The sequence below is a fragment of the Primulina eburnea genome, chromosome 3, assembly GCF_022965805.1.
Source record: "Primulina eburnea isolate SZY01 chromosome 3, ASM2296580v1, whole genome shotgun sequence".
NCBI lineage: Eukaryota > Viridiplantae > Streptophyta > Magnoliopsida > Lamiales > Gesneriaceae > Primulina > Primulina eburnea.
The window spans coordinates 47424175-47496263 of NC_133103.1; the positions used below are offsets into that span (position 1 = coordinate 47424175).

Consider the following 72089-nt stretch of genomic DNA (forward strand, 5'->3'; position numbering starts at 1 on the left):
GCCACCTCTAAATCCTGGCTGGGGTTGAGCAGAAGTCATACCCCTGTTCGGACATACTCGAGAGAAATGGCCTTCCTGCCCACACTGATAACAAGTACCAAACATACCTCGACACTGCTCGATAGTATGTTTACCTCCACAATGGCTACAATAGGGAGCAATCGCAGGACTCCCTCTCTGAGATCCACTAGAACTCGAAGAAGACGAAGAAGCAGAGCAAGTTTTCTTGAACTTTTTACCCCTCGGTCGCAAAGTAGGCTGCTGAGCTGACACCAGAGGTGGAGGAGTATACTGTGGACCTCCTCTCCTAAGTCCACCCTCGGTTGCCTTGGCTCGTTCCACTGCCTCTGCGTAGCTGGTAGGCAATCCAGAAACAACATATGTATATAAAGCAGGATGTAAACCATTTACAAACCTGATATATTTTGCCCTCGCATTTCCAGCTACGTGAGGTGCATATTTCAACAGAGTAGAAAATTTCGAAGCATACTCCGCAACAGACATCGTTCCCTGCTGCAGATCATTAAATTCATTCTCCTGAGCAATATAATAAGAAGGAGGAGAATACTGCTCCAAAAACTGGGCCTTGAAGACATCCCAAGTGACTTCAATCCTGGCCTCTTTCAATCCAATCTCAGCGGCTTCCCACCAAGATTTAGCTCGGTCTTTCAACTGATAAAGAGCAAGTTTCAGTCTCCGAGCCTTAGAATATTCAACAATATTAAACAAGTGCTCGATATCCTTCAGCCAGGCCTCAGCTCTTTCAGCACTCTCGGTGCCAAAGAATCTCGATGGTTTCAGATCCTGGAATCGAGACATCACAACATCCATGGGCAACCCTTCAAATTGCCCAACAATCCTCTCAGTACTGCTACTCGCAGTTTCATTGGTGTGATTCATCTACAAATCAAAAGATAAATATTACAATTTCATATCAATTTCATAATCCCATCATCTCATATCATCAATCTCATCAAATACTTACTCAAATCAACTCACATAAGAGCAAGTAATACAAATAAGTCAAACACATCGCACAATTCATTTGTGCCTATTCAAGTGTACACAAGACTCAATCGAGCATTCCCAGTTATGCTCTGATACCATACTGTGTGGGGCCCTTAGCTCCTAATCGTTATTACAATACAATCTTATTAGGGCTAATTAATTACAGCGGAAAAGAGTTTAAAATTTTATTTACGATGAGCCCAAATCATTTTATTTGAATACTAAAAATAGTATTTCATCTCACGTCATAAACATGCCCACACATAATCAAAGCCAATCATATACAAACAATCCTCGGGACATGTCCCGGTATATAGAAACATATACATATATACTGAGAACAAGAAATAAACATAAACCTCAGCCTAAGTTGTGGCTTCCTCCAGAAGTACCCTCTCCGGTCTCCTGATATCCTGGAGTACCTACCATTTTCCACACACAAAGACAACAACAGCCCCCTTTGGGGATGAGTGTAGTATCCCGATGCCTAATTTGAGTTAATTATTGGATTAATTATATTTCGGTGGGATCGGAAGGACCGAACAGAGTTCGGATCGTCCGAAGCGGGTTCGGATCGTCCGAAGAGGGTTCGAATCGTCCGAAGACAGGTGGCTGGACACGTGGAAGACATGCAGAGTTCGGATCGTCCGATCAGGGTTCGGATCATCCGAAGACAGGTGTCTGGACACGTGGAAGACATGCAGGGTTCGGATCGTCCGATAAGGGTTCGGAAGGTCCGAAGTGTACAGTGGATCGGATCGTCCGAAGTGGATCGGATCGTCCGATCGTTGTCTATAAATAGAGGCGCGAGGCTTCATTTGTTACTCGCCAATTCCGAGTGTTCCAGAGCGTTTTGGTCGTTTCTGATGGGTTTCTAGTCTTTTCCCGAGGTTTAGGCACTAGCGGGGAGCTACTGGTTTTGTAGCGGAGCTGTGCTCTAGTTGGGAGCTAGCGGCATCAGTAGGCTGACTACGGACGCAGACTTGATTCTAGGACTGATTGCTAGGATCTACTGGTTTGAGGTACGAAAGTACTATCCGAGATAGCAGGATTGAGTATGCTTTACTATGTGTTGCATGTTTATATGTTGCATTATTATCTGTCATATGATGCATGGTTTATTATGCGGCATTTGCATAATCATGTTGAGCCTGACTATTTTTGAGATAGCCTGTTGAGAGGGTGCTCAGCCCTCGTTTGTTGTGGATGGTTGGACCCCGTTGGCCGACGGTGGTCAGGTCACCGGTATATCCACAGGTTTATTTTGGTATGGGAGCCACCTCCTGGTGCGACGGCGCAGAGTGCTACATACCTTGACGTCATTTACCTGAGCAGTATTTCGATATACCCAGATCCTGGTATCCAGTACATTTTGCATACATGCATGTCATAGTCTTGTATACTCATGCTTTCGGTGCTGAGCGTTTTATGCTCACGTCCTCGGTTTATCTCTGTTTTGGACACCCTATTCGATGGGGCAGGTCTCAGGTTGGACGGTCCAGGAGGGAGTGGACAGGGAGCTGGCAGAGGTTGACCTGTAGTTGTTGGTATTTGTTCTTGGTATTTAGTTCGATCTGGTTGTTTAAGTATTTTGTACTTACAGATTCAATTGGGTTGTATTACTGTTTTTCCGCTGTTTACCTGATTCAGTTTTAAATGTTAATTTTGCATGCTTAAGTTCTGATTAGTAGGTGATTTTGGAACGGGTCACTACATTTATGGTATCAGAGCATGCATTAAGATTTTGGGATTTAGAACTGTTCTTTTGGGTTTAATCTCTGGTAACTTTTGTAGCTAAGAGATGTCTGGTTTTGACGACGATGCTAGTAGTCATGGCAGCGTTGGACGCTGGGGAGACCGCGACGATCGGGAGCGTCGTCGAGAGCATCGAGAACGTCGTCAACACCGTCGTGATGAGCCTCGGAGTTTTAGTATGCATCGGTTCTTGCAGATGGGGCCGAAACCTCTTTCAGGCGGTGAGACCCCGGATGTTGCGGAGAACTGGCTTGAGAGGATGGAGAGCTGCTTCAAGACTTTTCAGTGCTCGGCGGAGCAGCAGATTGATACCCTTGATTTCTTGCTGGAGGGTGGTGCGCTCAAGTGGTGGAGGTCTACCTCTGCACCGATAGTTCAGCGACAGGGTCGAGTTCTTTGGGCCGATTTCCGAGCCGCTTTCATGCTGCTTTACTTTCCGCCAGCTCTTCTGCAGACCAAGGCGATTGAGTTGATCAATCTGAAGCAGGGAAGTTTGTCTGTTGATGAGTATCAACAGAAGTTCTTTGAGTTGCTTCCATATGTTCCGCATGTCAGTGACAATTCTATGGCCAAGTATAACCATTTTCTTCAGGGCCTCAATCAGGAGATTTATGATCGGGTTGTTGTCTGCGATGATCCGACATCGTATGAGGGCCTTGTAAATCGTTGTCGCCAGGCTGAGGGCAGTTTGTTGAGAGGTCGAGCCATGCAGTCTGCTCGTCCTACTAGTTCTTTGGGTCCCCGCGCCCAAGCATTTAAAAAGGCTGGATCTACTTCTTCTTCCTCTGGATCTGGAGGAGTTCACCATTTTGGGAAGAAGAGGGGCCCGTGTCAGCACTGCGGGAAGGATCATCCGACGGAGCGTTGTCGCAAGGTTGCGGGTGCTTGTTACAAGTGCGGTGAGATGGGCCACATGAAGAGAGATTGTCCACAGACGGGCGGAGGATCAGGATCTGGTTCTCAGGCTTCAGTTCATCAGAGGCCACAGCAGGGACAGTCTACTCAGGGTTCTAACCTCCGACCGCGTACTCAAGGGCAGGTCTTTGCTCTTAACCAGGATCAGGCTGCTGAGGAGAACGAGAGAGTTATCGCAGGTTTATTTTTATTATGTGGATTACCTGCTTACGTTCTCATTGACACTGGTGCATCTCATTCATTCATATCTGCGAGATTTGCTAAGCGTCATGCATTACCTTTCACTTCTTTGGACGTTGTGGTATCTGTTTCCACACCGATGGGTCATTCGGTGCTAGCTAAACGTCTAGTTTTGGGTTGTCCTCTAGAGTTTGAGGGTAATGTTTTAACTGCTAATTTGATGATTCTTGTGATGGAGGATTTTGATTGCATTCTGGGAATAGATGTGCTGACTGTGTTTAGAGCTACTGTGGACTGTTATCAGAAGTTTGTGCAGTTTCGTCCAGTTGAGGGCGACAGTTGGTTTTTCTATGGAGAGGGAGCGCGACCCCCGATGCCTGTGGTTTCTGCTCTGAAAGCCTGTCGTGCTTTAGAGTCGGGCGAGGAAGGCTACCTTATCTATGCTATTGATTCGTCCGCAGATAGTGTCGGTATCAGTGACATTCCAGTAGTTTGCGATTTTCCGGATGTTTTTCCCGAGGAGATTCCTGGTTTTCCTCCCGTTCGGGATGTGGATTTCGGCATTGATTTAGTGCCAGGCACGGCACCAATCTCTAGAGCTCCTTATCGTTTAGCTCCATCGGAGATGCAAGAATTGAAACAGCAGTTGCAGGATCTTCTTGACAAGGGTATATTCGACCCAGTGTGTCCCCGTGGGGAGCACCAGTTCTTTTTGTCAAAAAGAAGGATGGTTCTATGCGGCTCTGCATAGATTATCGGCAGTTAAATCGTGCGACGATAAAGAATAAGTATCCGTTGCCACGGATTGATGATTTATTTGATCAAATGCAAGGTACCTCTGTGTATTCCAAGATTGATTTAAGGTCTGGTTATCATCAGCTTCGGGTTCATCAGGGAGATATATCGAAGACTGCATTCAGGACCCGGTATGGGCATTATGAGTTTCTGGTTATGCCTTTTGGGGTGACGAATGCACCAGCAGTTTTTATGGATCTGATGAATCGGGTTTTTCGGGAATTCTTGGATAAGTTTGTTGTGGTGTTTATAGATGATATCTTAATCTATTCGCATGATCAGCAAGAACACGCACAACACTTAAGGATTATTTTACAGACACTTCGCGAGAATCAGCTTTATGCGAAGTTGAGTAAATGTGAGTTTTGGATTGACAGGGTTGTTTTCCTTGGTCATGTCATTTCTAGCAAGGGAGTTTCAGTTGACCCAAGTAAGGTGGAAGCGGTATTGAACTGGTCGCGTCCGACGACAGTAGCCGAGATCCGCAGTTTTCTGGGATTGGCTGGGTATTATCGCCGTTTCATTGTCAACTTCTCTCAGATTGCTAAGCCACTCACTCAGCTCACTCGGAAAGATGTTTCATTTGAATGGACATCAGAGTGCGAAGAGAGTTTCTTGGAACTTCGCAGACGTTTGACATCTGCGCCTGTTTTGGCTTTACCGTCTGGATCTGGTGGTTTCAGTGTTTACACCGATGCCTCTTTACAGGGACTAGGGTGTGTTCTGATGCAGAATGAGCATGTGATTGCTTATGCGTCGAGACAGTTAAAGTCTCATGAGGAAAACTATCCTGTTCATGATCTGGAATTAGCAGCGATCGTTTTTGCTTTGAAAATCTGGCGCCATTATCTGTATGGTGAGCGATTTGAGATTTTCACCGATCATAAGAGTTTGAAGTATCTGTTCACTCAGGCTGAGTTGAACATGCGTCAGCGTCGTTGGATGGATCTACTCAAAGATTACGATTGTGAGATCAAGTATCATCCAGGATCTGCGAATCTCACGGCCGATGCTCTTAGTCGCAAGGTGAGGTTATCTGCTCTTCAGACTTGTGCTGTATCTGGGATTATTCAGGATTTCTGTTCGATGGGATTCAATTGTAAGCATCGGAAGGGAACAGAGAGTATCCGTATAGCTACTATTTTGTCCGAGCCAGTTTTGTATTCTCGGATTAGAGATGCTCAGATGTCTGATTCTAAGATTCAGAAATTAGCTCGGTTGGCTGATGGAGATAATACTTCTGGTTTCCACTATCAGTCCGAGGGTCTTTTGTACTTATCTGGTCGTGTTGTTGTACCGGAAGATGACACTTTGAGGGAAGAGATTTTGTCCCAGGCTCATCGTAACAAGTTGAGTGTTCATCCAGGGAGCAACAAGATGTATAAGGATTTGAGGACTCGATTTTGGTGGAAAGGTATGAAACGTAATGTTTATCAGTATGTCTCCAAGTGCCTTGTCTGTCAGCAGGTGAAGGCTGAGTATCGACGACATGGAGGTTTGTTGCAGAATCTTCCTATTCCGGAGTGGAAGTGGGAGCATATCACGATGGACTTCGTGACTCACTTGCCTATGTCTGTGGGGAATAGAGATGCTATCTGGGTGGTAGTGGATCGGCTTACTAAGTCTGCCCATTTTCTTCCGTATAACAGAGATTTCACTTTCGATCGGATGGCACGGTTGTACATTCAGGAGATTGTACGGTTTCATGGTGTGCCCGTGAGTATCGTTAGTGACAGAGATCCTCAATTTACATCTAGATTTTGGGGCAGCTTTCAGCAAGCTTTGGGCACTACCTTGAGTTTGAGTACTGCATATCACCCAGAGACTGACGGTCAGTCAGAGAGGACTATTCGTACTCTTGAGGATATGTTGAGATCTTGTGTGATGGATTTCGGGCCAGCTTGGCAGGATCATCTGCCGCTGATAGAGTTTGCATACAACAACAGTTTTCATAGGAGTATTGGTATGTCTCCGTTTGAAGCATTGTATGGTCGACGTTGTCGTACTCCTCTGTTCTGGGAAGAAGTCGGAGAACGACAGGTCGAGGGTCCAGAATTGATTCAGCAGGCCATGGACAAAGTTATTGTGATCAAACAGCGGATTAAGACTGCTCAGGATCGACAAGCGAGTTATGCGAACTCCAAGCGCAGACCTCTTCATTTTGATGCAGGCGAGAAAGTGTTTCTCAAGGTATCACCTTTTCGGAGGATTCTGAGATTTGGACTCAAGGGTAAGCTATCTCCGAGATTCATTGGTCCTTTTGAGATCTTAGAATGTGTGGGAGATTTGGCATATAGATTAGCTTTGCCACCGTATCTGTCTAGTGTTCACAATGTGTTTCATGTGTCCTTGTTGAGACGATACGTAGCGGATGAGTCTCATGTTTTGCATCCGACAGAAGTTCAGCTGAATCCGGATTTGTCTTTTGTGGAAAGACCGGTTTCGATCTTAGACCGGAAGGATAAGGTACTGCGGAATAAGACTATTCCTCTTGTCTTAGTGCAGTGGCAGCGCCGAGGTACTGAAGAAGCTACTTGGGAACTAGAGAGTCGCATGCGGTCAGAGCATCCAGAGTTGTTCTAGTTGTAGTATTTTCAGTAATGATTGTAATTTCAGTTGTACTTTCAGTTGTAATTCATTCTTAAGTTGAATGTATTGTTGTTCAGAATTGTCATTCTTCAGACTCGATTTCGTGGACGAAATCCTTTTTAGGGGGGGAGAATGTAGTATCCCGATGCCTAATTTGAGTTAATTATTGGATTAATTATATTTCGGTGGGATCGGAAGGACCGAACAGAGTTCGGATCGTCCGAAGCGGGTTCGGATCGTCCGAAGAGGGTTCGAATCGTCCGAAGACAGGTGGCTGGACACGTGGAAGACATGCAGAGTTCGGATCGTCCGATCAGGGTTCGGATCGTCCGAAGACAGGTGTCTGGACACGTGGAAGACATGCAGGGTTCGGATCGTCCGATAAGGGTTCGGAAGGTCCGAAGTGTACAGTGGATCGGATCGTCCGAAGTGGATCGGATCGTCCGATCGTTGTCTATAAATAGAGGCGCGAGGCTTCATTTGTTACTCGCCAATTCCGAGTGTTCCAGAGCGTTTTGGTCGTTTCTGATGGGTTTCTAGTCTTTTCCCGAGGTTTAGGCACTAGCGGGGAGCTACTGGTTTTGTAGCGGAGCTGTGCTCTAGTTGGGAGCTAGCGGCATCAGTAGGCTGACTACGGACGCAGACTTGATTCTAGGACTGATTGCTAGGATCTACTGGTTTGAGGTACGAAAGTACTATCCGAGATAGCAGGATTGAGTATGCTTTACTATGTGTTGCATGTTTATATGTTGCATTATTATCTGTCATATGATGCATGGTTTATTATGCGGCATTTGCATAATCATGTTGAGCCTGACTATTTTTGAGATAGCCTGTTGAGAGGGTGCTCAGCCCTCGTTTGTTGTGGATGGTTGGACCCCGTTGGCCGACGGTGGTCAGGTCACCGGTATATCCACAGGTTTATTTTGGTATGGGAGCCACCTCCTGGTGCGACGGCGCAGAGTGCTACATACCTTGACGTCATTTACCTGAGCAGTATTTCGATATACCCAGATCCTGGTATCCAGTACATTTTGCATACATGCATGTCATAGTCTTGTATACTCATGCTTTCGGTGCTGAGCGTTTTATGCTCACGTCCTCGGTTTATCTCTGTTTTGGATACCCTATTCGATGGGGCAGGTCTCAGGTTGGACGGTCCAGGAGGGAGTGGACAGGGAGCTGGCAGAGGTTGACCTGTAGTTGTTGGTATTTGTTCTTGGTATTTAGTTCGATCTGGTTGTTTAAGTATTTTGTACTTACAGATTCGATTGGGTTGTATTACTGTTTTTCCGCTGTTTACCTGATTCAGTTTTAAATGTTAATTTTGCATGCTTAAGTTCTGATTAGTAGGTGATTCTGGAACGGGTCACTACAATGAGCAAAGCTCCGTATGGAACAACCAATCATATATACCACAGATATCTAAACAATGATATATGATATGCAATGCATGTATGTCGTGGAGGTAACAGGTCAAATGCCCATCCACTGAGCACATGTCAGAATCAAACGAATCGTTATCAAATCAATGCTCGAGCTGGCACACCGGCCTCAATAAGGGATAATCGTATGATAGCGTCGATAAAGCGCCATCAAATCTCAAATCTCATATCCAATCATCGGGGCCACAAATGTCTATGCTTTACGGGTCATATAATACCAGCATAGCAATTGTGTTCACGAACCCCAGAATCCAATCAAATCATATCAGGGTATCCAAGGATCATAGCTCAACGTGCATGTCATGTATCGATGTATGCATCAGATGATGTGTGTTAACAAAACATTTATTTTATACATCGATATTCCAATCATAATGTCATGTATGCCACGTCAATCAGCAAATAAGGCATATAGACATGTATTCTCATTCCAATCAATCAAATCAATCCGACATATATCATGTGGGGCCCTTAGCTCCTAATCTTTATTACAACACAATTTGATTAGGATTAATTAATCACAGCGGAAAACGAGTTTAAAATTTCTTTACAACGAGCCCAAAACATTTCTTCTAGATTTATAATACTAAAAATAGTATTTAATCTTAAATCATAAAACACGCCCATACGTAATCAAAAACCAATCACATACAAACATATCATATCCTCGGGACATGCCCCGGTATATAGATACATATACATATATACTGGGAACAAGACATAAACATAAACCTCAACTCAACTATGACTCCCTCCAGAAGTACCCTCTCCGATCTCGTGATATCCTGGAGTATCTGCCATTGTCCAAACACAAAGACAACAACAGCCCCCCTTGGGGGTGAGCAAAGCTCCGTATGGAACAACCAATCATATATACAACAGATATCTAAACAATGATATATGGTATGCAATGCATGTATGTCGTGGAGGTATCAGGTCAAATGCCCATCCACTGAGCACATGTCAGAATCAATCGAATCGCTATCAAATCAAATCAATGCTCGAGTTGGCACACCGGCCGATATGGGAATACACATATGATAGCGTCGACGAAGCGCCATCAATCCCACATCTCATATCCAATCATATGGGGCCACAATTGTCTATGCTTTACGGGTCATATAATACCGACATAGCGATTGTGTTCACAAACCCCAGAATCCAATCAAATCATATCAGGGTATCCAAGGATCATAGCTCAACGTGCATGTCATGTATCGATGTATGCATAAAATGATGTGTGTTAACAAAACATTTATTTTGTACATCGATACTCAAATCTCAATGTCATGTATGCCACATCAAATCATCAAATAGGCACATAGACACGTATTCCAATCCAATCAATCCAATCAAACCGACATATATCATATAATACAGATACCTGTCGTATGTTACCCGATCGCAACATACCTCAATTCTTCATTTCCAGTTGATGTAGCCTGAAGATATTGATATTACACTTTATCTACATCAATAACATATTCATTCCAATCAATAACATACTCCAAAATCATTAATATGAGTTTCAAATATCATTTGAAACTTCAAAAATTCATATCAAATCATAATCATATCATAATTCAATTCCGACTTCGAATATGAATTTCTTGTCGGTTATTCTACTACATATATTTATCAGAATTAATAATAACTGACAAATAATTATTCAATCTCTATCCTACGATTAAAATTTCTCAATTATAACAAATTAGGAATAATTCTAAAATAACATCACCATAATCATCTCTTCTTCGTTAAAATCATACACTATTCAACAATCTTCTGTTTTTGTATGATTTAACAATTTATCGAATTTATTCTAAAATCGATGAATTTCAAACATCATCAAAAATATAAAATATATACCTCAAATCGAAGACCTCGTGTCAACGATCCTAGATCTGAAGTCGATTCGTCGATTCGATAAACCGATAAGTCGCACGATCGAAAAGAAAAATAAAAAACTCTTTTCTCCCCTTTCTCTCTCTCACGATCGTCCCCTCTGTAACTTTCAAAATGATATCTTTGATTTCAAAGTTATCATTTTATTTATTTATTATTTCTATTTTTTAAATTTTTTTTTTAATATTATATTATATTATATTATATTATATTATTATATTATATTAATAAATAATATATACTATTTAACATTTTAACTTCGGTATATCCTTTTGGATCAGTCAAACAATCAAATTTTCCAAAACTCAAAACATGAAACTTCTCTATCTTTGAGTTTTCTACGTCATTTCCAAATCTCAAATCATTTGGGCTTCATATGAAAAAGATATGTCACTCTTTACCATTTTGTCCTTAAAATTAATTCATTATTTTTCAACTTATCTACGAAAATGCCATCAAAATAAATTGAATATTTTTCAACTTATTTACCAAAATGTCATCAAAGCTATTTTAGCTCGGGGTCTCACATATCATATAATACAGATACTTGTCGTATGTTACCCGGTCTCAACATACCTCAATTCTTCGTTCCAGTTGATGTAACTTGAAGATATCAGTATAATACTTTATCTACATCAATAACATACTCATTCCAATCAATAACACCATTCAAATTCAATAATACAAGTTTCAAATATCTTTTGAAACTTGAAAATTCATATCAAATTCAAATCATAACATAATTTCATTCCGACTTCAAAACTTAGTTTCTTGTCAGTTATTCTACTGCATATATAACCCGCAAATAATTCTTCAATCTCAATCTAACGATAAAAATTCCCTAATAATAATAAATTAGGAATAATTCAAAATAACATCACTATAATCATCTCTTCTTCGTTAAAATCATACACTATTCAACAATCTTCAATTTCTGTATGATTTAACAATATATCGGATTTATCCAAAAATCGACGAATTTCAAATATCACCAAAAATATAAAATTTATACCTCAAATCAAAGACCTCGTGTCAACGATCCCAAAACTGAAGTCGGTTCGTCGATTGGATAAACCGATAAGTCGCACGATCGAAAAGAAAATCAAACTCTATTATTTCTCATCTCTCTCTCTTGCCTTCTTCGAGAATGACTTATGAGACTCACGTGAAACATGAGTTTCATCTTTATCTTTTTTCTTTTTTTTTTTTAATTTTTAATATTAATATTAATATAATATATACTATTTAACATTTTAACATCGGTACGTCTTTTTGGACCAGTCAAACGATCAAATTTTTCAAAACTCAAAACATGAAACTTCTATATCTTTGAGTTTTCTATGTCATATCCAAGTTTCAAATCATTTGAACTTCATATGAAAAAGATATGTCACTATTTATCATTTTGTTTTTAAAATTAATTCATTATTTTTCAACTTATTTACGAAAATACCATCAAAATAAATTGACTATTTTTCAACTTATTTACCAAAATACCATCAAAGCTATTTTAATCTCGGGGTCTCACACTCGTACTATAAATGTTTTAACATATGATAGTATATGATATGATAATTACACATCATAAAATATCACATATATATATTATAAAGTCATATCATACAATACAGATGTTAACATTAAATTCAATCATATCATATTATATCATTATATAATATTATATGATATAAATATGATAATTACATATAGTACAATATCACATAAATATTATAAATTTATATCATATAATACATATGTTAACAATTCAATATAGATCACTAACCCGACCCAAAAAGCGATTCATTTGTAAATCTCGATTCAAACTTGACCCAATGTCGACCCAAGGGTAAAATACAACCTAGACCCGACTGACACCCGACCCAAACTCCACCCATCTATAAACCCATAAAACCAAAACCCTAAACCTGAAACCTTGAGCTCCCTAAACACTATAACATAACCTCGACCCACGTGAAAACTCCACATCAAACATGATCAAATTACTTTATCTTTCAAAAAAAGTTGAACTTTTTTTAAAAAAAAATTATTTATTTGTTTAAATATGTGTTGATTTAGTTTTCAAAAAATGTATATGTGTATCCATATATTTGTTTTTTATTTGATTATTACTAATAATATGATTGATAATAATAATAATAATAATAATAATAATAATAATAATAATAATAATAATAATAATAATAATAATTGCAATATGAAAATTCGTGAATTTTCGTACGCAAATTTTTGAATTTGTACACTTATTATTTTTTAAACAAATTTTTTTATTTATTTAAATATACATTGATTTAGTTTGTTCAAAAAATAAAAGAAAATGTTTATGTGTGTCGATCTACTAATTTTTTAAAATTAATAAATTTGAGCCAATCAACGATTTAGAAAAATCTTTACATTAAAAATATTAAAACAATTATCTTAAGAAAATTTTTCACATATTCAAAATTTATGTCTAAGAAAAGAAAGTGATTTATCTTTCAAATGATTCCACATACAAAGAATGGAAGTTGGAGCTCAAATTCATTAATTTTAAAAAATAAAAAATAAGTGGATCGACACACATAAAAAACTTTTTTTTCTTTTTTTTTTAAAACTAAATCAATAGTAATAAAAAAATAAAAAAGTAATAAGTGGATGGATACGAATATACGTTTTTTTTTTCAAAAACTAAACTAACACATATTTAAATAAATAAAATTTTAAAACAAAAGCAAGTTCAATTTTGTTTTAATGATAAATTAATTAATATTTTACAAACCAATTTTTTTAAAAAAATTGGTTAACTGATTCACCATTTAAAGTGGTCTAATTTTCAAATTATTGAAATTGAGTTTGAACTTTCATTTTTTACATATAGTCTTCATATTTTACTAATAAAATATGTGTCCAAATTCAATTAATAATAATAATAATAATAATAATAATAATAATAATAATAGTGAAAAAAAATATAAATTAGGTATATCATGAAGGAACTATTATATTATAGTGAAAAAAAATATAAATTAGGTATATCATGAAGGAACTATTATATTTTCGAAATCTGATGAAGGCATGTAGTTCAAACTCTTAACCTCATCAAGATAGTTGTATTTAGTAAGTGGCCAAAATAAATGTGACACCCTCCTAAACCAGGTTCCTGTCTATGTGGGGATCTTCAATCAGAAACCAGATAATCAATTACCAAAAAGTAACTTTCTGCATTGACAAAAGATGGAAGTTCACAACGAAGAGTCGTCTGTAAGAAAAAATGACTCATAAAGAAGAATAAACGTGTAGGAAATGTCGACAGTTATAAGCCTGTATTTTTTACAAATAGTACATGTGTCGCCGCAAAATTATGAGACGCATATGCACATCTTTTTTTGACTCTCGAGCTCTCGATCAACTCATTGATAGTATAATAAATGATTATAAATAGTAGTGTTTGAGGTCTCTAAGTACAAACTTCATAAAAACAAAATTACATCATCTGTGGGGAGAGTTGGAATATGACCGTTTGGAAAGTTTCTGAAATTGTAACGGTCAAATTCGTCTTGCTGGACATTTTCCCGAGCTTAAACTGGTCATTCAGCGGTTGGTCAGCGGTTCAAACTGGTCAATGGTTGAACTGGTCAGCGGTTCAAATCGTCAGCGGTTGAAACTGATCAGCGGTTGAAACTGGTCAGCATCTCAACCGCAGCTCAACTAGTATGTTGCGCAGAACCAGTAGTGTCATCGCCATTTATCAGCATCTTAAGCTTCAATTTAGACTTTGACTTCAGAAGATGATTTGTAGATCATCGTCTTATCTTTCCAACGTATACTGAGTTGATTCATTCCAATAAGCGAGCTGAGAGATATGGCCAAAATATCGCAACTGCTCGTACCCAACAGATTGTTGTTTTCGTGCAATCAGTTTGATTATTCAGTAACCGGTTTGGCCTAGATACTATTTGATTTTGCCCAACTGATGTGAAATACAACTTGTTTCAAATTGAGTTTTCTGATCAGTCAAGTTGGCGAATTGTCATTTTAATCATCAAGCTGAGAGATATGGGAAAAATACTAACGCTGCTCGTTTTGAACCGTGTGCAAAATCCGAAATGTCTTGTCTGAACTTCAATCAGCGGTTTGACCTAGATAACCTTCGAACTGGTCAGACTGGCCTGATATATGACTTGTAGATAATTGAGTTGTATTTCCAACTGTTTTGGCCTTAGGTCATTTCGATCTCTGTTCTATAAGATATGCTCAAAATACTGTACCTCGCCAGAATTCAACCAGTTGTGAAATTGAAGTTCCAGCTTTCAACTTGATGTATCAACTTCACACTCAGGGGCGGATTTAGTGTAGGGCGAACGAGGGCCACGGCCCCCCCAAAAAATTTTAAAAAAAATTTTAGCGACGGTTGTGACGGAAACCGTCGCAAAATTCGCGACAGTTGTATCAACAACCGTCGCTATATGGCGGCCACGGCCCCCCCAAAAAATTTTAAAAAATTTTTTTAGCAACGGTTATAAGAAACCGTCACGGTTTAGCGACGGTTTGACAAAAACCGTCGCAAAATAAACTAAGCGGCCCCCAGTGCCAAAATCCTAGATCCGCCCCTGTTCACACTTGAGTAAATATATTAAAAACACAATAATAAGTTTTGTTATCATCAAAATCAAGATTGCTAGTGTTTCTGCAAACAACAAGAACTTTGTTCTCATTAACACTTGAAGTTATTGCTTGAATTTTTTAAAATTAAATAAAGTTTCTGAGTTTGGAAATGAAATGAGAAAATTTTTTGAAAGCAAAATATTCCAAAGTTGAAGAAGAATACTTGTAAATTTGGAAGATGACTTGAAAGTCTTATATCCAATAATTTTGCAATCACGTGTGGTGTGTTGAATTGTTAAAGTTGAAGACCCACACAATCGAAGACAGTCAAAAAATAAATTCAAATTTTTATTTTTTTAAAATAAATAAATAAATAATTTAATTAAGGTGTTATTAAGTTATATGTATAATTTCCTTTTAATATAATATTTGGTTAAATAATTTATACACATTAAAAATAGTTCTAAAGTTTTTGTATAAATTAATTTGTGTATAAAAATATTTATTCTGTTTTTCGTATGTATAATTTATTGTTTATGCATATACATATAATATTAGGTGGAATAATATTAATAGACTGAAATTTAAATCATAAATATTGTTTATGCTAGATTTCAGAACATTAAATTTCACATTACGTTCATATTAAATAAAATAAAATTGTTTATAATTTTTTTATGAACTTAACAAGTAAATGTTGATATAAATTAGTTTAATGAAAAGTTTTGCCGCATAAAGATTCACATAAAATGAATAATTATGTTAAATAATAATTATAAGGTAACATAAGAAAACATAATCTGAATGAGTTCTTTATATATCGGTTTAAACTGACTTGACTTGTCACTGGTCTCCCTGAGAGACGTTGCTCTGTCTAGAAGTGAAGTATTTAAAGGGCATGAGCCTTATCTACCATTCTTGGGAGCACTTTTCAAAAATTCCGATTGTGTCACTAAATAATTGTTATATAAAGTATTCAGTACAACCAAAATTTTGTTGATCGAACTGTATAATTTTAAATAATTTCTAATAATGAAAAATTATGCATTAAGTAGATTTGGATCACATAATAGACATTAATTACAATTAATTATACAAACATAATAAATTTTACCCCACATGGATTTTTTTTAATTTTATATAACTAATTAGGTTAAAATATCAAATTATATTTTCTTAATTTACCCATATGAGTTAAGGAAAAATATACTTTGATAGTTTATCATAAAGTTAACGGTAAAATCTTATTAAATTAAAACTTTAGCTCACATACATATTTTATGTCGCAAGATTTTTGTGACATGATTTACATTGGTAAAACATGATATTTACCTCAAATTTTTAAAGCTATAAGCATATTATATTTTTATCCAGTTATGCAACCTACGAGATTTTCTGATATGAAATGTGACATTGTCGAACTAAATGACGATAACTATAAAATATGGAAAGAAAGATTTTTTCTTTAGTTGGGGTGGATGGATATTGATTATACTACACAAAAAGACAAACCATATACTATTACTGAAAACAACATTCCAGACGATTTTGATCTTTATAAAAAATGAGAGCGTTCTAATCAACTCGTGTAATGTTCACAAAGACCAAAATCTTTGCTGATATGTATGGTTTCGTCGATCAACATAATAATGTTAAATAATTACTTAATGATATTGATGAGCAGTTTCAATATTCAGATAAGGCACTTGCCAAGACCAAATTATGGAATTCTCTTTATTAAGGCTCACAAGCATGAGAGGTCTGCTAGAGCGCATCATGAAGATGAGTGGCATAGTGGCTCAATTGATATAACTTAAAGTGGAAATGTCTGAAACTTTTTTTGTGCACTACATTTTATCCACTCTTCCACAACAATATGGAGTGTTCAAAATTTAGTACAACACACATATAAATAAGTGGTCAATCAATGAATTGATGACAATGTGAGTTCAAGAAGAATGAAGGTTGTTGATGGAAACAAGTGATAATGTTTTTATGACTGCACAAAAAAAATATAAAAAGCAAATTAAAGTCAATGGAAAAAGGGAAAAAAAATTCTACCCAAACATGACACCAAGAAAGAATCCAAGTGTTTCTTCTATAAAAAGACTGGACACATGAAGAAAGATTTCACTATATTTAAGGATTGACTTGAAAACAAAAGTATTCTTATTTCATTTATTTTTTTATGAATCTAACATGATTAATATGATTTATAACACATGGTGGATTGATTCTAGTTCTACAATCCATGTTACAAATAACTTGCAGGGTTTGTAAAGCCTAAGAAAACCACCAGGAAATGAGCGGAACATCTATTCATTAAACAAGATGTCTTCGCATGTGGAGGCTATTGGCACTCGCTGCCTAGTGTAGAATAGTGATTTTATTTTAAAATTGGAAAAAAAACATTTTATATTCTTAGTTTTTATAGGAATTTAATTTCAGTTTCAAATCTTGTACTCATTGCTCATTCATATAAGTTCTTGGATAAATCAATAAATTTATTTTATAAATCTAATTTGATTGGAAACGGTACAATGATGGATAGTCTTTTCTCTATTTATTTGCAAAATAATAACATCACTATGCATGTTGAATGAGATATTAAAAGATTAGTAAGTGATGAAGTATTTAGTATTTTAGATTTTACTGATTTTGAGACTTGCATGGACTGCATTAAGAGAAAATAGACCAATAAGTCTAAAAAGGTGTCAAGAGGAGAAAAAAAAAAAATAGAAATCATACGTTCAGATATTTGTTGTCCAAATATGGACATGCAAAATCTGAAATACTTCATTTCTTTCATTGATGATTACTCACGATACATGTTTATCTACATGCTTCATAACAAAAATGGAGCACTTGAAGCCTTTAAGGGTTTCAAGGCTGAAGTGGAGAAGCAATGTGAAAAACAAATTAAGACTGTGAGAACCGATAAAGGTGAAGAATATTATCATAGATATACTGAGAATGAACAGACACTTGATCCATTTGCGAAGTTTCTCCAAGATTATGGGATTGTTGCCCACATACTATGTCTTGTTATCCGGACCAAAATGGCGTAACTGAGAGGAGAAACCGAACGTTCACTACAAAAAAAGGCTAAAAACAACGGTGAAAAACCATTGACGTAGGTCTTGTAAAACTGTTGTTAAAGACCCTGTGGTTAAAGGGCGCGCTCAAAGACAACGGCGAAAAACCGTTGTCGTAGACGTCTAAAGACGACGGTGAAAAACCGTTGTCGTAGGTCTTGTAAAACCATTGTTAAAGGTCATGTGGTTAAAGATGTGCTCAAATACAACAGTGAAAAACCGTTGTCGTAGCACCAAAAAAATCGTTGTTAAAGGTCTTATGGTTAAAATCGTCGCTAATTAGCGACGGTTGTTCATATGATCTCCGTCGCTATTGTTTTATATAAAATAAAAAAAATACTTTATAATTTAATAAATCTAACAAAAAAAACTTACAATCTTACTAAACTATTAATATTTATAATTTTAACCAACACTTAAAAATTTATCCAGAATTGAAGCGAAATTAAAATCGTGGAAGAGAAAAAAATTTATTGTAGCAAGAAAATGGACCGAGGACGCGGATATTTATAGACAATTTGCGACGGTTTTTAGCGACGATTTTGGCTTAAACTGTCGCTATTAGCGACGACTCTTATTAAACTGTCGCTATTAGCGACGGTTAAACAACGACGATTCTTTAAACAACTGTCGCAATTTTTAAATTTTAACCGTCGCTAATTTAAAATTGCGACGGTTTTATAACGACGTTTTTAACAAAAACCGTCGCTAAGTTAAAAATGCGACAGTTTTATGATGATGTCGCTCTAAAAACCCTAATTTAAAAATGCGACGGTTTTATGCAAACCGTCGCTATATTTAGCGGCGGTTGAAGAAAACAGTCACTAAATATAGTGTGTGATATTGGTTTTTTTAACAACAGTTTTTTAAACACTGATATTAAATGATTTAGAGTGTTGCTTGGAAAGCTATTTTTTTAGTAATACGACAACAGTTTTTTCAAAATCGTTGTCTTGGCCCTAAAAATGTACATAGACAACGATTATATAAACTGTTGTCGTAGCTACTAAAAAAACCGTTGTATTTCACTGACGTTAATAGACAACGGTTTTTAAAATCGTTGTCTTAGCTACATAAAAACGCGCTCATAGACAACCATATTAATAACTGTTGTTGTAGCTACTAAAAAAACCCACTCATAGACAACGGTATAAAAACCACTGTCGTAATCCATAAAAGACAACGGTTTTAACAAAAATCGTTGTCTTAGCTAAATAAAAAACCAGCAAAAAGACAACGGTATTGAAAACCATTGTCTTAGCAACCAAAAAGCACGTCCATAGACAACAGTTTGCTAAAACCGTTGTCGTTGACCCATAAAAGACAACGGTTTTAAAAAACTGTTGTCTTTTACAAGAAAAAATTCACAAAGACAACGCTTTTCATTGAAACCGTTTTTAAAAGGAAAAAGACAAAGGTTTCTGATAAAACTGTTGTCTTTTAAATGTGGTTGAATGTGAAATTTCTTGTAGTGGTTATTAGACATGGTGATGAGCATATTTAGTAGGTCTAAACTTCCTAAATCCTTGTGGATTGAAGCTCTTAAGACAACTGTATATATATTACATCGAGTTCCAACTAAGGCTGCCCAAAAGACGCCATTTGAATTACTGAAAGGTTGGAACCGAGTTTGCAACATATATGCATTTGAGGTTGTCCTTCAGAAATAATAGTTTACAATCCACATGAAAAAAACTTGTCCCAAGAACTCTAAGTTGATATTTCATGAGTATGGAAAAAAATCCAAATGTTACAGATTCTATTGTTCATCTCGCAACACTAGAATTGTAGAATCAAGAAATAAAAAATTTCTTGAGAATGACTTGATTAGTGGGAGCGATAATTCAAAAACATATTCTTTTAGAAAGATCACATTAATGCACAATCATCTTATTCAAATGATAGATTGGTCGTTATTCACACTACTCGAGACCAAACAGGTGTTAGACAACCGGTTACTGAAGTTCTAGAAATTGCTGATTAAAATACAATAGATCAAGTTGGTAACGAGGAACAACAAAAAATTGTTGATCAACCAAACTACCCATGGAAATCTAATAGAATAAGAGATTAATTATATGGCATTTAATGGAGTCCGGGATCCAGTTACCTGATGGTGTAAAGGCCATTGGATGGGTCTTCAAAAAAAAGACTCATTAGCCAAAAATGAAAGACATAAAGCAAGGCTCGATTCACTCAGCAGGAAGATTCGACTACAAAGAAAAAATTTCTCCTATATCTAAGAAATATCCTTTCCGTATCATATATTATTAAATGCACATTTTGACTTAGATTTATAACAAATGGATGTGAAAACGGCTTTTCTCAACGAAAAACTATAGGAATTGATTTATATGAAATAACCTGAATGATTCTTTTCTAGTAATAGTGAGCACTTGGTATGTAAGTTTAAGAAATCTATATATGGATTGAAACAAGCTTCCCGTCAATGGTAATTAAATTTTCATGATATTATCTCTTCATTCAGATTTGTAGAGAACCTCATGGATCAATCTATATACTAGAAGGTTAGTGGGTTTCCTTATTCTATATGTAGATGATATATTACTTGCAACCAATGAAAAGAGTTTGTTATATGTGGTGGCAAAATTTCTCTCTATAACCTTTGATATGAAAGATACAAGTGATGTATTTTATGTCATTGGGCATTAAGATACATAGCGATAGAATTCAAGGTATTCTAGATCTGTCTTAAGAAACATATATCAACAAAGTTTTAGAGAAATATCGAATAAAAGATTGTTCACCAAGTATAGCTCTCATTTTGAAAGGTGATAAGTTCAATTTGAGTCATTGCCCAAAGAATGATCTAGAGCGGAAACAAATGAAAAACATTACTTATGCTTCTGCTGTTGGAAGCTTGATGTATGCTCATGTTTGCACTAGACCTGACATTGCATTTATTGTTGGAATGTGAGGAAGATATCAGAGTGATTCATGTTTAGACCACTTGAAAGCTGCAAAGAAAGTGATGGGGTACCTTCAACAAACCAAAGATAATATGTTTATGTTTAGACGAACTAGAAATTTTTTGGAAGTAATTAACTACTCTGATTCACAATGCTGACTGGATTGATTCACAAAATCCACTTCATGATATATTTTCATGCTAGCTAGTGCATTTGTATCTTTGAGGAGTGCAAAGCAGACATTGATTATAACTTCCACTATGGAAGCTGAGTTCGTATCTTGTTTTGAGGCAACCTCACATGGTGTACGGTTGGAGAGTTTTATTTCGAGGCTTGGAATTATGGATTCTATATCTAGATCATTAAGAATATATTGTGATAATTCAACTATTGTTATTGTGGCTAAATTTAACAAAAGTGGTAGTCAAATCAAGCACATCGACGTTAAGTATTTAGACATACGAGAACGTGTTAAAGATAAGAAATTAATTATCAAGCACATTAGCACTGAATTGATTATTAGAGATCCTTTGACTAAAGGCATGCTACCATTGAAATTTAAGGATCATACATAAATGATGAGAGTTGGTTTTTTTTTTTTTTTTGTAATTTTTTCGTAAAACAAATTAATAAAACTCTAATATGATATTTTCTCATATTTATTGTATACACATTCATTGTTTCGAAAAATTAAAATAAAGTTGGACTTTAAATAAACATAGGTATTTTCATTAAGTTCTACAGATTTGAGAGACATAATGCATTGTGATACATAGAAGTTCATACTCATTTTTAGATAAAAAATCGTCGTTATTCATGTGTTTAATTTTCTCGTATGGTAAATGAGATACATGGGTTAGGTGAGAGAATGTAAGAAAAAATGACCCATATCAAAAGAAAAATAAACGTGTGAGAAATGATGACGATCATAAGCCTGTATTTTTTACAAACGTTATATGTGTCGCCTCAACTTTAGAAAATTGAGACGCGTATGCGCCACTTCTTTTGATTTTCGAGCTCCCGATCAACTCATTGATGGTATGATAAATGCTTATAATTATCAGTAATTGAGGTCTCTAAGCACACATTTCATAAAAACAAAATTACACCATCTACGGAGAGAGTTGGAGTGCTTAGAAGGCTTCAATTGAAGAAAAATAGAAATCTACAAATTATTCAATGACCAGAGATAACACTCGATCCGCTTCTGCATATTATTTATCATGTTCATAGATATGTAGAAACATAATTTTGTTGAGAAAAACTATAACATCCTCGACCATATAACATTCAACAGCAAGTTTCTAACTGTCGAGTGGATCCTAGTTAGCCTCCCGAATTGGATCCCAGCACAAGGGCGGAAACAACATAAGTGCTTAGGCGTCACAACGAACCAAATTGAGCTGAATACAAGTTTTTTTTTTTTTTTTTTTGTATTTAAAATCAATCTCAAAGTTTTTCGACCCGCTCGAATCCAAAAACTAAACAATTTTGAAATCGAATTCAGTTCCGACTTAAACTTGAATTCGAGTTTGATTTATGTAGTTGGAACTTAATTATCTATCTCTGTGAAAAGAGAATTGGATTCACGCAAAAATTCGCGAGCTCCTTCAATGATGCTAAAACAACCAAGAAATTTTGATGGAGATCTCTCAATCAAAACACCAAGATTCCAAGAAGACAAGTATCAATAAGATGAAATCATACATACATTCACATATCAAAAAAGATTATTTCTGATAGCAAATTTAATACACGAGCTTATTTCTTTGTGCTATAAGTTTCATAACTGTTTATTCAGTTCTTGTTGATTGGCGACGGGAGAGAGGATGTAGAGAGCTAAACTTCTTCTTACAAAGGAAACATAAGACCGTCACGTAACACTCTAAACAAAGACAAAATTGAATAAGGTGAAAATTAAAAAATATGACAAATGGATGTTCCAACATGAGTTGAACAATTTTGGCATGTCAATGAAAGGAGTATAAGGAAGGATAGATCATTGAAACTTGAATAAATATGGTTAAGAAGAATATTTTAGATCTTGATTTAAGAGATGAAACCTGAAAAAATCAATATCCATGTAGTCGATCTCACACACGTAACGGGAATGTGCTATTTCAATTTGCAAAAGCTACATCCAGCGCATATGTCGAGGATAAGAATCAACATTGTAGAAAATCACACTTCGATTAACCCATCTGAGAAAACCAACTTTTAAAACTCAGCTGGACAAGCAAAGTTGGATGTACTAAACCTGCGCACAGTGTGTCCTTTCCCGCTGCTTTCCAATTTATCATTGCCCTGTGCAGAAATTGCCAGCTTGAAAAAAATATGCCAACAAACATGGAATCCTGGACTACTCCAGATCTAAGACCTCTTCTGTGGCCAGTCATCATTCATAAATATTCTTTCATACCAATAACAGATTTTCATTTTTTGAGGTCAAAGTGGACAGAATGCCAGTAGAGTTACTGGCTGACATCATATTCAGTGAAGCAAGCTTGTCATCAAAGGGGTAAAGGAACTCTTTTCAGCTATCGATGAAGAGTGCAGAATATGAGATGCAGAAGCCATCCGGGCAAGAAGTTTAATAATTTCGGAGTGAGAGGATACAACTACCATGCCAGCAGCAACCGTAGCCATTAGGCCCCCAGAGACATGGACAAAATAATCTTCACGACAAACAGACAAAACATCAGGGGGGTGAGTATACATTGAAATATACTGTAGAATTTTCTAAGAAGCAACAACAGAACCAAGGTGTGTTTTTTTTTCTCACAATATAAAAAACTGTCATATGCATATCTGCAGGAGCAATGGAGCACACACATATCTATGAAGAACAGGGCATTTTGCTTTCTTACTCCATTCCTCATATAAGCTATTTTTATATGAACTGCTTTGTCTCTCGACCGTAAAATAACATTTCTAGCGCAACAATGTCCAGAATGTTTAGCTCGTAAACCCTAATCATTCTATGTAAATTTTCACTTTTTTATATTTATTGACTGTTGAAAGATGAATAGAATTTCAGTTTCAAAAGAAAAAAACCTCGAGTTCCAGATCAGGATGATTCATTTTTCTGGAACAACTCTCTTAATCATATATAGCAGAACATCATCTTGACATTCCCCAAATGAAGTAGCATGGACATAGTTGTTGCATCAGCTGAGAAACCCCTTTTGGCCATTTCTTCCAAGAGTGGCATTGCCTCATAAAACTCTTTTCTTGTCACTAAACCTTGGACCAAAATGTTGAACGTTGCACTATCAGGTGTACAACCACCGTCTTCCATATCTAATAGCAACTCTTTTGCCTCCTGTACAAATCCTTCTTGACAAAGAGAACCGATAATGATGTTGTAAGTTATAAGATTAGGCTTCAGACCTTTGAAAGGAAGTTCACTGAAAAGATTTCTGGAGATATCATGTTGCACAATCCATCTATTATGATAAAATAGGTAGTTGTGTTCGGATTGAAGCCCTTCTCTTCCATAATTCGTAAATAAGAAAATGCTTCAGCAAATTGTCGAGTCTTGCACAAGCTATCCAACAAAATATTAAATGTAACAATATCATGAGACACTTTCCGAGCTTCCATATCATTGAAAAGCTTCCAGCCATCATCAGATCTACCAGCACAAAATAATCCATGCACATGATGTTGTAAGTAATTGTTGAAGGCTCCAATCCTTTACGGGAAATTTGATGAAAAAAATTACAAGCTTCATCCACCTTTCCCTTCTTAAAACATCCATTGATCAAACTGTTGGAGCTAATAATGATACTAGGCTTAAGGCTCATACTTGCTAAAGAATCAAACATTTTTCGTGCTCTGTTCATTTTTCCTTACAAGCAATATCCATCTATCAAGTCATTGCCTGTGACAATTTCAGGAGGAATATTTCTTCGGTTCATGATTTTCAACAAACCATTAGCTTCGTTAACCATTCCATTCTTGCAAAACGATCAATATTGTAAAAATCACCAAATTTGAAAAAAAAGTTGTTGTTCCTCATTTTATTTAGAAGTCCCTCACTTCTTTCCATCGACCAAAATTGCATAATCCCCGAATTGTAAGTGACCTCATTTGGGTAAATGCTTTTCTCAATCATCTGGCTTAAGAGTTGGAGGGTATCATCTACCATTCATCTTTACATAGGCTGTCTATTATTGTGCTATACGAGTAAACATTTGGTTTGCATGTTCCCTTTTCCAACACACCAAGCAAATCACGGGCCATGAGAGTAGACCCAGCTTTGCAAAGCCCGTTTATTACAGCTAGATACGTGACTTCATTCGGCACAGATAATCTCTCTTAATAACTTTTTAAAAACTTCCACCGCATCATAAACCTTATCTGCTGAAAAGAGCCCTTTGATGAGAGTGCTAAAGGTAAAACTATGGATGGTTGATGGCCAAGCTTGAAGAATCTACCCAAGATTGGGAACCCAACCCAAAATCTACTGGATTCAGCAGGCAATAGCAATTAGCGATACTCATCGTGTAGCCATTAATTCAATCAACATTAGGAGGGCAGCATGACAGTGTTTCATCTTTACAACCACATTCAGTAGCATGCTGAATTCAGTGGCATACGATCTCGGTCTCAATCTAACCATTTAATCACGTGGATTAGGTTAATCAATTGCTGAAGAAAGCTCCATAAAAGTAAATCCAACTGTCCAATTTTTTTTTTATTAGGCCTTTTGTTAAACGGTCTCACGAATATTCACAGATCAACAATGCTCATATTTATAATAATAAGTAATATTTTTTCATTGGTAACTCAAATAAGAATTATGTCTCACAAAATTGACTCGTGAGACCATCTCACAAAATTTATTGTAATTGTTTTTACCATGTGGATCCAAGATCTATCTTACGATCCACCTATGGTTAAAGAGCCGTGCTTTGTATATAATGCCCAAAGATTCATGTAACTGGAAGTACTTTATACAAGCCACCATGTATGAAATAAAGGAAGATTGTGAACGAAAAATTCATAATAACTTATTTTAGAAGTTGCAAACACTCCATGAAATTAATGTTTTTTGTATAATTATATGGAGGATTCTAGTTTCATTTGCATACCAATACACATTAAAACATGATATTAAATACCAAATACGTAAGCATAAGTAAATGATGTCAATAGATCCATTTATGTACCAAACATTAAACAACCGGATCCTGATAATCAAATTCAGACTTTCACCAACTCAGGATGATCAAGAAAGCACAAGTTCGAACCTTATTCTCGAAAATCAAATCTGCGCACGTAGCTCTAATTCTTTACCTCGTCAAGATAAATCGTATATTTTGTAGGTGGTGGCAAGAGATCCCGTCCACTTGATCCTGTCAAAGTACTGAGCCAAATTCATGCCTACGTGGGTGTTTTCTAAATTCCTACCGTTTATTGAAAATATAAACAATGTCAGGGGTTTATTCCTCAAATTCCAATAGTTTTCTTTGTTTTGGCGTTATGTTTGTTTTAGAAGATTAGAACCGACGGTCGAATTTAGAATTCGGGTCCTTGAATAGTTAGAAGTTAGATTTCATTGTTTTTACACAAATCGGTGCAAAAACAAACAATTTTTGGCACGCCCAGTGGGACCTCTTTCCCGCATACACGTATATGCATTTGCACTACAGTCGAACCTCTTTTCCGCATACACGTTTACTTGTTGTTCTTGCATGTAGTGACTCCGCTTTATATTTGTTGATTGTTGTTTTGGTGTTGTGGTTGTTGGGTGATGGATGTGGATAGATCGCTTGGAACCTCATTTTGGACGACAGTGGCGCCAACAGGGCTTATGGCCACTGGTCATGATTTCTAAGAAGAAAATAACCAAACAGTCAGTTTTATTCGATTGTCTTCTTAGGTTTTGGTCCCCTTCTTGCAACGTTATCATCTTCTCATTCGGTCTATTGTCCATAACTTTGTACAAATATCCTTGTTCCTGGGGTTTCCTGTGGTTGGGCCTGACTCCCCCTATTTCGTTGATGATCCCGTTGCCCCGAATTTAGCTCATACTCGTTACTGCTATCCCATTTACCAGGCAGTAGTTAAGGAATGGTCTTAGCGTACCGGTATTCCCTCCGTGGTTGAACACACCATGTTTCTCTGGGTGTTGGTCTGTCATTATATATTCTGTCTTTCGTCTGGCAAGCCATCCTCTGAGTACCTGCCCTTGGCATGCTCCCTCAGCACCGGCCAAGTGTATAACTTGGCGGTAATGTTTTAGGGTCTGTATACCGTGGTTTCAATCAGTGTGTTCGTCACGACCCTCTTTCCAAGCTGGGGGGGGCAGTATCGTGGTTTTTGCAGATATGGGCCTTCTCTTACTACCCTGGCGTGATGGACTTCCTCGCGGGTCCTCCGACTATGTTGCGCACTACTTCACTGATGGGAAGCCGTCTCATTCTTTCAGCCCCTGATTTGATGGACTATCTGCATCCTCTGAAACTTGAATCACTCCACCTACCTGCACGACCCAACATTTCTTGCCTCACACAACCTTTCTGGGTTGGTGTTTTACCCGATTTTCATGGTTGCTCTCCCGATGAGATTACTAATGTACTCTTAACCCGGTACATCCATCCCAGATTGTTGGTAGTGGATTGTTCTTCCACTCGTCCGCCGTACAATGATAAATCAAGTTGGTCGTTCGAATTTTATAACCCTTCTTTATATGCATATCAATTTTGGTTTTTGCCGGCAATCCCTCACACCACTCTGTCTTTCCCGGTGGACTTGACGCATATTGCTTCGGAGGTCGTGTCTAGGAGACTCTCTAAGGCCAGCGTGCAACTCCTATCCACGTTGCCCCAGAGGTTTCTCAGCCCAATGGTGCAAATTGACCAAAATATGGCAGAGTCATTCGCAGCCTGGTGGAGGTCTCGCTACCTAGACCTGATTCCATCGGTAGTCCGACACCCTATATGGTCTGGTATCTTTTCATTTGCATTTAAATTACACAATTTCTTTGTCATCAATATTTGTTATTCCCGTATTGTTTTGGTGCTTCCTGTAGGTGCTCGCAAGCGAGGCTCAATTCCCGATGAGGACGCTCCTGTTGCTGTCAAACTCACAAAAGTGAACACCCAAAGTGGGTTGAAACTCAAACAACGTTTGGACATCGAGTCACCAAGACCCCACTCTTCAAAAACGAAGGTTGTTCTTAAAGTTGCCCCGACAGGAAAACTCGCGCCTATACTTCAGACAGTGGGTCGGCGATATCTTACTCGCCATTCGACTAAGCTGATTTCTGGCCCTAGCAATACTTTTATTAATCCTATCATCCTTGGTGAAGATGATCCACCTCCTGTTTCTGCGCAGCCAAGTCCCAAGAATTCTAGTGTCTAAGTTTCAAACAGTGATGAAACTTTTGAAACTGATTTCAGCCCAGCAGTATATGGAAAGAGAGCCCCTCAAGCTGGAACCTCTGGTGTCAAACTCGATGATGATTCTGGTATGTCTGAGAAGCGAACAGGTGATTTTTTAGTTGATGATTACACGTTTTCCTCGCGGATGTTTCCATCCACTATCTGGCCCAGTCCGAACCTGCCTAGTTCTCTACGTGCTGCCGTTACTCCCTCTATGGTAATATTCTTCACCTGTCTCTTTGTCTTGGATATCTCCACGTCCTTGTCACGCCTAACTTTGACTTTGTTTATTTAATAAGATCTGACATCTCGGAGGGCTAGATTCAGGCTTATAGGCGAACATGAGAGCCAGGTTGATTTGAGCTTCTCTAATAATATCTCCTCCATGACTTCTAATCTTGAGAGGTGCACACCGTCTATGGAGGCGCTTGCTCATGCAAAGATGGCCGTTCGAAACTTCCTCGGCCTTGGCTTGCATCAGCTTGGGGAGTCCCACGATTAGCCATGCTATCATCTGTCTCTATTCTCAAGATTCCCCAGAGTTTGCTACCTCGGGGTTTGATATACTTGATGACCTTCCTACTATATTCTCTCGGTTAGATGTGAGGTGGGATACCATATCTGCGCTAGTTGCAAAGGCAGCTAAAAAATCACATGTTCGCTTATCAGACATAGCAGGATCATCATCGAGTTTGACACCAGAGGTTCCAGCTTGAGGGGCTCTCTTTCCAGATACTGCTGGGCTGAAATCAGTTTCAAAAACTCCATCACTGTTTGAAACTTCGGCACTAGAATTCTGGGGACTTGGCTGCGCAGAAACAGAAGGTGGATCATCTTCACCAAGGATGATAAGATCATCAAAAGTATTGCTAAGGCTTGAAATCAGCTTAGTCGAATGGCGAGTAAGATATCGCCGACCCACTGTCTGAAGTATGAGCGCGGATTTTCCTGTCGGGGCAACTTTAAGAACAACCTTCGTTTTTGAAGAGTGGGGTCTTGGTGACAAGGTGTCCAAACGTTGTTTGAGTTTCAACCCCCTTTGGGTGTTCACTTTTGTTTTGACAACAACAGGAGCGTCCTCATCGAGAATTGAGCCTCGCTTGCGAGCACCTACAGGAAGCACCAAAACAATACGGGAATAACAAATATTGATGACAAAGAAATTGTGTAAAATTAATGCAAACGAAAAGATACCAGACCATACAGGGTGTCGGACTACCGATGGAATCAGGTCTAGGTAGCGAGACCTCCACCAGGCTGCGAATGACTCTGCCATGGTCAATTTGCACCATTGGGCTGAGAAACCTCTGGGGCAACGTGGATAGGAGTTGCACGGTGGCCTTAGAGAGTCTCCTAGACACGACCTCCGAAGCAATATGCGTCAAGTCCATCGGGAAAGACGTAGTGGTGTGAGGGACTGCCGGCAAAAACAAGAATTGATATGCATATAAAGAAGGGTTATAAAATTCAAACGACCAACTTGATTTATCATTGTACGGCTGGCGAGTGGAAGAACAATCTACTACCAACAATCTAGGATGGATGTACCGGGTTAAGAGTAGAGCAGTAATCTCATCAGGAGATCGACCATGAAAATCAGGAAAAACGCCAACTCAGAAAGGTTGTGTGAGGCAAGAAATGTTGGGTCGTGCAGGTAGGTAGAGTGATTCAAGTTTCAGCCGATGCAGATAGTCCATCAAATCAGGGGCTGAAAGAATGAGACGGCTTCCCATCAGTGAAGTAGTGCGCAACATAGTCGGAGGACCGGCAAGGAAGTCCATCACGCCAGGGAAGTAAGGAAGGCCCATATCTGCAAAAACCACGATACTCCCCCCCCCCCCCCCAAATTGGAAAGAGGGTTATGACGAACACACTTATTCAAACCACGGTATACATACCCTAGAAACATTACCGCCAAGTTATACACTCGTCCGGTGCTGAGGGAGCATGCCAAGGGCAGGTACTCAGAGGATGGCTTGCCAGACGAAGGGCAGAATATATAATGACAGACCCACACCAAGAGAAACATGGTGTGTTCAACCACGGAGGGAATACCGGTATGCGAAGACCATTCATTAACCACTGCCCGGTAAGTGGGATAGCAGTAACGAGTATGAGCTAAAGTCGGGGCAGCGGGATCATCAACGAAATAAGGGGAGTCGGGCCCAACCACAGGCAACCCCAGGAACAAGGATATTTGTACAAAGTTATGGACAATGGATCGAATGAGAAGATGATGACGTTGCAAGAAGGGGACCAAAACCTAAGAATACAATCGAATAAAACTGACTGTTTGGTTATTTTCATCTTAGAAATCATGATCAGTGGCCACAAGCCCTGCTGGCGCCACTGTCGTCCCAAATGAGGTTCCAAGCGATCTATCCATTCAACCCAATTTTCAGGAGTGGCCGAGATTTAAACTGAGAAGGCTCCCTATGAGGCAATAGAGGTCTGGAGAGCAACAAATCCCTAGGGTGTAGAGAAGGCAGGGGAAAGAACAACTAATGGACTGATGGAGGAAACTGATTCTCAGGGTAGGAAGGATGTCGCACAAGGTCAATGGTAGCAAAGGCCAGGGAAGTAAAGGCTTCGGTCCTGCAGTTTGAACAACTATTAAGTAATAACCAATGCAATACATGAAGAAGACAGACAACAATGGACGATACAGTTCATACCCAGCTTTAGCAACCACATCAGACATGTGAGGGGCCCCAGACTCGGATGTAAGCGGACTAGAGCCGGATAAACCTACAAGAAATGTAAAGGGACGAATCGCTGGAGTGGCCAACACTGAAGTGGGAATAGATGGAACGACTACTTTCGAGAATGGAGTCAACGTGGTGGAGATGCTCAAAGACGAAGAAAGTGCGCTAGATTGCAACCTGTAAAACAACAAAGCATAAGCAAAGCAATTCCCCACTCTTCCCTAGGGAAAATACACCACATACCTAGCTTCTTCAGCATCAATAGGGGTGACAACGGGGACAAAGCCGGGGTCGGTAGATTGGTTGGGATTAAAAACCACTGCACACATGCAAAGAACGATCCATTTGCCCCATCCACGGAGCTGTATGGCCAGACAGCCCCGAAGTTCATAATTTTCTTTTTAAAGGTAGACGGATCAGACAAATAAGCGTAAATGTTTATCGTGCTGCCTCTCAGAAAAGAATCAATACAAGACCCTAGTACTGGTATTCACCCTCTCTTCTCAAACACATCAAAATTAATCATACAAAGTAGGAAATAAAATTGTAAGTCAATCAAGACGACTAACAGCGTTCAACATTCAAGAAACCGAGCAACACTGAATAAAGTTCAAGAAAAAAGAAATGAGGAAATACCCATGGCAGTAGAGGGTGAAGTCAGTTGCGCCAACAACTCCACAGAGGCCGGTGCGATCCTTGGTTAGATTGACGTGGGAGCAGATTGAGTAGAAGACCCAGAGGCGACGGAAGCAGGCAAACGCCACGGGCGGCGGGGCAACGGCGACTTGGACAGAAAGGGCGCCCACAGCGCTCGATTCAGATGGGCACGCCGGAGGAGTGCCTCGAACCACTGTTAAACCCTCGGCAACCACAGCGGGACCAGTGACAGCGACGGGCGGCGAGATAGGGACGACGGCTGAAACAGAAAGGGCGCCCGCAACCCTCGATTCAGATGGGCGCGCCGGAGAAGAATCTTGAGCCATTGTTAAATCCTCGGCAACCATTGCGTGGGGGAAACGACGGCAAAGGCGAAGCGAACGGATTCCAAGAAACTACGGTCTTCCGGTGGCAGCGGGGAGTGATGAGCAAGAGAATCGAGAGGGAAAAAGAAACAGGGCCAAAATGTTTGAATCTGTAGGAGGGAACTCCAAGAGGCAGTGAAAAATCCAACAAAGAAATGGGCTTGGACGCTACGCCCAACATTACTAGCCCACTTCACGAGAAAAATGCTACCGGCCGCTCCAAATAAACGAATTGGGCCTGGCATACATACAAGCATTTTGGCCCACGGGCCAATGCTTGCGGGGGGCAATTGTTTGGGCTAAAATAATTAAGTTATAAAACCCATATTAAATTATAAAGCTCACATTAAATTATAAAGCCCAATTAAATAATACAATCTCATAGCAGATCAATTCTTATTAATTCAAACCGATCGCAAGGCGGTGAAAAGGGAGAAGATCGTGGGAGGAAAGAGAAGGAGATCGTGGGATGAAAAGCAGAAGAACATGAATCATGAGAGAATGGGAGAACGGCTTAGCATTCAGAAGAAAATGATTGGCAAAAGGAAAAAGAAAGAACACACGACTCTACGCACAAAAATCTGCAAATAGCTCTCTGCTAATTTTCAGTCTTCAAGCATTAGTTTTCAAGCTTTCCAGCATATTTCTAGCATTCTAGTTCTTTTTGTTTTAGATTTCAGCAACTTTTTGTGTTATATTTTTATGTTTTATAAATTTCTACAGTTTATTGAAAATATAAACAATGTCAGGGGTTTATTCCTCAAATTCCAATAGTTTTCTTTGTTTTGGAGTTATATTTGTTTTAGGAGATTAGAACTGATGGTCGAATTTAGAATTCAAGTCGCTTGAATAGTTAGAAGTTAGATTTCATTGTTTTTACACAAATCAGTGCATTTTTGCACCTGGCACGCCCGTAAATATCAATATTGTGCAAACAATTTTTAACCAAGACCATTAGAGTATTCCCCGCTGATGTTACTGTGGGGAGCATGTCGTCTTTCTGCGCATTTTTCGTGGTAAACTCGTCCGCAAACTTTCAAGCGTTGTTAGGCAGTTTCCGGTCTAACCCTGACATGTCATCATAACTCCATGCAAAACAATCTTTGTATTCTTTCAGCATATTAATCAAATCTTGCTTCAACTGCTCTTCCAGTAGCTTACTCACATACACCACTTTTGGATTCTCAAGCTCCCCCAAGTTAATCTCTTCTAACGGGTCTTGTACTTCGTGTTGGTCATCTTCCATTTGAGATGGCGCCATCAACTTGGAGTCCATCATCTTCGTATTCTTCTTCTTGGACAACCTCAGTCCCATAGGTGTCCCATGCTTCCTCTTCCTCCTCTAATTTGTTCAGTGCTTGCTGCACATGCGCTTTCCATATAGAGGTTGTAGCCACCTTTTTTTTCTTTTTGGTTCAAATCAATCATCAACCTCCACAATCAACGGCTGAATTATCGGCCTAGGTGGCACGATAACAGTAGGCTCGAGGATTCTTTCCAACACCGATCTTGGAGTTGGTGTTTGCATGTACAGTGGATTTTCTTTCTTGATATTGTTACGAACTATGATGGGCCCAAAATCCCCATTGTAATATCTAGCCTCAACTGCACTTGCACTTGTTTGAAAGGGCTGTCCATCCGCTTCTACAACCTCCACATCGTCCCCTTTCCAAAATAACAACAATTGATGCATTGAGGATGGAATGCACTGGTTTGCATGGATCAAATCTCTGCCTAACAACGCTTGAAGTTTGCGGACGAGTTTACCACGAAAAATGCGCTTTGTTGACTGTTGGTTTAATGTTGTGGTTGTTGGGTGATGGATGTGGAATGAAGGTGGGTTTGTATGTAATGTTGTATATTGGATGTTGGGAAAGAGTTCTATTCGTTCTTAATCCACTTAACCCAACTCACTTCAATAGCTTCAAGCAAAACCATAGGTTGGCTTAAAACTCCCCACTCGAGATTATTTCCTCCCTTATTCCCTATCGAAACACAATAAATCTAATATGATAAAAGTGGCCTAAATAAACGAATTGGACCTGACTTACATACAAGCATTTTGGCCCACGAGCCAATGCTTGCGGGGGGCAATTGTTTGGGCTAAAATAATTAAGTTATAAAGCCACATTAAATTATAACGCCCAATTAAATAATACAAGCCCATAGCGTATCAATTCTTATTAATTCAAACCGATCGCAAGGTGGTGAAAAAGGAGGAGATCCTAGGAGAAAAGAGAGGGAGATCATGGGATGAAAAGTAGAAAAACGTGAATCATGGGAGAGTGAGAGAACGGCTCCGCATTCAGAAGAAAATGATTGGAAAAAGGAAAAAGAAAGAACACAACTCTACGCACAAAAATCTGCAAATAGCTCTCTGCTAATTTTCAGTATTCAAGCATTAGTTTTCAAGCTTTCCAGCATATTTCTAGCATTCTAGTTCTTCTTGTTTTAGATTTCAGCAACTTCATGTGTTATATTTTTATATTTTGTAAATTGCTACTGTTTATTGAAAATATAAACAATGTCGGGTGTTTATTCCTCAAATTCCAATAATTTTCTTTGTTTTGGCATTATTGTTTTAGGAGAATTTAGAATTCACGTTGCTTGAATAGTTAGAAGTTAGATTTCATTGTTTTTACACAAATCGGTGCATTTTTGCACTTGGCACGCCCGCAAATATCAATATTGTGCAAACAGTGGGGATCTTCAATCAGAAGCCAGAAGATCAATTGCCAAAAAATAACTTCCAACAGCTACAAAAAAGATGCAAGTGCACAACGAACCGTCCTCAATCGTATGCCATTCAACAACAAGTTTCTATCTGCTGGGTGGATCCAAGTTAGCCTCTCGAGTCTTGTTCCTGGTTTGCGCCATTTAAGCACCTCTCCATGGATATATACTGCAGGAAACATTTCAAAGAATAAGATATGTTATCCGAGGCGCAAGGACATAAACAAGGGTCATACTTAAATGATAAAACGAACCAAAGAGAGCCGCACACAAGCTATTTTTTAATATTTAAAACTTGGGCTTGAATTTTTTTAGCCAACTCAAAACCCGGGCAACACAACGCGCCTTTTGCAAGGGCTCTGTGCCTGTGGCTTTGCCCAGCACCCAGTCGCCTTTTATAACAATGACACGTAACAACAATTTGATCACCAAGAAGGTTCCATGCCCAAACTCCATCATATTCCTTTGCCATGGTCATACAAAAGAGATGACTATGACAATTGACACAGTTGTCTATAAAAGTGAATGTGCATTTTGAAGATAGGCGTCTCCGCTCAACGGAGAACCCAATGAAGCTTCGAGAAAGATTGAGTATTTGAACTAGGAATGATTACTAACAAAACTGAACAGCAACCAACTCCTTGTACATTGTGATCGACTTTTAGCGGTGTCGAAACAATGAGAAGCAGCACCAGCAATGGAACCGGAAACTCCAGCCGCAATACTAACAGCCAGTGGAGACAATGGGCCCACGTCTTCATCACCCCTGAACAACACAGTCTACACTATGAGGAAAAGAAGGCAAACAGACAGACCATTAGTACAATTTTTTTCAGTTATCTATAGAAAATTTAGACACACATGAACTCCAAATCACAAGCCACTCTGCTGAATATCCGCAACTTAATTCTGAAAAGCAAAGATTACAAATTTTACCAACTTATCAAACTTCACAGCCAAACTATCACATTAAACTCTACATTTTTGCCATCCAAATGAAGGAGATGATTTTATCTGGCGTATCAAAGAATCTACCCTGCAGAACTTTGAACAGCAGTGTAGAATTCAGAAGATTAACTTGAACAATAATGAAAAAAATATTATTTCAGATAATAAATTTAAAAGTCAGTCTTATTGCTTTGTGCTTTCTGTTTCATGTCTGTTTTTTGTTGATTTGCAATGAGAGAGAATGTACAGTGAGAAACATCTTCTTGAAAAATGAGACATAAGACATCCACATAAACCTCCAAACAAGACAAAACTGAATAAGGTAAAGACTGATTAAGTATGACAGATTGAATTTCCAACTCGAGAAAGCACTTTGACGGACATTGCAAAAGCTACATCCAGCCCATATACCACAAGGCGCTACAGAGTATGGCAGTATATAATCATTCCAATCGTGAGAAAATGGCAAAGATAAGTTAAAAGAGAGTGATTTTCTCAGTTCTTCTGCCCTTTGGTTACGCTAATAGCTACCATTTATATCAAACAAATTTATGCCATCACGTGATTAAAAAAAATTAATGAAGACAAAGTTAAAAACAACCAAATGCATAATTCAGAGGTGGCTAGTCGACTAGGTTTGGGTTAGTTGAGGTTTGCTCTATAACTCTGCCATACTGGTGACCATAAGACAAGCTAGAAATGCAATTGTCATTCTGAAATGTTGGTAATGAAAAATCTCGCCTCAGAAAGGATAATCAACAGAAAAAGTAAAACCACTCGCACAAGAAAAATTCCACTTTTATCTCAGTCACAGCCTACACAAGCTTTCCCCACCAACACTATCAATAAACAGGTGTGAACAATATATTTAGGTATGGCATTTCAGGTCCGAAACTTTTAAGTGCTCAAGAATAGGAATCAACATTTTATAGACTAAAATTAGCAAGAAAATCACATTTTCAAACCCCAGAGAGAAAATTCAACCATTAAAACTTAGATGGACAACCATTTTTGGATGTATATTAATATTAACCTGGGTATAGGGTCCATTCCCACTGCTTTCCAATTTACCATTGCATTGTGCAGAAATTGCCAGCTCGAGAAAAATATGCCACCAAATATTGAGTCCCGAAATGCTCCAGATCTAAGACCTCTCCATAGACCACGCCATCCTTCCAACGCAATGACGTCTGATGGCTTTCTGACATTACTGACAGCTGGTGGCCTCCCAGATCCGGTCATCATCCATGGATATTCTCTCAATGCACTTACCAGATTTTCATGTTTAGTGGTCAAGGTGGACAAAATGCCCATAGAGTTACTCATTGACATCATATTCATTGTATATCTGGGTAGCAAGCTTGAAATTAAAGGGGAAACGGAACTCTTTTCAGCAATCGATGAAGAGTGCGGACAACGAGAGGCATAAGCCACCTGGGCACGAAGTTTAATAATTTCAAAGGGAGATCTTACAAGTGACTCAACCCAAGTGACTCAACCATGCCAGCAGCAAACCCAGCCATTAGTGCCTCAGAGACATCAACATAAGAATCTACACGGCCATCTGACATAAAACAACATGTGGGCAAGTATAACATAATCATTGATACATGATAGGATTTTCTAAGAGCCAAAACATGAATAAAGATGTGTCCTTCCTTCTCATAGCATAAAAATCTTTCATAAACATAATCTGTACAATGGTGGAGACAAGCATGTGCATGAAGAACAGGGTATCTGTCATAATGTTGATTTCTAAATCAATTCCTTACATAAGCAATTCAATTATATTCACTGCTTGTCACTTGTCACTGTAAATAAAATTTGCAGCGCACCAATGTCCAGAATGTTTACTCATTAACCTAATCTTTACTGTCATATTACAGATATTAAGAGCGCAATCTCTGTAAACTTTATGTTACCTGTTTCATCTGGTGGCAAATCATTGTTAACACACAAATTCGATCTTTAGTTAGTAGCACTTGTGCTTGATCACATTGTTGAAACTTGTCTAATGTAACAACTTTGACAGAAAGCATAAATAGCAAAACAATGCACCCCACATAATATCCCTTCTGTCGAATGAACACAACCTAACTCGGTTAGAAATCCACAATGATGACTAAAATAGTCAAGCAAAAGCTTGAGATAGGTATCATTAGTCATGTGACCCCTTTACTTTACAAATTTCTAATCCATGCCCATGGTGCATATCTTCATACAGGTTAGATATATTCAGAGAGTTGGTCAAAATATAAGTCTATTTGACCTTCCTGATAAAACTATGTGTACTTGCTTTCATATATTTGGTCCCCTGATAGAAAACATTTGCATAATACATCACAAAAGTTTTGAGCAAGTTCGCCGTCAGAAAGTAAAGGTGCAGCAAGCAGAAAAAGAGGACTACAGAGAATGAAAGATACAGAAAAGTAAATACCTTTATAAAAGGCCGTTGATATCTCATAAACACCAAAGCGAGCTCCAAGACCAAATATTCTCCCCACAATCCACCATCCAAGACCACTATACAAACCTAAAAAAGGAAATCGGACAAAACCAATTGAGATAATTATTTAGGGGAGTGAATTTAAATTGGATGATTGGGTACTCTGATATAGTTAGACTTGATTCATTTCCTGACATATGTAAGAATTTTAAATTGATTTCATTTCATATACAAATTTAGGTATTTCGTCTTTAAAAATCTATCTTTAGCATTCACATATTAAGGCAATATCAGTAACATACATTTCCTCAAATTCTTCTATTTTCAGGTGGCCTATCAAACCCACAATGGTAAAAGGAAAGTGTCACAGAGTACTTGAAACTCAGGATACTAGTGCTTGCAGAGTTGATTTTTTTTTTTTGGGTTAACAATTCCACAAGGGCATGGACAAATTTGGAGCAATATTAACATGACATGAGGAATAAGGAGCTGACAAATAATCTTTGAACTCCAAGACTCATTTAACACCGACTCATTAAGCAATATTTTGTCATCTACGGAAACATATGCATGCAAATGTCATTGTGTATACAGTGGTAAGATGCACGGCACATAATTTGAGCCACAATTCCTGATCAGTAAATTGATTTTGTCACAAATATTTATGTTCAACAATGAAAAGATTATGTCTTTGCAATTTACAAAACTCCCTATGCCTAATAAATGTTGGAAAAGGTGAGTAACTAAAATTAACCTGAATATCCAGATATAGCTCGTACTCTAGCAAGAACCTGACCCACAGCCAACTGTCTCCTAGTAGTGGATCCGGTTGGATCTCGGTTTTCTACACACCCAAACGTAGCGGAAGTTTTAAAAAAATTTATTTTATTTTGACAATCAAAATATGTTTAGAAGCTCGTATGATTTTCATAATCAAACATACATAGGATGTTAAAGATTATACCTTTGTGAATTAAATCACTTGGCTCCAACTATTCCGGGGTTAGCGGAGATAGCTCTTCGTGAATCCATACGAACGTTCTTCGATCTACTTCGAATTAGGTCCAAACGACTAGATGGTTTATTCCTCTTCCAATTTGCACTAGAAAATTGGAAGATATTTTCCGTTGAGATAAAAACGAGAGACGGCTCAAACTTTTCTTCAAAAGAAAGTGGCCAAAATTCTTTGATAGGAGAAGAGAGAGTTTTCGAAAATCCTTAGGAGATGGAGGCTAGGGTTTTCAAAAATTATGAATGAATTAAATTAAACTCTAAGCCTAATACACATATATATAAGCTTAGGGCCCATTAACTTAATTAAATACTTAATGGGCTTAATCAATTAATTATTCTAGTCCAACTAGTTTAATTAATTAATTAATCTTTTAAAGTCCAATTAAGAACCTTAATAATATGTATGTTGATCTTGTACTCCTACAAGCTCATTATACATATACCCATTACATTTAATTTAATTCTTTTATAAATTCAACATTTGAATTTAATATTTAAATTATAAATTCAACTCCTTGAATTTATCACCTCCAAAATTTAATATTTAATAAACTCAACTTTTGAGCTTAATAAATTAAATCCTCAAATTTTATAAATTCAACTCCTTGAATTTATTCTCTCCAAATTTCTTAAATTCAACTTCTTGAATTTACTATCTTATAAATTCAACTCCTTGAATTTATTTTCTCAAAATTTAATTATCATAAATTCAACTCCTTGAATTTATTATATCATAATATAAATTCAACTCCTTGAATTTATTCTCTCAACGGGAACAAATAATCTAGTACTTGTGTGACCCTCAATGGTTCAGGGATACAGCTAGCCGTGGGTTCACAACTCTTTGTGATTCAGGACATAATCCTTTATTCGGGTTTACCCTAATTAGCCTCATTCTTTCTATCAACACTTTGATCAAGAATGTCAAAACTCATTTCTGATTGCACCCATCGGATCATGGTAAGAGCGTCTAGTAGCATCGCCCCATGATCCCCTAGGTATCACTGATAGTGCCTGCAAGAACCAGTCGATTATGATTAACGTACAGTACAATCCCTTCATCTCATATATCCCGATCGAATCTGCAACCATTGGTTCATCGAGGGTTGCATATTAATTCGATAACTATGTGATAACTATAATAGTGGCATCGCGTGTACTATTTGGAGAACTCCTTCTCCAACGTACATCTCGTACTCTGGCCAGAGATTCCATGCACTATTATTTCATTAGATCACATAGGATATCCGCACCCGTAGGTGAGCGGTGAATCCCCGACTACAATGCACTGGCTCCTATATGTGTCGCAACTGTACCCAACCTCGCCACCTGATGACTCTCCTGGAGCCGGTAAACGAGTCAAAGCACAGCCCTAGCATATAGAGCCTCAGTGTTGTCCCGGGTCGTAAGGACTAATGGTGTACAATCATAACCACGGACTTATCCTCTCGATGAATGATAACCCCTTGGAAAGTCCGAGGGAGGGTTGTTCGGTATAATCATCATATGACTACCCATCTGCATGTTTGGACATCTCTATGCCCTTACCAAGAAACGCAGTACACAACATCACAGATGCTAGTCTCGAGCTCAAGCGACCTTTATCCCTGTTTTAGGCGGCTGAATCGACTAAGAACGAATTTAGAATATGCAGTGTTTACAAATGAGTTTCAACATCGAATTACGATTCATTTGTATTAAAGCATAATCAAGGACTTTATCTATGCTGATTGCATGAGTATACAGATAAAGTATAACAAGACCATAAAATGTTAAATTATATTAAAATAAAGATTGTTTATTTCATTTGAGTCAATAATTCCCTAGCCAACCGTTGGCTTGCAGGGCATCTACTCTAACAGATCCAACCTGTTTTCTATGTTTGTTTTAGTGCTAATGGATATTGAAACAAAGAAAATTTAAGGGAACGATAAAATGCAAGTCCACCAAATAAAGAAAACTATAGCATTAGTTCTCATGGTCAGAACCTGTTTCAAGACTGTGAGACTATGAAGAGGGTAAATGATGGTAGTGCCAAGAGCCACAGATGCAGAAGCAGCAACTACATGGACTGCGAATGTATTCTACATTAATTCGTGCATCTGAATAAATTAAATGGCATACGCCTTCACTCAAATGGAAAGCAGAGGTGATTGGATAAAGGAGAGGTTTAAAGGCTGCTTGACTCAGTTCTGAGCCAATGGGTATCCTGAGGCGGGACACCCGGCCCAATTCCTTGATCCCATAAAATGCCAAGAGGACCTGCCCGAGGAGGGGAGGTATCCGGGTCAGACGAAACAGACGGGGAGGAGGTCGAACAAGAGAAGCCTTGGAGCATCTCCAGCCCATTCTCTATTTTGGAGAGTTTCGTCCCCAAAACGGAGAATTCTAAAGTCCTCTCAATTTATATTTTTTACTAATATTTAACATGTGCGATGCACAAGATGATATTATTAAAAATTAGTGAAAAATGAATAAAAATTTAAATTGAAAAAATAATATAATTATAAAAACTATTTTTCGTTAATTTTAAAAAACTTTCTTAAATACAACACACGTCGATTAAATTTTTTTAGCTGACAATCACTATCATATATCAAAATTTTAGATTGTATTAGCCTAAGGCAATGGCATGATGCTTATCGTGTTTAGGTAGTGTTTGGTTCGGGTGATTAGGAGGGATTGATTATTTTATCCTACCTAGTCAATCGTTTGGTTCACGTGATTATTTAACCAAGTCAATACCTCCTATGAATGATTAGATTATATTAGGTGGGTTAAAATAATACCTCCTCACCCCCTAGGATTATTTATCCAAATCTTAATCCTTCTTATTTTCCAATTTTACCCTTCTCCTATATCCAAACTCACCACCACTTCCCGCCATGACCGCCGCCACCGGCCACCGCCCGCCGCCGCCAGACCCCCGCCGGTCGTCGCCGGAAGACCACCCACCGCCGGCGTCGCCGCCGCCACCCACCGCCGACCGTCGACGGCCGCCAGACCACCCACCGCCGGCGTCGCCGCCGGACCGCCGCCGCCGAACTGCCGCCGCGCCAGCCCGCCACCATCGCCGCCGGAGTGGAAGAAAAAAAAAAGAAGGGGCAATTTTGTCCTTTCATCAAAAAATTCAAAATTATCCACACTTAAAAATCATACCAAACATAACACCATATAATACATTCCTACAACAATCATTTTCTTTATCATTTACTTACTAATCATTAGTTTATTTTATCCTCCAAACCAAACGCAGCCTTAGTGTATTGATATCTACCACCAACCTTAATACATATTTAATTTTTGAGAAGCTATATATTATTATTTTTTAACATGTGATAAAAAAATATTTTTAAATCAAATTCAATAAAATTAATGAGAAATATTTTTTTTAAAATTCAATAATTTCATCTAAATCCATATTCACAAACAATGTTATGACATGACACGTGTTTGAGACATTTGAATGATAACAATAATTGCTTCATCCATATTTTTTATCCAAATGAGTTCTGATTTTATCTACAAAATCTCTTCATAATATACACAGCAGCATATTATTACCAAAAAAATGAAATATGCGATTATAAATAAATTATGTATAAACCAGAAATTTTAATTTATTAATATTTACTATGTGTATTCCAAAATAATTTCAATAAATTTTTTAAGATGTCTCCTAATAAGATGTGTACTTTCTTTAGAATTGGTAATCATTTCATTTCCATTACGTGACATTTTATACTAACATATATCCGTGAACTTTGTGATATAGAAAAAAATTATCACATTAGTAAATACGTAATAATTAAAAAAATTTACAAACAGAAGAATAATATTTTTTTACTTATCGATCATTAAATCAGATTTCAAACTTTTCATATGTAGGTAGTTCATAGCAACGAACAAATCTAAATTTAAACGAACATTACATCTTGGAATGATTCAACTCAGATATGGTGCCGAAAAGATGAGCAATTTCATAATTCAATTTTAGAGTCGATAAATTTAGTAAGATAAATAAAAGTAGTTTCTAATATAATATGTAATATTGCATTATTTATAATTTAAAATTCAAATAAGACATCCCAATGGACAAAAATTATAAATTTGGATGTTTTTGGCAGAATTATATCATACATTAATTCTTTGAAAATATGAAAATCTCGAATTATATGCGTTGGGTGTCAACATTTCTGATTATTGAGGGTAATTTAATGTCCATTTGAAACTCTTTTTGAGGGTAATTCAATTCCCTTTCATCTTCAATAATCATATTATGCATTATAATGCATGTTGTCATGATATCATGCAGCACTTGCTTGCTCCAAACTCATGCAAGTCTAGTGATTATCGTCCACTTTGATTGCAGTACTCGAAATGCTCGTTCAACATTTCTTCTGCAACTTTCTTGTCGTGCTGCAAAATATTTCTTCTTTGGACCTTGTGGATTGTGACATAGTTAGCGGGGGGAACTACCACATTGGCCAAATTAACAAAGAGATGAGATTTTGACAACACGTTAATGTCATTGTTTGAACCTGGCAAACCAAAGTATGCATGCCATATCCACAACTCGTAATCTGCTACGGCCTCCAAAATTATTGTTGGTTTTCTGCTACGACCAGCATATTGTCCAACCCAACCTGTTGGACAGTTTTTCCACTTCCAATGCATACAATCTAGGCTTCCCAGCATCCCCGTGAATCAACGTTGTTTTCCAGTAAGGATAATTCTTTCAATGTCCTCAGCATTGGGAGACCGAAGATACCACTCACCAAACACCTCCACCACAGCTCGGAAAAATCTTTTTAAACTTTCAATCATAGTAGACTCCCCGATTTTAATATACTCATCTGTTGAATCTGTTGCCACACTGTATGCTAAGATACACATTGTGGATTTTATCTTCTGGTATGGGGACAACCCGGGCCTCCCCAACGCGTCTACTTTCTGTACGAAGTAATTATCATGTTGTTGAATGGATTCCATAATTCGCAATAATAGCCGACGAGACATTCAAAAACGTCGCTTGAACATTGATTCATTGTACATTGGAGACTCAGAAAAATAGTCATTGTACAAGCATTGTTCAGCGGCTAATCTGACTCGATTAATCACAACATGGCCAGAGATCGAGCCTCGATGGTGCAAATTATCACATTCTTGGAAGTAATTGGAGACAACGGTAGCACTGTTTATGAGTTGTCTTAAAACCATTTGTTATTCGTCAATAAGATTTAACTCATCTTTATGTTGGCACTAGGTTGATCTTCGTTGTCAAATGACGACGAAGATGCGTAGAAAGAAAAACTTGAAGGATCTCCCTCATGAAAATTCATTTTTGAGCAAGATGAGTAAATTGTGAAGAAGCCATTGGTTTTTAAATAAGTGATGACATTTTTTATTTTAGTTATTTTAGATATTTTAATTTCTTTTAAATATTATATGAAATAAAAGCCAACTCATTTTTTTTGTCACGGGTTGTGTATTTCAATAAAGCCACGGGCTATGCATTTCCACTAAAAGCATTTTAATAAAGCCATGGGCTAATCATTTCCACATTTTTTTGTCACGGGCTATGTATTTCCACTAAAAGCCAACTAAGGGTTGTCTAGTTGAAGTCAGCTATCACGTGTAGTCTAGTCGCAATCAGAGACAACCCATCTGTCAGCTCTTGTCTATATATCAGCTGTCACATTGCAGTCAGCTGGCACGGGTGTCTAGTCGCAATCAGAGACGACTCATCTGTCAACTCTTGTCTATATACCAGCTGTCACAGACTATGTATTTCCACTAAAAGCCAACTGAAGGGTGGGTTGTCACGTTGCAGTCAAATTTCGTATCCCAAAACTAATAAATCTAATTAATTTAAATTTCTACCGTCAGATCAGATATCATTTAATTTAGACCGTTGATCCAGATTTCTTATCCCAATTGTTTTGGCTATAAATTGAAGTATCATTCAAAGCAATGACACCACTCCTACAAATTGAATAATTATTTACGATCAAATGACTTCATCTAAACGTTGTGTTGCATTCTCAATCGAGGACAAACTACTCGTGATGGCTTATCTTGATGTCTCCCAAAATCCAATAATTGGTATATACCAATCACACGACAGGTTATGGTACGAGTGGCAGTTACATACAACGAACAATTCACCGGTGAATCAACAGAGCCTCGAACTATTAAGGCCCTCCAATGTCGCTGGTTCAACATAAACCAAATTGTCCAAAACTTTAGTTCATGTATTAGCCAGGTGGAACTTAGCCGTCCAAGTGGTGCTTCTGAGAAAGACATTGTGAGTAATTAATTTTCTTTATCATATTTCTGTGAAATTATATTTTTACATTCTGCAACTAAGATACAATTCATACTTTGTTATAATTGGATCAAGAAAAAGCTTTATTTAAGCAATCAGCTGGGTCGACTTGGCGGTTGGATCATGTATGGTCTATACTTAAGGACCAAGAGAAGTTTAGGTCATCAAACACTATTTTACCTAATTTCATACCAAACCACGGGAGTAACGACTCATCCCAGTCTCATTATTCTCCCAATACTGAATCACAGTGACCCGATTCTCCAGGGCTATCTAGATTTGCTAAAAACCTGGATGAAGATAATCCGTCAGGAGGGAGTTCTTAGCATCCAATTGACATTAAAAAAGCCAAAGCCAAAAGAAAAGCTACTGAAGAACACTTGAAGGACATCGCCACTATGGCCAAATGTACTGATAAAATGGTGGCTGTGATGGAGAATGCTGAGGTACATCGACAACAGCTCGTTGATATTGAGAAACTATAATGCCCAGATTCGACAACTGTCTTTACTGTATCAAGACGGGTCTTTCCAGCGTGCTTATGTCCTCACTCACACGCACCCTGAGAAACTTTCCAGGGGGTCACCCATCCCAAAATTACCCCAAGTCAAGCACGCTTAACTTTGGAGTTCTTATGTGATGAGCTACCGAAAATAAAATACACCTTCTTGATATGAGTAGTACATATCAAATCTTTTAAGCCTTCTTCAACTGTACAGTCCATTACATTGAACAGTCTCAGAATCCCTCTCATTCTGGTGTGGGATCAGTTCATTCATGTTCTCTCCACCAAGAAGCCTGCCAGGAGCCGCTCATTGTCCGTGCAACCTCATGGCACCGGCGATCACCCCCTGCCCTCTTCTGCCCCGGGCCTCAAATGCCCACCAGCTTCCGCTTGGTTCATCCCCGAACCACACCGTACTAAGAGAGGTCGGCTCTGATACCAACTTTAACGCCCCAGATTCGACGACTGTCCTCACTGTATCAAGCGGGTCTTTCCATCGTGCTTATATCCTCACTCACACGCACCTTAAGAAACTTTCCAAGGGGTCACCCATCCCAAAGTTACCCCAAGTCAAGCACGATTATATTTGGAGTTCTTATGTGATGAGCTAATGAAAAGAAGATGCACCTTCTTGATATGAGTAGTACATATCAAATCTTTTAAGCTCTCTTCAACTGTACAGTCCATTACATTGAACAGTCTCGGAATCCCTCTCATTCTGGTGTGGGATCTGTTCATTCATGTTCCTTCCACCTAAAATCCTGCCAGGAGCCGCTCATTGTCCGTGCAAACTCATGGCACCGGCGATCACCCCCCGCCCTCTTCAGGCCCGAGCCTCACAGAAACAATGGAATGCGATAATGGCTTTTAAGGAAGAAAATAAAATGCTAAGGATGAACCCTATGTGCGTTGATAAATCAGTATGTGCATACTTGATAAGAACAACAAAAAATTTGGCAGAAAAGAATGGAGACGGGGGATGGCTCTGACGGGACTTCTACACCGTTTGGGGAGTTCCTCGGAGGAACTTCACCATCCGAGTCCAACCTTCCACCATACTAATTTACTCTCATGATTGCAATGAACTAAAAATATGTTTATCTTTATTGTTGTGTATGTGTTTTTTTTATTGTTGGTGCTATTTCACTTTTGGTATTGTCTAAATTTTATGTCTAAAAATATCACATGTTTATCAATTTAAATTAAATCGATAATAAGTGTTTGTAATAAATTGGGTTATTTATTTCTTTGTCATTAAATTGTTCATTAGTTCAATTTGGTAACTATTATAAATAGTAAATTATAATTAATTCATTAAAAATGTAAAACAACGTTTGATCAATAAGGTTGACCCAAAAGCAAAAAGTGTCGATCCCTTCTTCTTCAAGCCACCAGTCGATCGATGAACAATGATACTTTTCTAAAAAAAAATCAAAAGGACTATATTGAAATTTTTAAAATATCTATTTTGTAATTATTTCACACTCATTTTCAATCTTTTATATGAACAGTGATACTCCATAAATAGAGGATCACTATTGCATACTCTAAAATGGAGAAAACAAATGGAGCACAGTTGGAGAAGATTTCATCATCCATAATGGAGAGGACGGTTGGAAATGTCCTAAATACAATCTCCATTTTGGAGATTGCAATTGTAATCCTCCATTTAGAGGATCACTATTCATTTAAAAATCAATATGGAGCTTCCACCAAATTATTGAAATATCATCATAACAATTGCAAAATAGTCTTTTTGTATTTTTATGTATTTGTTTTGCTCCATTTTATATTATTATATTTCAAATTATTTAATTAATTAATTTTAATGTTAAATAATTTTTATACTTAGTTAATTTATTTTAATTGTTTTATTATTTTCATGAATTAGTTATAAGTCTATTGTTTATAATAATCATAAAATGGAAATAATAAACAAGATAACGATCACAAAAATTAATAACATAATTTATTAGAAACACTTATTGTCTATTTAATTTTTAACTTGATAAACATGCGGTTTTTTTAAATGATAAACAATAGACAATACTAAACGACATCACAAACAATTAAAAGACATAACCAACAATTTAAAAAACACACACAACAATAAATTTAAACGCCGATTTTTTGTAATTTCAATCATAACAATACACTAGTACGGTGGAAGTTCGGACCCTGATGGTGAAATTCCTCCGAAGAACTGTCCAAAAGGCGAAGAAGTTCTGTCGGAGCCATCCACCGTTGCCATTCTTTTTTGCCAAATTTTTTGTTGCTCTTTAACCAAATATGCACGGATTGATTCATCAACGCACATGGGTTCATCCTTAGTATTTTATTTTCTTCCTTAAAAGTCATTATCGTATTCCTTTGTTTCTCAACATCAATGAGCTGTTGTCGATGGACCTTAGCATTCTCCATCAAGAACCATCATTTTCTCACTATATTTGGCCATGGTGGATAGGTCCTTCAAGTGTTCTTCATTGGCTTTTCTTTTGGATTTGGCCTATTTTATGCCAATTGGACATTGAGAACTCTCTCCTGATGGATTATCTTCATCCAAGTTTATAGCAAACCAAGATAACCTTGGAGAATTTGGCGTTGGTGATTCTGTGTTGGGAGAATAGTCAGACTGTGATGAGCCGATATTCTCGTGGTTTGGTATGAAATTAGGTAAAACAACGCGTGATGGCTTGAACTTCTCTTGGTCTTTAAGTAAAAACCAAACATGATCCAACCGCCAAGTCGACCCAGATGATTGCTTAAATAAGGCTTTTGCTCGATCCATCTATAACCAGGTATGAATCGTATCTTAGTTACAAAAAAAAATAGTTTCACATAAATATGATGAAAAAAATAAATTACTCACAATGTCTTTCTCAGAAGCACTATTTGTGCGGCTAAATCCCACCTGGCTAACACACAAGCTAAAGTTTTGGATGATCTTGTTTATGTTGAACCAACGACATTGGAGGACCTTGGTAGTACGAGGCTCTGTTGATTTACTAATGAGTTGCTCGTTGTAAGTAGCTGCCACTCGTGATCACAGCCTATCACGTGATTGATTTATACCAATTATTGGATTTTGAGAGATTTCAAGATAAGCCATCACGAACAGTTTGTCTTCCTCAATTGAGAAAGCAACACCACGTTTAGATGAAGTCATTTGAATGAAATTATTTATTTACTTTGTGCGAGTGATGTCAATGCTACAAATGATACTTCAATTTATAGTCAAAATATTTTAGATAAACAATCTGAACCAACGGTCTTGATTAAATGATTTATGATCTAACGGTAAAAATTAAAATTAGTTAGATTTATTTGTTTGGGGATTTGGAATTTGATCTAAAGGTTTATATTTACTTGTATTTGCTAGCAAAAAACAACATGTGATAGCTGCAAGCAGATAAACGGTGGTAGATGAGTTGTCTTTGATTGTGACTAGACAACCAGTGACAGCTGTAAGTAGTTCACCTGTGGGGGCCCGGACGCTAATCATAGTCATAATCGTCATTGGGACTAATTAATCAATTATAAAACAGGGTCTAAATTTTTTTTTTTTAAAATGCGGAACGTAGTGACCAACAATCTAATATACAACTCAGTATATAATAAAGTACAAGTCCTGTACCGTCTACAATTCAGTACAAACTAAGGTTCAACAACTACTATCAAGTGTTCAAACCATATATACAATCCAAGTCCGGAGCCTCCACTCTAATCACGATCTCTCCTCATCTCCTGGACCCTGAACATGTCCCACCTGTTGTCATGTACACATACAAACAAGACAACAGCCGGATAACTCCGGTGAGAATAAATCCCAGTATAAATCAAAGAACATGCAGTCATATATTCAATACCAAGCATGAAACAGATAACAGTAATACATATCAAAATCAGAAATGTAAACAATATCAATCTGTCGACAATACTCGTGACTCCACGATTCAGACTAGACTCAATCCTAGCCTAGGGATCCCGGTGTCCAGATGTGGCATTTCTATATCGACCAACAGTAATAGAAAAGACTCCAGTTCTATCCAAGTCGATATAACCAAACATCCAGTGTCCTGACCTAACCGTCATGGACTGTGGTCCTATCACCAATATCATGTCCTGTGACAAAGTGCAATGGGCCAGTGACGAGTCCTCACTATCCGGCCCTTCTGTCACAAGATGAAATGTCTACGACTAAGCATATTCGCTTATGACTCAAGACATACATTGTCTATAAATCCATAGACCAAAAATATCAATCGTATTCAATTGCAAATAAAAATGCAATAAAATAAAGCATGTGATTTAGGGAAACTCAAATACATCCTACTTGAGTCGATGTCCCAATACACATTGACTTATACCTTCCGTTGCAATTTCGGTCTGGAATCCAAACTCTGTCAATCCCTCAATCTGACAATGGCAATACCAATAATCTCATATCAATATACCTTTCGAATTACTAACAATCTGATTAATCTGGATTTAATTCAAAATCAACGGCATAATGGTACAGTCTTAGTATCCCCGTCAATACCAAATCAACAGACATCAATTACCAATCATAACTCCTATCCATTACAATCTGTAATTCAATCACAATTCAAATCTGTCCGGTATAAATCAATATACCCTAAAAATTCATAACAATTCCATAATCAGTCCGTTTCTCCATCTGACTTCGATTCTACGATGTCTAATATGTCAAGAACATCATATATGAATTTCATTCAATTCTGACAACATCATAATTTCAAAGCATGTCAAAACGTAGTAAAACTTACGTCAAGTTTTAGTCTACGTTGCTAGAAACTTGGTACCGAAGTCGGATTACAATTCAGATGGACGGATTGATCGCAAATCGAATTCTGGAATCAAGGATCAAAGCTTTCCCCGGATTCTCCTTTTCTTTCTTCTGAAACGGACGAGTATATATATATATATATATATATATATATATATATATATATATATATATATATATATATATACACACACACAACATGCAGCAAAGCAAGTGGCTGAATGTGCGTACTGCACGTCTCGCGCATATGCGCGACCACCTTCCGCGCATATGCGCGAGACATTCTGTCTCGACGCGTAGCTTCACGAGGACTCGCGCATATGCGCGACACTCTTCCGCGCATATGCGCGAGGATTTCTTCACAACTCTCGGGATGTGTCGCGCATATGCGCGCATACACGCCGCGCAAATACGCGAGGCCTACCGTCTGCTTGGCGCATGTGCGCGCGTTCTGTCTCGCATGTGCGCCGATGCTACTGTCCTCGCACATACATTTCCACACGCATTCTTATTTCGTGTCCCGATTAATCCTCTCATAATCATGTCAAATTATAATTCAATAATTATAGATTATTAGGATTAAATTTCCGGGCATTACATCACCCATCAGTTATTAGTGGGTGAAAACTCGTGCTAGATGGCTTGTATTTGCTAGCAAAGGACGACCCGTGATATGCAAGTAGACAAGATCTAGTAGATGAGTTGTCTTTGATTGTGACTAGACAACCAGTGACAGCTACAAGTAGACAAATTATCAGTGCTTAGTTGGATGGATTTGTTCTAACAAAAACACATGCAAGATGACTTGTCTTTGTTAATAAAAGACAACCCGTGACACAACTAGACAACCATTGAGTTGGATTTATGCATAATTTATAATGCATAATATGATTATTGAAGATGAAAGAGATGAGAATGTGACAGTGACAGATTATCGCGAATCACCCATCGTAGATGTTGAAATGGCACGTGATGAGCATGTCCGATTTCAAGATTTTATTGCACGCCATCGTCAAATAAAAGATAAGTCGGCTCACTATGCACTTCGAAATGCTCTTATTGACCATTTGTGGGAGGAGTACAATACTTCGGCATATTAGTATTTTTAATGGTCCATTTATGTGTTTTTGTTTAAACCATATGTGTCGTTTATGTTTGTCGTGATTTATATTTTATGTTTATATTATTAATGTTGTATCTTGTCGTTTATGTTTGACGTATAAAAAAAATGTATTATTTAAATAAATTGAGTTTAATACATGTTTTATTGTGTTATGTTTATCGAATTAATTAAGTTCGGTTATATAATACATTATGTAATTATATAATTATGTGTGTGTGTGTGTGTTTTTGAAAATGAAAAAAAAGAAAAAAGAAATGAAGTATTTTGTAATATTTTTTGAGGATATGGGTTGGAGAAGGTTTTAAAAATAGAGATCATTTTAGAGGATAGAGGATGAAAAATAGAGGATATGGGTTGGAGATGGTCTTAGCTCGATTCTCTCCTCTTTTTCCCCTTCCTTTGTTGTAGGTGTGTAGTTGTACCTTTCCCAATCTATTGAAATGTCTCTTTCCTTTGCAAGCTCACCCGAGTAAAACATTGCTTCACCATATATTCGAATATAATTTTCCTGAAAATTTCAGTGAGTGAGAATCATTCATCCGAGCAGGAACTTTACTCGGACCAGACGCAAATTTCATTAGATAATAATCATTAATCCGAACAACAACTATGCGTATACAAGACATGAAATTTGAAGAAATTTTACCAACTAATATTCACTAATCCAAGGACACGAAATTTTAAGAAATTTCACTAAGTAATAACCATTCATCCGAAAAGGAACTTTACTCGAGCACGAGACATGAAGTTTGAAGAAATTTCACTAAGTAACAATCATGGATTTGAGCAGGAACTGTATTCGGACAAGACATGAAATTTCATTAAGTAATAATCATTAATCCGAGCAAGAATTATATTCGGACATGAAATTTGAAGTAATTTCACTAAGTAATAATCATTGATATGAGTATGAACTATACTAGAGGAAGACATGAAATTTGAAAAAAATTCACCAAGTAATAAATATTAATCCAAGCACGAACTGTATTAGAGGAAAACATGAAATTTGAAAATTTTCACAAATTAATAATCATTAATCTGAGTAGGAACTATACTCGGGCATAAAATTTGAAGAAATTTTACAAAGTAATAATCATTAATCAGAGCAGGATTTGTACTCGGGAAAGACATGAAATTTGAAGAAATTTCACCAAGTAATAATAATTAATCCGAGCGAGAACTGTGCTCAGACAAGACATGAAATTTGAAAAAAAAAATCACTAAGTGATAATCATTAATCTGAGCAGGAATTTTACCTGAGCATGAAATCTGAAGTAATTTCACTAAGTAATAATCATTAATCCGAGTACGAACTGTTGTAGTATCCCGATGCCTAATTTGAGTTAATTATTGGATTAATTGTATTTCGGTGGGATCGGAAGGACCGAACCGGGTTCGGATCGTCCGAAGTTGGTTCGGATCGTCCGAAGTAGGTTCGGATCGTCCGTTCTGTTCGGAGTCAGACGAGTCATGTCATGTCAGAGTTCGGATCGTCCGATCAGGGTTCGGATCGTCCGAAGACAGGTGGCTGGACACGTGGAAGACATGCAATGTTCGGATCGTCCGAAGTGGATCGGATCGTCCGAAGTGTACCGGATCGGAGCGTCCGAAGTGGATCGGATCGTCCGATCGTTGTCTATAAATAGAAGCGCGAGGCTTCACTTTTCACTCGCCAATTCCGAGAGTTCCAGAGCGTTTTAGTCGTTTCTGATGGGTTTCTAGTCTTTTCCCGAGGCTCGGGCACTAGCGGGGAGCTACTGATTTTGTAGCGGAGCTGTGCTCTAGTTGGGGGCTAGCGGCATCAGTGGGCTGACTACGGACGCAGGTATAGTTCTGGGTTCCCTTTGAGATTTGGGAGTATCTATTAGTCTAGTTAAGGCTTTTAGATGTGGTTTAGTGATATGGTATCACTTGGATTGTAGGCTTGATTCTAGGGCTGATTGCTAGGATCTACTGGTTTGAGGTACGAAAGTACTATCCGAGATAGCAGGATTGAGTATGCTTTACTATGTGTTGCATGTTTATATGTTGCATTATTATCTGTCATATGATGCATGGTTTATTATGCGGCATTTGCATAATCATGTTGAGCCTGATTATCTTTGAGATAGCCTGTTGAGAGGGTGCTCAGCCCTCATTTGTTGTGGATGGTTGGACCCCGTTGGCCGACGGTGGTCAGGTCACCGGTATATCCACAGGTTCATTTGGTATGGGAGCCACCTCCTGGTGCGACGGCGCAGAGTGCTACATACCTTGACGTCATTTGTCTGAGCAGTATTTCGTCATACCCAGATCCTGGTATCCAGTACATTTTGCATACATGCATGTCATAGTCTTGTATACTCATGCTTTCGGTACTGAGCGTTTTATGCTCACGTCCTCGGTTTATCTCTGTTTTGGACACCCTATTCGATGGGGCAGGTCTCAGGTTAGACGGTCCAGGAGGGAGTGGACAGGGAGCTGGCAGAGGTTGACCTGTAGTTGTTGGTATTTGTTCTTGGAATTTAGTTCGATCTGGTTGTTTAAGTATTTTGTACTTACAGATTCGATTGAGTTGTATTATTGTTTTTCCGCTGTTTACCTGATTCAGTTTTAAATGTTAATTTTGCATGCTTAAGTTCTGATTAGTAGGTGATTCTGGAACGGGTCACTACATTTATGGTATCAGAGCCTGCATTAAGATTTTGGGATTTAGAACTGTTCTTTTGGGTTTAATCTCTGGTAACTTTTGTAGCTAAGAGATGTCTGGTTTTGACGACGATGCTAGTAGTCATGGCAGCGTTGGACGCTGGGGAGACCGCGACGATCGGGAACGTCGTCGAGAACATCGTCAACACCGTCGTGATGAGCCTCGGAGTTTTAGTATGCATCGGTTCTTGCAGATGGGGCCGAAACCTCTTTCGGGCGGTGAGACTCCGGATGTTGCGGAGAACTGGCTTGAGAGGATGGAGAGCTGCTTCAAGACTTTTCAGTGCTCGGCGGAGCAGCAGATTGATACCCTTGATTTCTTGCTGGAGGGTGGTGCGCGCAAGTGGTGGAGGTCTACCTCTGCACCGATAGTTCAGCGACAGGGTCGAGTTCTTTGGGCCGATTTCCGAGCCGCTTTCATGTTGCTTTACTTTCCGCCAGCTCTTCTGCAGACCAAGGCGATTGAGTTGATCAATCTGAAGCAGGGAAGTTTGTCTGTTGATGAATATCAGCAGAAGTTCTTTGAGTTGCTTCCGTATGTTCCGCATGTCAGTGACAATGCTAGTGCCAAGTATAACCATTTTCTTCAGGGCCTCAATCAGGAGATTTATGATCGGGTTGTTGTCTGCGATGATCCGACATCGTATGAGGGCCTTGTAAATCGTTGTCGCCAGGCTGAGGGCAGTTTGTTGAGAGGTCGAGCCATGCAGTCTGCTCGTCCTACTAGTTCTTTGGGGCCCCGCGCCCAAGCATTTAAGAAGGCTGGATCTACTTCTTCTTCCTCTGGATCTGGAGGAGTTCACCATTTTGGGAAGAAGAGGGGCCCGTGTCAGCACTGCGGGAAGGATCACCCGACGGAGCGTTGTCGCAGGGTTGCGGGTGCTTGTTACAAGTGCGGTGAGTTGGGCCACATGAAGAGAGATTGTCCACAGACGGGCGGAGGATCAGGATCTGGTTCTCAGGCTTCAGTTCATCAGAGGCCACAGCAGGGACAGTCTACTCAGGGTTCTAACCTCCGACCGCGTACTCAAGGGCAGGTCTTTGCTCTTAACCAGGATCAGGCGGCTGAGGAGAACGAGAGAGTTATCGCAGGTGTGTTTTTATTATGTGGATTACCTGCTTACGTTCTCATTGATACTGGTGCATCGCATTCATTCATATCTGCGAGGTTTGCTAAGCGTCATAAGTTACCTTTCACTTCTTTGGGCGTTGTGGTATCTGTTTCCACACCGATGGGTCATTCGGTGTTAGCTAAACGTCTAGTTTTGGGTTGTCCTCTAGAGTTTGAGGGTAATGTTTTAACTGCTAATTTGATGATTCTTGCGATGGAGGATTTTGATTGCATTCTGGGAATAGATGTGCTGACTGTGTTTAGAGCTACTGTGGACTGTTATCAGAAGTTTGTGCAGTTTCGTCCAGTTGAGGGCGACAGTTGGTTTTTCTATGGAGAGGGAGCGCGACCCCCGATGCCTGTGGTTTCTGCTCTGAAAGCCTGTCGTGCTTTAGAGTCGGGCGGGGAAGGCTACCTTATCTATGCTATTGATTCGTCCGCAGGTAGTATCGGTGTCGGTGACATTCCAGTGGTTTGCGATTTTCCGGATGTTTTTCCAGAGGAGATTCCTGGTTTTCCTCCTGTTCGGGAAGTAGATTTCGGCATTGATTTAGTGCCAGGCACGGCACCAATCTCTAGGGCTCCTTATCGTTTAGCTCCATCGGAGATGCAAGAATTGAAACAGCAGTTGCAGGATCTTCTTGACAAGGGGTATATTCGACCCAGTGTGTCCCCGTGGGGAGCACCAGTTCTTTTTGTCAAAAAGAAGGATGGTTCTATGCGGCTCTGCATAGATTATCGGCAGTTGAATCGTGCTACGATAAAGAATAAGTATCCGTTGCCACGGATTGATGATTTATTTGATCAACTGCAAGGTACCTCTGTGTATTCCAAGATTGATTTAAGGTCTGGTTATCATCAGCTTCGAGTTCATCAGGGAGATATATCGAAGACTGCATTCAGGACCCGGTATGGGCATTATGAGTTTCTGGTTATGCCTTTTGGGGTGACGAATGCACCAGCAGTTTTTATGGATCTGATGAATCAGGTATTTCGGGATTTCTTGGATAAGTTTGTTGTGGTGTTTATAGATGATATCTTAATCTATTCGCATGATCAGCAAGAACACGCACAACACTTGAGGATTATTTTACAGACACTTCGCGAGAATCAGCTTTATGCGAAGCTAAGTAAATGTGAGTTTTGGATTGACAGGGTTGTATTCCTTGGTCATGTCATTTCTAGCAAGGGAGTTTCAGTTGACCCGAGCAAGGTGGAAGCGGTATTGAACTGGTCGCGTCCGACGACAGTAGTCGAGATCCGCAGTTTTCTTGGGTTGGCTGGGTATTATCGCCGTTTCATTGCCAACTTCTCTCAGATTGCTAAGCCACTCACTCAGCTCACTCGGAAAGATGTTTCATTTGAGTGGACATCAGAGTGCGAAGAGAGTTTCTGGGAACTTCGCAGACGTTTGACATCTGCGCCTGTTTTGGCTTTACCGTCTGGATATGGTGGTTTCAGTGTTTACACCGATGCCTCTTTACAGGGACTAGGGTGTGTTCTGATGCAGAATGAGCATGTGATTGCTTATGCGTCGAGACAGTTAAAGCCTCATGAGGAAAACTATCCTGTTCATGATCTGGAATTAGCAGCGATCGTTTTTGCTTTGAAAATCTGGCGCCATTATCTGTATGGTGAGCGATTTGAGATCTTCACTGATCATAAGAGTTTGAAGTATCTGTTCACTCAGGCTGAGTTGAACATGCGTCAGCGTCGTTGGATGGATCTACTCAAGGATTACGATTGTGAGATCAAGTATCATCCAGGATCTGCGAATCTCACGGCCGATGCTCTTAGTCGCAAGGTGAGGTTATCTGCTCTTCAGACTTGTGCTGTATCTGGGATTATTCAGGATTTCTGTTCGATGGGATTCAATTGTAAGCATCGGAAGGGAACAGAGAGTATCCGTATAGCTACTATTTTGTCCGAGCCAGTTTTGTATTCTCGGATTAGAGATGCTCAGATGTCTGATTCTAAGGTTCAGAAATTAGCTCGGTTGGCTGATGGAGATAATACTTCTGGATTCCACTATCAGTCCGAGGGTCTTTTGTGCTTATCTGGTCGTGTTGTTGTACCGGAAGATGACACTTTGAGGGAGGAGATTTTGTCCCAGGCTCATCGTAGCAAGTTGAGTGTTCATCCAGGGAGCAACAAGATGTATAAGGATTTGAGGACTCGATTTTGGTGGAAAGGTATGAAACGTAATGTTTATCAGTATGTCTCCAAGTGCCTTGTCTGTCAGCAGGTGAAGGCTGAGTATCGACGACCTGGAGGTTTGTTGCAAAATCTTCCTATTCCTGAGTGGAAGTGGGAGCATATCACGATGGACTTCGTGACTCACTTGCCTATGTCTGTGGAGAATAGAGATGCTATCTGGGTGGTAGTGGATCGACTTACTAAGTCTGCCCATTTTCTTCCGTATAACAGAGATTTCACTTTCGATCGGATGGCACGGTTGTACATTCAGGAGATTGTACGGTTTCATGGTGTGCCCGTGAGTATCGTTAGTGACAGAGATCCTCGATTTACATCTAGATTTTGGGGCAGCTTCCAGCAAGCTTTGGGCACTACCTTGAGTTTGAGTACTGCATATCACCCAGAGACTGACGGTCAGTCAGAGAGGACTATTCGTACTCTTGAGGATATGTTGAGATCTTGTGTGATGGATTTCGGGCCAGCTTGGCAGGATCATCTGCCACTGATAGAGTTTGCATACAACAACAGTTTTCATAGGAGTATTGGTATGTCTCCGTTTGAAGCATTGTATGGTCGACGTTGTCGTACTCCCCTGTTCTGGGAAGAAGTCGGAGAACGACAGGTCGAGGGTCCAGAATTGATTCAGCAGGCCATGGACAAAGTTCTTGTGATCAAACAGCGGATCAAGACTGCTCAGGATCGACAAGCGAGTTATGCGAACACCAAGCGCAGACCTCTTCATTTTGATGCAGGCGAGAAAGTGTTTCTCAAGGTATCACCTTTTCGGAGGATTCTGAGATTTGGACTCAAGGGTAAGCTATCTCCGAGATTCATTGGTCCTTTTGAGATCTTAGAATGTGTGGGAGATTTGGCCTACAGATTAGCTTTGCCACCGTATCTGTCTAGTGTTCACAATGTGTTTCATGTGTCCTTGCTGAGACGATACGTAGCGGATGAGTCTCATGTTTTGCATCCGACAGAAGTTCAGCTGAATCCGGATTTGTCTTTTGTTGAAAGACCGGTTTCGATCTTAGACCGGAAGGATAAGGTACTGCGGAATAAGACTATTCCTCTTGTCTTAGTGCAGTGGCAGCGCCGAGGTACTGAAGAAGCTACTTGGGAACTAGAGAGTCGCATGCGGTCAGAGCATCCAGAGATGTTCTAGTTGTAGTATTTTCAGTTATGATTGTAATTTCAGTTGTGCTTTCAGTTGTAATTCATTCTTAAGTCGAATGTATTGTTGTTCAGAATTGTCATTCTTCAGACCCGATTTCGCGGACGAAATCCTTTTTAGAGGGGGAGAATGTAGTATCCCGATGCCTAATTTGAGTTAATTATTGGATTAATTGTATTTCGGTGGGATCGGAAAGACCGAACCGGGTTCGGATCGTCCGAAGTTGGTTCGGATCGTCCGAAGTAGGTTCGGATCGTCCGTTCTGTTCGGAGTCAGACGAGTCATGTCATGTCAGAGTTCGGATCGTCCGATCAGGGTTCGGATCGTCCGAAGACAGGTGGCTGGACACGTGGAAGACATGCAATGTTCGGATCGTCCGAAGTGGATCGGATCGTCCGAAGTGTACCGGATCGGAGCGTCCGAAGTGGATCGGATCGTCCGATCGTTGTCTATAAATAGAAGCGCGAGGCTTCACTTTTCACTCGCCAATTCCGAGAGTTCCAGAGCGTTTTAGTCGTTTCTGATGGGTTTCTAGTCTTTTCCCGAGGTTCGGGCACTAGCGGGGAGCTACTGGTTTTGTAGCGGAGCTGTGCTCTAGTTGGGGGCTAGCGGCATCAGTGGGCTGACTACGGACGCAGGTATAGTTCTGGGTTCCCTTTGAGATTTGGGAGTATCTATTAGTCTAGTTAAGGCTTTTAGATGTGGTTTAGTGATATGGTATCACTTGGATTGTAGGCTTGATTCTAGGGCTGATTGCTAGGATCTACTGGTTTGAGGTACGAAAGTACTATCCGAGATAGCAGGATTGAGTATGCTTTACTATGTGTTGCATGTTTATATGTTGCATTATTATCTGTCATATGATGCATGGTTTATTATGCGGCATTTGCATAATCATGTTGAGCCTGATTATCTTTGAGATAGCCTGTTGAGAGGGTGCTCAGCCCTCATTTGTTGTGGATGGTTGGACCTCGTTGGCCGACGGTGGTCAGGTCACCGGTATATCCACAGGTTCATTTGGTATGGGAGCCACCTCCTGGTGCGACGGCGCAGAGTGCTACATACCTTGACGTCATTTGTCTGAGCAGTATTTCGTCATACCCAGATCCTGGTATCCAGTACATTTTGCATACATGCATGTCATAGTCTTGTATACTCATGCTTTCGGTACTGAGCGTTTTATGCTCACGTCCTCGGTTTATCTCTGTTTTGGACACCCTATTCGATGGGGCAGGTCTCAGGTTAGACGGTCCAGGAGGGAGTGGACAGGGAGCTGGCAGAGGTTGACCTGTAGTTGTTGGTATTTGTTCTTGGAATTTAGTTCGATCTGGTTGTTTAAGTATTTTGTACTTACAGATTCGATTGGGTTGTATTATTGTTTTTCCGCTGTTTACCTGATTCAGTTTTAAATGTTAATTTTGCATGCTTAAGTTCTGATTAGTAGGTGATTCTGGAACGGGTCACTACAACTGTACTCAGGGAAGACATGAAATTTGAAGAAATTTCAGTAAGTAATAATCATTAATCCGAGCAGGAACTATACTCGAGAAAGAAATGAAATTTGAAGAAATTACAATAATTAATAATCAATGATTTGAGCAAGAACTGTACTCGGGCAAGACGTGAAATTTGAAGAAATTTCACCAAGTCTTGGGATTTAAAGTGTCGAGCGCAATGTCAGAAATATATATTTGGCAAGCTGTTTTGGGCTTTAAGGTGCCGAGAGCGAGGTCGGACTTATGTTTTTTCCAAGCTGTGTCGAACTTTAATGTGCAGAGCGCCACGTCAGACCTATGTATTTGTCAAGCTGTGTTTGGCTTTAAGGTGTTGAGCACGATGTTGGACTTAACAAGCTTTCCTGCCCAATGACATTCTTGTGAGATGGCCAACAAGTGTTGGGCTTACGATTTTGACAAAGTATGATTAAATAGATTATGTAATCCTAATAGGAATCCATCAAATAGAAATGTATTTTGCCCGAGCCGAAGTAAATGACAAAATTAGGAAAACTTAAAAACAATTCAACAAAAGTTTAAAATAAATAGTCATAAAAACTTATTTACATGTGTACTTCCTTAAGCATAATATTTTTTAAGGTGACAAGCATTCCAAGAGCGTTTAGTCATTTCCCATATGTATATTCCATGTAGTAGTTCGTTATGCTTGCTTTCTCGACCACTTTGAAATGGGCTTTATATTTTGGACCAAGATTTCTTCTTTCTCCCTACCATTGAATTTTCTTCGTTACCAAATCCTCGAGCTTGAAGGATCGAGATTGGACTTTTCTATTGTAAGCTCGAGTCATTCTCTTCTAGTAAGCAGTGAGTATGACTGCCACTAAGTCCTTTTTCTCTTCCACTAAGTCCAAGGCTTGAAGTGCGTCATTGCCCGAGCCATATTTCAAAATCCGGGCGCAGTCTTGGCTGATCTCTGTTGGCGATATAGCTTCCGAGCTATACATAATTTTGTAAGGGTTTCTCATATCCCAACCCGTTCGGTGGTTCGATAGGCCCACATAACACTCGGGAACTCGTCAACCTATTTTCCTTTCGTAGATTCAGGCCTCAATTTTATTGCATGTACTACGGAACGATAAGTTACTTTCTATTGCTCATTGCTCGCGGGTTTGCCATTTAGGTGAAAATATGCTCGATATTCATTTCTCTACACCAAGTTTGTACCTTAGAACCGTAGAACTGTCTCCCATTACCTGAGATGAGTCTTTGAGGTATGTCGAAATGATAAACAATATTCTTCAACAGAAAGTTCAAATCTCATTCTCAATATCCTAGCTAACGTCTCAACTTTCAACTCACTTCTAAAAATAATCAATGGCCACAAGTAAGAATTTTCTTTGTTTTGTTGCCAAAGGGAAATGGCCAACAATATCCACACCTCATTGTTCAAACGGGCACGGTGATGTCACAATTTCCATGTATTTGGGTGTTTTTCAATGCAGATTATCACGTCGTTGACAACTTTAACACTTCTCTACTGTGACGTTCACATTTTTTTTCATGGTCAGCCAAAAGAAACCAATCAACAAAGCTTTCCTAGCCAAATTCATGCTTCCTAAGTGAATGCCACAACTTCCTTCATGGATTTTCCTAAGGATTTAATCAGTTTCTTCCTCCCCCAAGCATTTTAAGAGATGTCGGGGGAAGGACCTTTTGTATAGTATATCATCCAAGAAGAGGAAGCGCAAAACCCTCATCTTAATTTCCCATTTTTCTTTATGCTCGGTCAGGGGAATCTCATTTCATAAATACTTATATATATCAAATCTCCAATCCCATTATTTTATATGGATACTACCATCTTGGTATGTTCAATATGAGAGATTAACTCTTGTCCCACAACGTCCGATCTGAAGGGTTGGGCGCAATTGGTCTGATTTTGTGTTATTAGTATGAGAGAGATGATGAATAATGAACACAGTGAAAGCTTCTTGAGCCAAGTCGAAGGTCTAAGCGTACTTGATCTTATAATTATTTACTTCAAATTTGTCATTGCTTTGTTGAATCACGAGCTGAGAGTCCGAATGGAAGATAGCTCGGGTGAGTCCCATAATTGGTCAGCCTTGAGTCCCAGCAGAAAGGCTTTCTTACGCAGCTTCATTATTGGATGCTCGGAAATCCAATTTTATAACCAAACTGGTTTCTTCTCCCCACGGGGATACCGACTCCACTACCATCTTGGAAAAAAGATTCAAACAGTTACGTTGTATCAATCGTATAAGCTTGAAGGTGATTGAAGATGAAGAATCAAACATATTCAATCAATTGAAGGAGTTCAAGGAAGCATTTAATGAAGACGTATCGAACAACCAAACATTCGAGTGCGAAATGGCCTAGGAATACAGCCCCACGTGCAAAAAAGCACACCAGAGCGCAGGAGGTGCGCTTCAGCGAGAATCTTAACCAGAGCGCCGCAGCTCCTAAAAATGGGCGCCCCAGTGCGCCTGTTCGAACCAAACACAGCCCAAAAGATGCGCGCCGCAACGTAAAATTCAAGATGGAAGAACTTATTTACGATTTTATATGATTTTTTACCTTTTGTTTTGATAAACATACCTTGTAAATATTAGATAATACAATTTTTGAATATCATAGAATTAATTTGTGATTTTTTTCTCAACAAATATTTTTGGCTTTTGTATATCCTTTTGTGTTTTTTTCAAATCACTGATCAAAGTTTCATAACTTTATGGCTTTTGTCAGTTGTTCTTCACTCGAATTGTTAAAGATGAGTTCTTTGAAGGTTCGCTCGAGATAAATTGTTTATTTGTTATTAAACCATGTTATTTAGGGGCAAATACACGTTGCTTATTTCAAATATTAAAGATCGGGGTTAAGGAATGCTTGTTGTTCATTGAATCGAGAGTGCGACTGAGTCTAGTTCGTGTTTGCTTTTCATGTACAACCGGATTGGCGTCACCTTCAAAATTTACGAGGGGGTTCTTTACCAATGAGTTGAAGAGATCTCTTGACTTTAAGCCTTGAATAAAAGTGCTTATGAGCAAATCAAGGCTAGCGGAAAGAACTTCCACCAATTTAGCGTTGAATCTGTGCATGTATGCCCACAAACTTTCCTGTTTTTTTTTTTTTTTACTTCATGATGAAGAGACTTAGGGCTGCTCCTTATAGGGTATTAAGCAAAACCCTACATTTGAGGGGATCGGCATACTGGCGCAGCAGTGAAGCATTCTTGAACCCAGCCAGATACTGATCTTCCGGGTCTTCCTTCCTGTTGAAATCTCTGATGTTGGGATATCCGAAGTGTGGCTTCTTCGACCCTACATACACGGGCACTGCCTGGATCCATTCAGGCAGTGCCACGTGTATTTTAAAATAATTTTTTTTAAAACAAATTTTAAAGTAAAAAGACGGACAAAATCCCAAATCTCAACCATTTCCCCTCCGCCTAATCGACAAAATTTTCGAAAATCAAAGCTTCCGCCTAATCGCCTAATCTCCTTTTCCAGTGCTCCAAATTTCCCACTCCGACTCCGACTCCGACTCCGTCTCTGTTCCAGTCCGACTCCGTCCGTATCTACTCCGTCGACCACTGTATTGCTGGAGGTTTATATGCATATACGCTCACAATACTCACCTGAGGCGCCAATCTTACCATTGTGTCCGTCTAATCTCCAAGCAAGTAAGAGCTTCAGTGAGTCAAGCTTTTGTAGATGTTACAGACTAATTTTTTACACCAATTGCTGCATCTTTATCTAATTTTTCAATTTTATTTTGCATCTCTGATACACTCCATCGGTTGCAGATCTCTGGCCACCACCGAATCCCGTGAAGATCTCTGCCTCCAACTACGACTTCGAGTTAAATGGTTTGAGTTCTCAAGTGATTCTTGCGTATTTTCATGTTTGTGTCTTGCTTCACATGCTCAATCTGTATAATCTGTCTCAGCCCTCCTCTGATCATATACCTCTGATTCAGACTCGGTTCTGATTCAGTCTTGATAATTACATGATGTAGTCAACTCAGATAACAAACAACATGTAATAGGGAAAGCAATAAATCATGCTAGCACACATAATGTAAATCAACATTGCAATAAATCTCATGCTAGCAATCACATGCAAGGAAAGAAAATTCAATCTACCCCGCTCATTCTCTTCTATCTCAGTCTAAAGAATCTATCAACTCTGACTATCTCAGTCTAAAGGATCTATCGCTCTGATTATCTCCTCCTAAAGGATCTATCGCTCTGATACCACCTGTTGTGGGGACCCGGACGCTGATCTTCTTCTTAATCATCTTTGGGATTTAAATATCAATTAAGATAAAACAGGGTCTAAAAATTTTTCTTTTTTAAAATACAGTGCGGAAGGTAATGGCAATCTACATAAAATACATATCTGTATAAAACTACATCTCAGTAGCAAAGTACAATACTATACACCCTAAATCTAAGGTTCAAATACTAATTTCAAGTATTAAAATCAAATCTACTCTAAGTCCGGAATCACCACGCTAAACTCGTCTTCTCTCGTCGTCTTCTTGACCCTGATCCTGTCCCACCTGTTGTCATGCACACATACAAAACAAGACAACAGCCGGATAACTCCGGTGAGAATAAATCTCAGTATAAAACATGGTAAACATGTATATACACATAAGGATTCATGGAACATGCTGTCATGAATAAAAGCAAAGACAATAGTAATAGATTTCATCATCTATGAACTCTCATCTAACTAAACATGCAATTCAAATCAGATAAACATGCATGTAAATAGTCTGAATCATGAATCATGCTGTCATGACTGAAAGTAATAACAATAGGTTCCATAGTCTATGAACCCAATTCATCTATGCATGCTGTTCTAATCAAATCATGTCTACACTTGACTCAACTATAACTCTAGGGATCCCGGGGTGAATAAGACGTCACTGGCTGTCACCTACCCAACCACTCGGGGCGACTGTACGTCTTATTCCTAGACTTCGGTCCGAGCTGTATCGACGGCTGGCAATAGGAGTAATGGCTACTCCTAAGTTGAGATACACCGAACGTCTAGAAGTCTGACAATGGCTGTCAAGACTTTCCTATCTTAAATGCAATGAATAACAATCTGTAAACAAAGCATAATCATATTCATAACTGAATATCACAATTATCTTACATGCTTGAATACAATTCTATAATCAAAGCATAATCAGGTAACAATATAAACAATAATCTAGTATGTGATTTTTATTGGGAAACTCAAATTAATCTAATTTGAGTTATGCTTCCCGAATATCACATGAATTATACCTTTGTCGTCCCTGTCTGACGAAGACGATGACCTGTATTCAACTCTGTCCATATCAAATCTGAAATGACAATATCGAATACACTGTATCAGTGAATAACTCAATATACAATCTGTTCTGATCAATACTCAATTCAGTATACAATCTGATCAATGTCTGAACAAGATACAATCTGAGTCATATCAATAATATCACAATCTAATCGAAATCATATCTGAATCTGATCAATCTAACTCAACTGATGGTTCGACGGCATGATAATACAATCTGAATAAACCTGTCAATTCTGAACATCACAATAAAATACTGGAACTCATAATCTGTGTCCACATAATTCATACTCTGAATACTAACATAATTCTGATATAGAATCTCAGTCAATATCTTTCAAAAATCATAACAATTACAGAAATAATCTGTTCTTTAATCTGACTTCAATTATATAATATCTACGGTAGCATAAACACCATATCTGATTCGTATTCAATTCTGACAACATCATATTTTCAAAACATCTCAAAACGTAATAAAACTTACGTCCTTGTGTAGCTCGAGTCAAGAGGAGCACAGAACTGAAGTCGGATTTGAATTCTGATAGACGGATCCTTCGTAATTCAAATTCTAAACTTAAGAAATAAGATTCTCTCCCCAAGCTATCGGTTCTTTTTGAATAATGAATGAGAAACAGGTGTTATATGTATATATATATATATCTCGCATGCAAAGCAAAACGTGGCTTCATTCCTGGTTCTGCACGTCGCACCGCAGGTGCGCTCATTACATGACCGCGGGTGCGCTATGTCTGCCGATCCTCATCCAAATTTTCCCGAAGCTTGACCGCGGGTGCGGTACGTACAAGACCGCGGGTGCGGTGTCTTCACTGCGGGTGCGCTCTGGCTAACACCGCGGGTGCGGTGATGCTACGGACTTTCTTGCCAACTTACTGTCCATTTACCGCGGGTGCGGTGATGCCTGGCACCGCGGGTGCGGTGCTGCATTTTCTAAAATTTCCTCATTGCATGTCCTGCATTCTCATATCTTCCGAGTCTCACGTTAATGACGATTGATAATCTTGGTTTAACAATTCTATAATTCTCGGGCATTACATTTCTCCCCCTCTTAGATCTGAGTTCGTCCTCGAACTCTCAATTAATCAATTCAGCTATACGAGAAGAAATGTATACTAGAGTTCAACTCGAACTCAACTCTCTGATTCCAGTCTGGAATAAGACTCTATGAAGTATACTATCACAACACTTCTTAAACTAACTCTGACATACTTCAGTCTTGTCATGTTGGTTATACAACATCCGTATAAACCAATCACAGTTCATACAAAACAATAATAGTAGTTGTTATCCAATCTGTTTCTCCCAAGCAAGGATAAATTCAATTCCTTGTCTGCAATTACCAATTGTCACCATCCGATGTTGGTAAAATAAATCTATCTGATCTGAGCTATTTTTATTCTCTTCTGAATTAGCTATCTTCAAGATATTCATTCTTACACCTTGCTTCGTAAAATAACAATCTGTTCTACTAATTCGTGCTAACATCCAGCATTAAAACTCCACTAGTGTTGTCCAATATCTGGATAATACTCTCTGGCTATCTGTCAGTTTGTGGAGGATATATGAAAGAACTTCAAATATATTCGGCCACCAGTATATAATCAAGTAAAATCACAATCTGATCTAATCTATTGTGGCATTCTGGTCACTCCTACCACTTTTTTGACATCAATCTGTGTCATTTGGTCATGTTTGTACGTAATCTGGTACAAACTGATAGCTATAGATTGAACAATCTGTCAATCTTAATCATAGCATATTACAATCTGTAGAAAAATGACAGTAATTTCATTACAAAAGCCATAGAAATGCACTCCCATTTCTATTCAGAAACATACACATCTGTAATAATCTTCTGACTTTTATCTTCTGTCTTCTTCTGTTAGCGATTCAGACATATCAGTACAATTTCTGCTAATATTTCAATACAACTTCTGTCATAACTGCTCTCATCTGTCTATATCCCAACTGTCTGTTCGAATATCATACATTCTCAGTCACAAACATGACAACTGAAGTCACAACAGCGCATTTCTGACCTTATCTGTGATTTCAACTTCGAACTACTGGCATAAACAAATCAGTTAATAACATAATTTAAAGAAGAAATACCTACCTGGTATTCGGCTCTGACTATCAATATCAAGCTTTTGCTGTACAATTCTGACACATCTGACAACCCAAGATAATCAGTCTCATACAAAACGCAAAATCACATATCTGTTACTCGACTTTGACTACTAAAATCTAGTTCTGAACATTCTGAGCACATTTCTGAATAGCTGTACCTTTCGAAAATAACTCTGATACAATTGAACTGTATATATTCTCAACTGTTCACAACAATCTGTATCATACACGGATTCAAAACACAGTAATATCAAATCAGATACAAAATATCAGTAACCTATACAGATCTAGTGAGTTCAGCGAACTCATAACACAATGATTTCTGATAAATATCTTCATGTCATTCTGATCAACTGTTATATCGCATCTGCAACTGAAATAGGCTCCCAAAAACAATATAAAATATCTCAAATACTGGTTTAGAGCAATAATAATACTCAGCAGATATAAAGCAACAGTCGAATAAAATACTCTGCCAAATCGGACAAGCTACGTTTCTGACATTTCTGGAATTTCTGATCTCTCTGATATCGATATTTTATCAATCATTGATTGCAATCTCAACTGTATCAAAATCAATCTGTATACTAACTTCAGATAATGCATATTCTGAATACAATCTGTTTCAAGCAAGATTCTTATCTGAACAATTTCTGTATACAATCATTACAGTTCTCAGAATGTTCAATAAAATCTTCAGATATTCTATTCAATCAATCAAATGCTGCAGTTATATCAAAATCTCATAGATATACCAAGCATAGAATCATCAGAACATCTTTGAATATACTGACACATACCAAAGAGAAACACTAAATCAGATGTAACTCCTGGTCAGTATTCTTCTACTGATCTTTCTAATTCATTCTGTATCATTCTATACACTCAATATCATTCTGTACTAAATTCTAAAACAACAATCAGTATCTGATCTGAATTCAATTCTGAAATCTATCTTTCTGATATAAAGCAATTCTAAAATCTTATCTAGACAAGCATCAGCCAATTCGTATATCATTGGCAAATCTGCCAATGCTAGGCTCGATTTCAGTGGGTCTACTGAATACATAAGGATGCAATCTGCTCCTTTCTGTACTAATCGAGTCATGTACAATACAGATATTAAAGGAATTCTAAATCTAGAATCCTTACTGTGGTATTTCCACTAATCAGTCAACTCTGATCTGAATCTTACCATTCCTGGAATAAGTTCTACAATATTTCTATCTTTCTGTACTTGTTTATCATATAATTGTCAATAATGCATTCAAATCAGAAACACAAGTACCTCACACTCTATCTCGATCTCATTCTTATCTTACTGTAGTAGACAACATATACAGAAACCTCTGATAATAACATTTTCTTTACAAGTAAGGGAATCAATACTACAGTATAATCAGATCCAACATATAATGCATATCTCCATGCAACTCAGTCACAGATACTCATAACGAATGCATTAGTACATATCAATACATATGCAATATAATCATAGAGAATAGTACCTGTTGTAAATTCTGGGTAGGTTCCTCCATTAAACTCTGTTCCCTAAAATCTTCAGGAACGCTTCTGGGGACAGACTTTAGCAAAGTGTCCCGACTGTCCACAAATATTGCATCTACCAGTCACTCCCTGGCATTGCTCGGTGGGGTGTCTCCCTCCGCAACTCCTGCAATACACTCCAGTATGGCTTGGACTGGAACCACTTGAGCTAGAGGAACCACTTCCTAACTTCTTGAATGGCTTCTTTCGAGCTTTTAGCATCTCTTGCTTCCCACTCGTACTGCCGTGATCATATCGAAGATGGGATTACTGTGTCTGAAGTGGCTTCACACACAACCTTGTCAATTGTCTAATCAGACTCGCCTCCGCTCTCTTCGTTTTACTCAAGATATCAGGAAAATGGTAAGGTCGCTGCAAATTCATAAATGCAACTACTTCCGAATTCAACCCTCTGATGAACTGATTCACTATAGCTTCATCATTTCCAGCTAAATCAGGAGCAAAACGCAGTAAGTAAGAGAATTTAGCAGCATATTCGTCAATATTCAATTGACCTTGGCTCAAATTCTCAAACTCCGCTTTCTTGTCCTCTCGGTAGGAAGCTGAGAAAAATCTTTGATAGAATTCAGCTTTGAAGACATCCCACGTGATCACAATACCACGTTGTGCTAGTACTCCTTTAATAGTAATCCACCAACTTCTGGCAGCATCTTGTAACTGGAGGAATACAAATTTAACTTTCTGTTCATCTGTACAGTCAAGTAGATCAAACAATATTTCTATGTCATCTAACCAATCCTGACAATCTGCAGATGTCTCGATACCACTCAGAATCGGCGGCTGAAATAGCTGAAGTTCTGCCAACTTTACTTCTATCTGAGTTTCTGATGCATCTATCTGTTCAGAAGAAGTACTACCCCTTTCTGGAAGTCTCCGAGGCGGTATATCTGAATATTAAACAAATCAATACACAATCTGTATAATCTGTCTCAGCCCTCCTCTGATCATATACCTCTGATTCAGACTCGGTTCTGATTCAGTCTTGATAATTACATGATGTAGTCAACTCAGATAACAAACAACATGTAATAGGGAAAGCAATAAATCATGCTAGCACACATAATGTAAATCAACATTGCAATAAATCTCATGCTAGCAATCACATGCAAGGAAAGAAAATTCAATCTACCCCGCTCATTCTCTTCTATCTCAGTCTAAAGAATCTATCAACTCTGACTATCTCAGTCTAAAGGATCTATCGCTCTGATTATCTCCTCCTAAAGGATCTATCGCTCTGATACCACCTGTTGTGGGGACCCGGACGCTGATCTTCTTCTTAATCATCTTTGGGATTTAAATATCAATTAAGATAAAACAGGGTCTAAAAATTTTTCTTTTTTAAAATACAGTGCGGAAGGTAATGGCAATCTACATAAAATACATATCTGTATAAAACTACATCTCAGTAGCAAAGTACAATACTATACACCCTAAATCTAAGGTTCAAATACTAATTTCAAGTATTAAAATCAAATCTACTCTAAGTCCGGAATCACCACGCTAAACTCGTCTTCTCTCGTCGTCTTCTTGACCCTGATCCTGCCCCACCTGTTGTCATGCACACATACAAAACAAGACAACAGTCGGATAACTCCGGTGAGAATAAATCCCAGTATAAAACATGGTAAACATGTATATACACATAAGGATTCATGGAACATGCTGTCATGAATAAAAGCAAAGACAATAGTAATAGATTTCATCATCTATGAACTCTCATCTAACTAAACATGCAATTCAAATCAGATAAACATGCATGTAAATAGTCTGAATCATGAAACATGTTGTCATGACTGAAAGTAATAACAATAGGTTCCATAGTCTATGAACCCAATTCATCTACGCATGTTGTTCTAATCAAATCATGTCTAGACTTGACTCAACTATAACTCTAGGGATCCCGGGGTGAATACGACGTCACTGGCTGTCACCTACCCAACCACTCGGGGCGACTGTACGTCTTATTCCTAGACTTCGGTCCGAGCTGTATCGACGGCTGGCAATAGGAGTAATGGCTACTCCTAAGTTGAGATACACCGAACGTCTAGAAGTCTGACAATGGCTGTCAAAACTTTCCTATCTTAAATGCAATGAATAACAATCTGTAAACAAAGCATAATCATATTCATAACTGAA

The 72089-nt window shown here is 38.5% G+C and overlaps 1 long non-coding RNA gene and 1 pseudogene across 1 annotated transcript; both read right to left on the minus strand.

Moving 5' to 3' along the window:
* Positions 1-1355: 1355 nt before the first annotated feature.
* On the minus strand, positions 1356-10678 carry LOC140828519 (uncharacterized). Its single transcript, XR_012117247.1, has 3 exons — positions 10557-10678; positions 10101-10155; positions 1356-1430 (listed from the first exon to the last, which is right to left on the minus strand). It is a non-coding gene; the product is annotated as an uncharacterized lncRNA (long non-coding RNA).
* A 19234-nt stretch (positions 10679-29912) lies between these two features.
* Positions 29913-42365, minus strand: LOC140827408 (uncharacterized; annotated as a pseudogene).
* Between the last annotated feature and the right edge of the window lie 29724 nt (positions 42366-72089).